This window comes from Hyperolius riggenbachi, chromosome 5 (assembly GCF_040937935.1).
Source record: "Hyperolius riggenbachi isolate aHypRig1 chromosome 5, aHypRig1.pri, whole genome shotgun sequence".
Classification (NCBI taxonomy): Eukaryota; Metazoa; Chordata; class Amphibia; order Anura; family Hyperoliidae; genus Hyperolius; species Hyperolius riggenbachi.
The window spans coordinates 234,946,361-235,018,449 of record NC_090650.1 but is presented as its reverse complement, the minus strand read 5'-3'; positions in this window follow the sequence as shown (position 1 = coordinate 235,018,449).

Below are 72,089 nucleotides of genomic sequence, written 5' to 3'. Positions count from 1 at the left end.
ACGCGTGATTCACGGCCATTTTTCCGCATCACGAAGGCCGTGACCCGGATGCCGTGATCGGCGTGGATCACGACATCGCGTCAAATCCGGATCACGGCATGCGTACAAAAAGACGGGTCACGACCCGTAATCACGGCCTTGATGCGGCCGTGATAGAGGGGAGGCTACATGCGGATTTTTATGTCAGCATGGCCTACTGATACGCATGCGCAGTTAGTGAGTTACGGTACCCACTGTTATGCATTGATCAATACGACACATACATACATGCGGATTTTATATTCGCATGGCTTACTGATACAGATGCGCATGCGCAGTTAGTGAGTCGCATGGCCTATTGCTATGCATGCGCATGCGCAATCTCAGTTTTTTTAACACGTACATTTCTACGCATGGCGGCATGGCGATACGCATTAAACATTATGGGTTCCGACTGACCACGACATGACTTTGCGGATTTTACAATACGGATCACGGGTAAAGACGGGTCGAGCCGGTTGCGGAAAAAAATACGGGACCCGATCACGGGTTGATACGGATGCGGCTCCAATAATCACGGCCGCATGCGGATCCGTGATTGGGGGGTATCCGAGCAACACTGGTCAGTAGTTCCTCGTCTGCTGTTGCATATGCTATGTGTTAGCACTCAGACCTTAGTCAGATCCCAAAGTGTGCCTAGAACCAGCAGGAGCTGGGGATCCACACTTAGTCAGTTCTGTTGATAGCTAAAGTACTAATTGAATTGTATTATGTGTTATGACCTTCTGCTTGCCTTGACTACTCTTCTGCTTACTGATTCTGTACTTCTGCCTCTCTGATCCTGTTGCCGACTCAGCCTGAACATAACTCTGATTTGGCCTTCTGTCTTTGTACCTTATCTTCCCGTGTGTTGCCAACTCGGCCAGTCTGACTCTCCTGCCCTCACCAGGTAGCCTACTCCCTGGTGAGGGATTTTCTGTACTGCTATCACCTGCTCCTCAGGTGACCAGTAGCTGCAGTACAGTCTGAATCACCTGCTCCTCAGGTGATCAATAGCTGCAGTACAGTCTGAATCACCTGCTCCTCAGGTGACCAGTAGCTACAATACACTTGTAGTCACCTGCTCCTCAGGTGACCGGTAGCTGCAGTACAGTCTGAATCATCTACTCCTCAGGTGATCAGTTGTTTCAGTACACTCCTAGTCACCTGCTCCTCAGGTGATTAGGAGCTGCAGTATAGTGTTAATCACCTGCTCCTCAGCTGATCATCGGCTGCAGTGTAGTCTGAATCACCCGCTCCTCAGGTGATCCTTATTCCTTGTATTACTGTTGCACCAAACACCCATCTTACATATTGTTGTCCTGTGTCTTGCTATACTTGCATTATTGGTGATTCTGCAGATCACTACATAATCAGGTATAACGTCTGCATTATTGGTGATACTGCAGATCACCAATAATCAGAAAATCTGTTCTTGCTGACACCAATTGTTACACCCTGTCACTGCTTTCCTGTTGTGTGCTGTAGCCCCTCTATATTTATATATTTCTTATGGAGACTGGTGATCTCCAGGCTGCGTGCATGCTTGCATAGTATTGCATATAATTTGGTTTGTGCTTCTCATCCCTTGGTATTTATGTATAATTTTCCCCTGTGAGCGTGCATAACCACGCCCACCTCTAGCACAGTTAAGCATATAAATGAGTGGAGCTCATAGTTCAGTCAGTAGCTAGTAGAAGGTGAGGTGTTTTTAATTTCCTTTCTCCCATTTAGTTGACCATTGGGCTTTTGGTAGGGTTCCCACTAGAACGCTGATAAAAAACTAGCATGTTTGCTCGGTTAGAGTAGGACTCACTAGATTGGGGACACTTTGGAGCAGTTGGTGAGCTTAAATGCATTAAAACGTAACCAAGAGCCAAGAGCCACTGTCACTGCTTTCCTGATGTGTGCTGTAGCCCCTTCTCTGTATATATATATATATATATATATATATATATATATATATATATATACACATACAGTATATATTGTACACAGAGGCAGTGGCATGCTTGTAATTTATTGTAATTTAACCATTTTAGCATGCAGGCTGTCTTCACCTTATGGATGGAGGAATTTTCACATTTCAGTGCTTCTCCCACTCATTCCCCAATAACTTTATCACTACTTATCACAACTACATGATCTATACCTTGTTTTTTTCACCACCAATTAGGCTTTGTTTGGGTGGTACATTATGCTAAGAATTATTTTATTCTAAATGTATTTTAATGGGAATAATAAGAAAAAAATGGAAACAAATAATTATTTCTCAGTTTTCGCCCATTATAGTTTTAAAATAAAATGTTCTACTGAGGATAAAAGCCACTCATTTTTTTGCCCATTTGTCCTGGTTATTGCAACTTTTAATTAATTTCCCTAGTACAATATCTGGTGAAAATATTTTATTTGGAAATATAGGTGCATTTTTTCAGTTTTACATCCATCACTAATCACAAGCCCAAAATTTAATAATAATATACCCTCTTGACATACAAAAAAATATTATTTTATGTATGTAGGTATAATATTACTATTTGGCCACAAGAAGTCATACATTATTTCTTATTTGTGTACAATAAGTACGCTAAATAGGAAGTAATACATGGCTGTGTTACTTCGGAAGTGATGCAGGCATCTCATTGATGCCACCAATCACGGGACCTGAGGGTAGATGAATGAATGGGAACAAAGTTCCCAGTCATTAATCTAACGATCAGTGGTGGGAACGGTGGAAGCGAGTGAGCAAGAAGCAGCACGGCGGCACCATTTGAGAACTATCATTGTTTTTGAACAAAAACAGTGATCATTCTCAGCGGACACGCACGGATTGGCTCAGGGGACTTTTGTCCCCTGCCACCAATCCCCCCGTCATCAGGACCATTGTGATTGCGGGATTCCACCCGCACGATCCCGCATACAGCCCCACAGACTAAACAGACATGATTCTCTCGTCCCTGCGGCTACAGCAGCCCTGCCGCGTGCATGAGACTCATGTCCGTGTGGCAGTAATGGTTAACATTAAATCAATAATCATGCAGATACATTGTATTATTAGTCAGATTCTCATTTTCAGACATTTTGACCAAACTTACATTTAACTAGACTGACACTTTAAGTCTTCCATCAAATTCTATGGTGCATCTATATCTAAATAATTATGACTTCTTTGTATGCATTGACAAGTATAGTTGTACTTTGGCTCAGAAACAGTTCAGCTGAACCTTGTGTTTAGCTTTTTACTAGTCAATGCATGTGCCATGCAGGCCCTTAGAGATTTCTGCACACATTTTAAGTTTGTAGAGTGTCTTGGGAGTCATGAAATGTGACAAACACAGACATCTAATTCTGGTGCCTGGTCTGGTTGTCCCCTTCAGCCTGACTTACAAGCAATGCAATGTTTTGGTATTGCTTTTATGAATTAGCAATGTTTGAAGTTGCAGCATATAATAATAAAGCCTGGACCACTCTAACAAGACAAACTACAGTTCTTGAATTGCCTACTCCCACATGCATTTCACATAATACAATAAACAAACACATAAGACAGATAATGTATGTTGTCTAAAACATCTTCTTCAGTAAGAGTTTACAATGTTAGTGGGTAACTATCATCCTGCTTTATCGTCACCTCTAGCAGATCAGTAAAATTTATCAAAATACAGTTTTTCACAGCAAAGGGCAAAGATAGGGAAGGATTAAATTAGCATCTTAGATGACTTCTGTAGTGACCAATAATGGCATTATGGATTTTAAAATTAGCACTTCAAGTACCGTTTACAACCATGTACAATGTGGTGTCTACATCTCTATTGTGACAGTATCTCAATTACAAGTGTTGTTAATTTATTTTTGTTATTGTATATAACTGAAGTAATCTTCTCATTTATGCGGACTAACCTTTATTCTGTGGTCTACAAGTATTTAATAAGCTTTTTAGATGTTAATGATAAAAAAAAAACAATACTTACTTAAAGCATAACTGTAATGATAACACAAACATACAAAGCCATTCTGAAATTGCACCTTGATGCATTATTGATTTCCTCCAACCATTCAAAATGAAAGCAGGGCTGCATCCTGTGCTTGCAAAGCAAAATCAATGTATATGTCACATACTACTGTGTTGAAATGTGTTAACGCCTGTGCCACAGGCAAACTGACCCCATATGTGTTTGCAAGCTGTTTCCTATATTGCTAATTTCACCCCCTAAAGGTGACACTTATTTCTGATAACTAGTTGTTAGTTTAGAGTCACAGTTACCCATTAGCTAAGGAAACTGCATTAACTTATATTATTAGATATTATTTAAATATGGTCCTCAAATTGTGATCAATAATTTCTGACTCCTTTTTGAAAACAGCAGACTATGCATGCACATATACTATCCTCACTTATTATTGAAAGCGTTTAAAAAATATCCTGGGTATTTTATCTGGTGTTCCCATATAAGATATTTTGTGGTGAAGAAAATTAGAAAAAAATAAGAGGCATAGAAGGTTGTCCCTTAACCAAGCAAAGTACATTCTGTATGGTACTACTGGTATACAAGTAAAAATCTCTCTGGATATCGAGGTCTCTTAAAGCATGGTAACATTTCCTATTGCACAAATTCAGTTTATACCTTTCTTCCTGAAATCACTGGCACCCTTCTTTCTCCCTTTTTATAGCAAGGTCACAAGAATCAACTATACAGGCAGAATGGCAGAAAAATTATGGCAGAAAAAACTTTGAGGTGGAAACCATCATAACTTAACAGCCTGATTATCTGAAGATAATCTGCTATTTGTCAAATGTTATATTGTGGACAGGATTGCTCTCCAAATTCATGATTTTCTAATTTACCCGTGATCATGGGTAGTTTTTTTATGAACCTAGAAGTCAAATTCGAAAATCGATACCGATCACAAATTCGAATGTATCCGAATTTTACTCTCGAATTCGGCCGTGGTCACGGGTGTTAAACCCATGATCATGAATTCGGATTCAGCTACCGTCGCCCAAAACCCGCCGACTTTAAGGGTTAATAGCAAAGCCCCCTTAAATGCCAGAATCACTAAATTTGCAGGTTATGTTAAGAAGAAAAGTGAGAGCAAGGGGAACATTTTTTTTTCAAAAAGACCTTTTACTTTTTAATAAAATCGATTTTAAAAGTTTAAAGAAAAACCGATACATTTAAATGCCGGTCAATGACAGATTGTGGGAAATATTTCCCAGCAGTTAATAGCAAAGGCCCCTTACATCCTAGCAATGCCAAATTTGCAGGATATGTTAAAAGATAGTGGGAAACAATATTTAAAAAAAAATATATATATTTTTGGGGAATGTTCTGATTGTGGGAAATCTGAAAAAAAATGGCGTGGGATCCCCCCTCCAGAGCTTCTGTAACCCTTTGTCCCCATGCAGCCTGGGATAGCCAGAATGCGGAGCCCCGGCTGACTGGGGCTTCACACCGTGAGCTATATCAGCCCGCATGGTCCATGGTATGGGGGGGCTCTGGGGGGAGGGGCAGCTGGTGTATACAGTGCCAGGCTAGGTGAGGGTGACAGGGGAGGAGGCGGGGAGGACAGCGGGAGTCGGCGCTATACGTCTGCAGGACGCATTCTAAAGTATAGTATAGGTAATTGCCATCGGAGATCTTCAATCAACTTAATTGAAGATCGCAAGATAAGAGGGTACTGTATACGTTGCATCATTACCGAGGATATTGCCGTGGGAACATTTTTTTAAAGGTACAGGTAAGTATTTCTGCTTTATTAAGATTATTATGGACTTTTTTGTGGTTGTGTTTTTATTTTTGGGGAATGTTCTGAGTGTGGGAAATCTGAAAAAAAAATGGCGTGGGGTCCCCGCTCCAGAGCTTCTGTAACCCCTTGTCCCCCATGCAGGCTGGGATAGCCAGAATGCGGAGCCCCGGCCGACTGGGGCTTCACACCCTGAGCTATACCAGCCCACATGGTCCATGGTTTGGGGGGGAGGAGGGGGGAGGAGGGGCAGCAAACCAGTAGGAGGTGGGGTGAGGTGGGGTGACGACTCCCTGGGGGGGGTTCATGGTGGCATCTGGGAGTCCCCTTTAAGAAGGGGACCCTAGATGCCCACCCCCTCCCAGGAGAAATGAGTATAGGGGTACAAAGTACCCCTTACCCATTTCCACAAAGGGTTAAATGAAATAAAAACACAACCACAAAAAATTCCATTAATAATCTTAATAAAGCAGAAATACTTACCTGTACCTTTAAAAAAATGTACCCACGGCAATATCCTCGGTAATGATGCAACGTATACAGTACCCTCTTATCTTGCGATCTTCAATTAAGTTGATTGAAGATCTCCGATGGCAATTACCTATACTATACTTTAGAATGCGTCCTGCCGACGTATAGCGCCGACTCCCACTGTATACACCAGCCGCCCCTCCCCCAGAGCCCCCCATACCATGGACCATGCGGGCTGATATAGCTCAAGGTGCGAAGCCCCAGTCAGCCGGGGCTCGGCATTCTGGCTATCTCAGCCTGCATGGGGGACAAGGGGTTACAGAGGCTTGGGAGGGGCGACCCCACGCAATTTTTTTTCAGATTTCCCGCACTTTTTTTTTTAATATTGTTTCCCACTATCTTTTTTTAACATATCCTGCAAATTTGGTATTGCTAGGGTGTAAGCGGCCTTTGCTGGGAAATATTTCCCTCGATCTGTCATTGACCGGCATTTAAATTTATCGGTTTTTCTTTAAAATTTTAAAATCGATTTTCTCAAAAAGTATAAGGTCTTTTTGAAAAAAAATGTTCCCCTTGCTCCCACTTTTCTTCTTAACATAACCTGCAAATTTAGTGATTCTGGTATTTAAGGGGGCTTTGCAATTAACCCTTAAATTTGGCGGGTTTTGAATCACGAATTTGCGATCACGGACGAATTTTCCCCTGACCCGGATCCGAATGAATGCACCCAAATCGAATTCGAGTCTATTCGAACCGGGCGAATCCGAATTTGACCCAGACCCGAATTCGAGTGTACTCGAATCGGATTTGGGTACATTCGAGCATCACTGATTGTGAAGTTAATGTGGCAAAAATAAGACAATTCTGACAATCATAATTTTCTAAGCCAAGAAAATGTAGTACTTAACAGAATATAAAAGTATAAACATTACGGGCTCGATTCACAAAGCGTGCTAATGCATAGCATGGCTGTGCTATGCATTTAGCACGCAATGCAACGTGTGCGAAGGTTTATGAGCGCAATGATTTTTAGTGCACGTACTAACAAAGTTTTGTGCGCGTTACCACTACACATTGCTCGCATTGTGCTGCGGTAGTGCGCACATAACTATGGTAGCATGTGTGCGTAAACCATTGCGCATGTAAAACTTTGCGCACGTCACGTTGTGTGCTGGAGGAGGGCATGGCAGAGTGGAATATATGCCAAAAGTTCTGGGGAAAAATCTGGATTTGACAAAAAGCAGCTATTTAAGGGCAGAACTCACATTGAATCCTAAATTGCAGGCCTAAACTACTTTATAACATCTTGCATGTGTATACATCAATCAGGGGGTGTAATCTCCTCCCTCCCTTCCTGCTCCTCCTCCTCCTGTCTTGACTTCCAAGGATTTGTAGGATGTCAAAAGCCAGCTTACATACATTGGCCAGGAATCAAACCCAGGTCAACTGCTTGGAAGGCAGCTATGCTCACCACTGTACCACCAACACTACATGCTGAAGCCAGCCTAGCATGTACCAATGTAATATACCCAAGAGAAAAATGAGCTTGCTTATTTGCCTAATTTGCTAGATGAAAGCAGTGGGACACATGGTGATACTGCTTACAGGCTTCAATTCCAGACTTCAGAAAGCTCATATGCCCCCCTGGATGATGCTGGTGTAACACACACAGCAAAGGACAGCAATTTGAAGTCTGGAAGATTCCAGGGCAAGGGTGGGAAGGATGAAAAGCTAGGTGGCCATGCAACCATTCCTGCTAACCTAAAGCTTACTTGTGTCTTACAACACATTGGCTTAAGACTTTACCAGATTCAATTCTCCAATATGGGGAAGCTTCTCTGTTTGCTGTTTTTTTTTTTTTTTTTAAGTGCGGTGTCACAGTTCACTCATCTCTTCAACTACAAGAAAGATCCAAGAGTAGTCTTAGCTACCCTAATATCTATGTTATGGCAGGGCCCTTATTACACTTTTTCTTACATGGCTATAGATACCGTTTTGCCCATGCGATAACGTGAGGTGCAAAAATGAAATCATGTCTAACAGAGGATGGCTTAGATCCATCAACCTCTGGGTTATGGGCCCAGCACACTTCCGCTGCACAACTTTGCTTACATTTGTATATAACCTTCAAGTTTAAGAAGGGTGCATTAGTTGAAATAGTTACACTACTATCTATGTTACAACAAGGCCCTGATGACACTTTCTCTTACGGGGCTATGGCCACCGATTGGCCCATGTGGTAAAGCAAGGTGTAAAAACCAAAGTTCACCTAGCAGAGGATGGTTTTGATCCATCGACCTCTCGGTTATGGGCTCAGCACGCTTCTGCTGCGCCACTCTGCTGCTGTACAGCAGATGCTTCGTTGTAGGAAAAAGTGAGTGAGACCGCTTAGCCATACGGAAAAATGGGCACTCCTTTGCCTACTTCGTTCTGGCCTTTGTCATCATGAAAGGATCATAGAAATATATGTAGAAATTTGATATATACAGGTTTTGTTTAAAGTGGAGTTAAACTTCTTGGAGCAGACTTTTTTCCTCCCTCCACAAGACACACATGCATCCACATGTGCACAGACTCTGTGGTACAATCGGTTAGCATGTTCAGCTGTTAAACAAAAGGTTGGTAGTTCAAGCCCAGAGAGAGAAAGAGATGATTCTACATGGCTATCTGGGGTTCTCTTTGGACAACTGTTGAATGCAAAAGGCAAGGCTGTCCCTGGGTGGGCTTGAACCACCAACCTTTCGGTTAACAGCTGAATGCGTTAACTGATTGTGCTACAGAGACTGTGCATACAGTTGCTGTGGAATTATTTTATGGGGATGTAAGGGATGACGGAGCCGCCGGCGGCACACATGTGGCGGCGGACTCCGCATCCCAGGGGGATTCCGCTCTGCTGCCGGTGGGGGCAATGGGGCAGGCGGCAGACTCCATAAGTCCGACGGACTTCGCCGCACGCTTGCTGCCCAGAGGGTTCCCCGCCTTTTCGCCGGCTCAGTGTCTCCAGGTAATGTGCGCGCGCGTGAGGAGACAGGAACTTTATCATTCCCGAAGGGGAGTCAGCTGACCAGGCTGGTCAGCTGACTCCTACAGTGCTGGGGATTGGCTGGGCGGCTGGGGGACGCTGCTAGAGCGTTCCCCAGCATAAAAGGAGCTGGCTGTCAGTTGCTCCTTGTCTGCTGTCGTGAATACACTTGTGTTAGCGCTCAGACCTTAGCTCAGTGCCCTGGTGTTGATACTAAGGATTTCACACCTTAGGATTGTATTTTGATATTGTATCTGTGTTTTGACTTCGGCTATCCTTGACCACTCTCTCGCTCTTTGCCTATCTGATTCTTGTTGCCGACCTCTGCCTGATTTCCGATTACTCTTCTGCCTTCCGTTCCTGTACTGCTGCCGTCATCTCTGTTGTTGAACCCTTGCCTGTCTGACCTTTCTCCCTTCAGTGGAACGTCTCCCACTGGAGGGTTATCTCTGAGGCTTGCCTCTCCGAGACGCCTGCCCCAAGCAAACGATTACTGCTAGGGGTCGAGATTCCTCACTCTGCCTGGTTAGAGGATCTCACTCATGGGGTTCCCATTCAGAGGTAACCACACCTCTGAGGAATTTCCGTGTGGTGGGTATTTCCACACTTCCGTGATATATTACTGTCTTTATTGTGTTCTTTTGCTGGTGTCCAGAGGTTAGCAATATATCGGATTATCGGTGATACTGCAGATCATCAATAATCGGGTATATATCTGCATTCTTGGTGATACTGCAGATCGCCAATAATCAGATTCTCTCTGCGTGCTGACACCGATCGTTACAGAACAGCAGACCACTAGTATGGAAGCACTACGCAGTTAGATCAAGACTCTAACCACCTCACTTAATAACCTCATTGAGGTGGTTAATTCACAACAGACTCAGATCAACCAATTGGCTGGGTCTGTAAAGGCCTTGCAGACGACTGTGGCCATTGTGCAATCCCCTCCGGTCACGGATCTCCGTATGTCTGTGCCCGAAAAATTTTCAGGGCAAAGATCTGACTTTCAGAACTTTCGCAATCGAGTTTTGTCTTATTTTGAGCTACGACCAACTTTGTCAGGTACTGAGCAGCAAAGGGTGACCTTTATTAAGACCTTACTGTCCGGGGACTCACAAACCTGGGCATATGGCCTTCCGCCCGAGGATACAGCACTGACGTCAGTTGAGGAGTTTTTTATAGCAATGGCAATAATTTATGATGATCCGGATGCTTCAATCACTGCTGAGAGGAAGCTCAAAACTCTCGAACAGGGTCGAGATTCGGTGGAAGTTTATGCGGCCGAATTCAGGAGGTGGGCTGTGTCATCTAGGTGGGGGTCCTACGCTTTATTGGACTGCTTTCTCTCAGGCCTATCTGACGCAGTCTCTGAATTGATGTTAGGACACCCAGAACCCAAGTCCATCAATGACGCCATTTCCCTGGCGATACGTGCAGATCGCAGATTGCGCTATCAGCGCCAATCGAGAGGCAGGAATGCAGTAAGAGCTCTCACTTATGCATCTTCATCGCCTACCCCTCCTACTGACGAACCGATGCAAATCGGACACTCTCGGTTGACTCGAGCCGAGAAAGAGCGCAGAAGGGCGGAAAATCTTTGTCTATATTGTGCAGAGCAGGGTCATATTGCTCAAAATTGCCCCAGGAACTTGGGGAACGCTGCCGTCTAGGTGTAGTTAGAGGTAATACCCTAGACGCACAGAATTTACCTCTAAGTCAGAATAATCGGTTACTCCTCCCGTGTTCCATTTCCTGGGGGAATTTTACTGTTTGTACGGAAGCGTTCGTGGACTCTGGGTCCGTGGACAATTTTATAGATTACGAGTTTGTGAAAGGGCTGGGTGTGCCCTTACAACCTTTAGACCGACAAATAGTCGTCACAGCAGTGGATGATTCTCCCCTACAGTGCAAACAACCTCTCTCCCAGACCCCGATGTTGTCTTGCACGATAGGGGTTTTGCACAAGGAGAGTTTACAGTTCCTTGTTTTACACATGGATTCTTGGGATGCCCTGGTTGCAACTCCACTCCCCGCAGATCGACTGGGCCTCAGGTCAGCTACTCAGTTGGTCGTCTTTTTGCCACAATCATTGTTTGGGGAAGATTGCTATGTGTGCCACCAAGATAGATATTACGGGGGTACCAATACAATACACCGAGTTTGCTGACATCTTCTGCCCTAAGTCTGCTGATAAACTCCCACCTCATTGGAGTTTTGACTGTCCCATTGATTTAAGATCCGGTTGTATGCCCCCTAGAGGTCATCTTTATAATCTGTCAGGGCCAGAGAAATTGGCAATGCGGGAGTACATTACAGACAATCTGGTAAAAGGTTTCATCCGTCCTTCCCGGTCACCAGCCGGGGCAGGGTTTTTCTTCGTAAAGAAGAAGGACGGTGGTCTTAGACCTTGTATTGATTACCGAGGTCTCAGCAAGATTACCATAAAGAATCGCTATCCATTGCCTTAAATAGACGATTTCTTTGCCCAAATTACCAATGCCAGTATCTTCTCAAAATTAGACTTACGTGGGGCATACAACCTGGTGCGCATCAGGGATGGTGATGAGTGGAAGATGGCCTTCAATACACCTGACGGGCATTACGAGTACCTAGTTATGCCCTTTGGGTTGTGTAACGCCCCGGCCGTCTTCCAAGAACTAATAAATGAGGTCTTCAGAGAGGTTTTGGGGAAATTCGTCTTGGTCTACCTTGCCGACATATTGATCTTTTCTCCGAACCTCGGAGAACATCGTAAGCATGTCAAGTACATTTTAAGGAAGTTGAGAATGAATTCACTCTATACAAAACTAGAGAAGTGTGTCTTTGAGGTCACTCAAATTCCTTTCCTGGGCTATATTATTTCGACCTCAGGTCTCGTGATGGATCCAGAAAAGGTTTTCGGCTGTCTTAGAGTGGCCGCAACCAGTGGGTTTGAAAGCACTTCAAAGGTTCCTGGGCTTTGCTAACTACTACCGGAGATTTATCAAGGGATTCTCTTCGGTAGTAGCCCCTCTGACTAGTCTAACCAAGAAGGGGGCTGACCCCTACCATTGGTCATCAGAAGCTCAGTCAGCCTTCAATACCCTGAAAGAGATGTTTTGCTCTGCACCTATTTTGAGACATGTTGATGTCACCCTCCCCTTCATGGTGGAGGTGGATGCCTCAGAGATTGGGGTGGGGGCGGTCCTGTCTCAACGTTCAGGTCCGCAGGGCAAGACACATCCCTGTGCCTATTTCTCACGTAGATTTTCTCCTGCGGAGAGAAACTACGATATAGGCAACAGGGAACTCCTCGCCATTAAACTGGCCTTCCAAGAATGGCGTCACTGGCTGGAGGGGGCAGAACACACTATTGTGGTATATACCGACCATAAGAACTTGGAGTACATTGAGGGCGCCAAGAGGCTTACTCCCCGACAGGCCCGCTGGTCTTTATTCTTCTCTCACTTTAGATTTGTGATCACCTACACCCCAGGTTCTAAAAATGTTAAGGCGGATGCTCTCTCCAGGTGTTTCGAACCCGAGACAGTTTAGTCTACACTTCCAGAGGGCATTATATCCAGTAAGGTAGTGCTTGCTGCCACAGAAACATGGGAGGATTGGGCTGCTACACTAGCGTCCTACCAGTTAAATACCCCGGAAGGGAAACCAGAAGGGGTCCTCTTCGTACCACTTCCCTTCCGATTGCAAATCCTGCAGCTGTTCCACACCCATAAGAATGCGGGTCACCCTGGGGTCACTCGAACTCTGGATTTGCTAACTAGGTGCGTGTGGTGGCCCTCCTTGGCCTCGGATTGTAAGGAGTTTGTCAGAGAATGTGTTGTGTGTGCCAGGAGCAAGCCTTCTTGCCTTACTCCAGTGGGAACTTTACAATCCTTGCCAACACCCAGTGAACCATGGACCCATCTGTCCATGGACTTCATTGGTGAGCTCCCCAGATCGGAAGGCATGTCAGTCATATGGGTAATTGTGGATAGGTTCAGCAAAATGGCCCATTTTGTTCCCCTTAAAGGATTCCCTTCGGCCCAGGAGCTGGCCGATCTCTTTGTGCAGCACATCTTCCGCTTGCATGGTATCCTGGATGATGTGGTTTCCGATAGGGGGGTCCAGTTTGTGTCTACGTTTTGGAGAGCCTTTTGCCATACTTTTGGTATGAACCTGTCGTTTTCATCAGGGGTATCACCCACAGTCCAACGGACAAACCGAAAGGGTTAATCAGACTCTGGAGCAGTTCTTGAGATGCTACGTGGCGGACGCGCAAACCGAATGGGTTAAATTTTTGCCCTTTGCCGAGTTTGCGCACAACAACCTGAAAAGTTTATCAACAGGGCTGTCCCCTTTTCAGGTTGTGTCAGGAAAATCCCCTAAATTTTCCCCATTGCCTGTGTATTCTTCTTCCTTCCCTGCCCTAGAGGACTGGCAGAGGGCTTTGAGGGAGCGTTGGGGACAGGTGAAAAGAAATTTAGGCCTAGCCTTTCAGAGACAAAAGAAACAGGCTGATAAGAGACGGTCTGCTGAGTGGCACTTTGCTCCAGGAGACAAGGTGTGGGTGTCAACAAGACATTTGGCACTCAGACAACCATCCACCAAATTGGGTCCCAGGATCATAGGACCTTATCCAGTGGTCAGGAGGATCAATGATGTCTCTTACGTTATTGATCTCCCAACCAGCATGAGATGTGGGAGATCGTTCCACGTCTCTCTACTAAAACCGGCAGTGTATGTGGATTCCTCTCCCCCCCCCCCCCCAGTGGTAGTAGAGGGCCAGACAGAATATGAAGTTGAAAGGATCTTGGATTCTCGCCTGGTGCAGAATTCGGTGCAGTATCTGGTCCATTGGAAGGGGTATGGGGTGGAGGATAGATCTTGGGTACCGAAAGATCGCATGCATGCCGAGAAATTAAGAAAGAGGTTTCATTGGTTGCATCCTGAGAAACCTGGTGGAAAGTGTCCGGAGGCCACTCCTCAAGGGGGGGTACTGTAATAGATGACGGAGCCGCCGCCGGCACACACGTGGCGGCGGACTCCGCATCCCAGGGGGATTCCGCTCTGCTGCCGGCGGGGGCAATGGGGCAGGCAGCGGACTCCGTAAGTCCGACGGACTCCGCCGCACACTTGCTGCCCAGAGGGTTCCCCGCCCTCTCGCCGGCTCAGTGTCTTCGGGTAATGCGCGCGCGCGCGCGAGGAGACAGGAACTTTATCGTTCCCGAAGGGGAGTCAGCTGACCAGGCTGGTCAGCTGACTCCAACAGTGCTGGGGATTGGCTGGGCGGCTGGGGGACGCTGCTAGAGCGTTCCCCAGCATAAAAGGAGCTGGCTGTCAGTTGCTTCTTGTCTGCTGTCGTGAATACACTTGTGTTAGTGCTCAGACCTTAGCTCAGTGCCCTGGTGTTGATACTAAGGATTTCACACCTTAGTTAGTATTGTATTTTGATATTGTATCTGTGTTTTGACTTCGGCTATCCTTGACCACTCTCTCGCTCTACGTTATTGTACCTTTGCCTATCTGATTCTTGTTGCCGACCTCTGCCTGATTTCCGATTACTCTTCTGCCTTCCGTTCCTGTACTGCTGCCGTCATCTCTTTTGCTGAACCCTTGCCTGTCTGACCTTTCTCCCTTCAGTGGAACGTCTCCCACTGGAGGGTTATCTCTGAGGCTTGCCTCTCCGAGATGCCTGCCCCAAGCAGAAGATTACTGCTAGGGGTCGAGATTCCTCACTCTGCCTGGTTAGAGGATCTCACTCCCGGGGTTCCCATTCAGAGGTAACCACACCTCTGAGGAATTGCCGTGTGGTGGATATTTCCACACTTCCGTGATATATTGCTGTCTTTATTGTGTACTTTTGCTGGTGTCCAGAGGTTAGCAATATATCGGATTATCGGTGATACTGTAGATCATCAGTAATCGGGTATATATCTGCATTCTTGGTGATACTGCAAATTGCAAATAATCAGATTCTCTCTGCGTGCTGACACCGATCGTCACAGGGGATGTATGTGTGTCTTTTGGAGGAAGGAAGTAAGTCTGCTCCAAGAAGTTTCAGCATGTAGTGTTGGTGGTATAGTAGTGAGCATAGCTGCCTTCCAAGCAGCTGACCTGGGTTCAATTCCTCGTAACACAAACAATTGGGCAGCACCAGTACAAATAGGTTAGCTCATTTGAGTAATGCTAATCAACTATTGTGTGTGCAGAAAAGGATTCCGAATAATACATCAGTTTAAACAACAAAGATGAATCCTGAAAGGACCGCACCACACAAATAATGTCTAAATTATAAATGAGCTTTATTGTATTCTATAATTGCACAAGAGAATATAAAAACAATTAAAACAATGATCCCCAGGTTGACACAATGATGATTCATAAAGCCAAATGGCTATAGTATATAATGATCATATATGTATAGGTATAATAAATAAATACAGCCCAACCCTTCACTCAAACCACAATAATTAATCGGTAACAAACATGATGAGAAAGTGACAAGTGCTTAAAGTGCATGAATGCCACTCCTGAGCAAAAAGTGAACAGGAATGGTAACAAGGTGCTCGCAGTGTAATGAAAAATAGCAGCAGCTGAGGTAAGTGTACAAATCACCCAAAGGGAATAAAGAGGAGATAAAAACATGAAAAATTGTAGATGGTCAATCGGACCAAACACAAAGTGCACCAAGGAAGACTCACCAACATTAAAGAACTGGAAGAGGAAGGGCTGTGCCAGCCTGGGAGGTCTGCCTTCGCGATTCGCCGCATTCAGCGGCTTCTACCAGCAAGAAGCACCTTGTTACCATTCCTGTTCACTTTTTGCTCAGGAGTGGCTCTTCATGCACTCTAAGCACTTGTCACTTTCTCATCATGTTTGTTACCGATGAATTATTGTGGTTTGAGTGAAAGGTTGGGCTGTATTTATTTATTATACCTATTCATTATATACTATAGCCATTTGGCTTTATGAATCATCATTGTGTCAACCTGGGGATCATTGTTTTAATTGTTTTTATATTCTCTTGTGCAATTATAGAATACAATAAAGCTCATTTATAATTTAAACATTATTTGTGTGGTGCGGTCCTTTCAGGATTCATCTTTGTTGTTTAAACTGGGTTCGATTCCTGGCCAATGTATGTGAGCTGGCTTTTGACATCCTACAAATCCCTGGAAGACAAGATCCCTGGAAGATAAGAGAGGAGGAGGAGGAGGAAGGGAGGAGGTTAAAAAAAACGCAAGATTAGTTCTCAAAAGAGCTGTTGTGAGGTGCTATTTTAGGAATAAGAATCAGCCAGGAGAAAGCTAACAAGCTTACAAGAGCCTAACTAATCTTTCCCTATGAGTCTGCCAGCAGCTTTCCCTTCACTAAGTAATGCAGGGACACGAATGACTGTAATGGCCGGCGCTGCCTGCCTTATATAAGGGGTGTAGTGGGTCCAGGAGATAGTGTAGCCTGATTGGCTACAATGGGCCTGCTGACTGTGATGTAGAGGGTCAAAGTTGACCCTAATGGTGCACTATGGGGGCGAACTGAACTTCCGGGAAAGTTCGCGTTCGCATGCGTTCGCAAACCACCCAAAGTTCGCCGGCGAACCGTTCGGGCCATCTCTACTCACCCCCAGTGACAGACAACTGCTTTGAAGATGCCACTCCCCATCCACCGGTTTATGCACCACTCCATCTTACCTCCACCTCCCTGCATAGCAACAGAGCGTGTCATCAGCTACACACATGACTTTGCATATGTACAGTCCGGTACAGTGATGTCACCCAAGGGTATTGTGTCCAATCCCTGATGGGCAACATCTGTCAAAGGTGTGTAAACACCTTTAGAAAGGGCTCCAGATCACAGTATACATCTACAAAGATTCAGAACGTTGATAGTATGTCACAAACCCCCTTGTCCAATTGCAACCACAGGATTAAAAGCTGGTCTGTTTGACTCACACATTAGACTAGCTGTTTCAGCTCACGTTATACTAATTTTTTTACCACTAGAGATGGCTCGAGCCTCCGATTTCTGGTTTGGTTTGCGCAAACTTACGCGAACTGCAATAGGCTTCAATGGGGAGGCGAACTTCGAAAATTAGAAACATTTATGCTGGCCACAAAAGTGATGGAAAAGATGTTTCAAGGGGTCTAACATCTGAGTTTTTGCATGGGGGAGTGGGATACATGCCACAATTTCCGGGGGAAATCTGGATTTAACGCAAAGCAGCATTTTAAGGGCAGAAATCACATTGAATGCTAAATTGGAGGCCTAAAGTGCTTTAAAACATCTTGCATGTGTATACATCAATCAGGGAGTGTAATTAGAGTGCTGCTTCACACTGACAGACCAAACTCACTGTGTAATGCACCTCAAACAGCTGTTTGAGTAGTGACAGCCGTGCTGGAGTGGTGTGCACCATGGCAAGAGTCCAGGCCATGGCGGATTTCAAGCCCATATGGTCGCTGGGCTGAGGTAGCTCAATGACAGAACAGTGACTATTCAGCTGATCGAATTTGGTCTGTCCACAATGAAGCAACGACCTTATTATCTTGGGTGTGCATGAGACACTCATATAGCCGGCAGTCATTGCTTCATTGTGATACGCAAGCCCCTTCACCGCGGCAAGGTAATGATCACGAAGGGGAATTGACACATGTACATGCCTTTGTTTTGTTGTTGCAGCTGCAGTGCAGCCAGAAATATTAGGCTAGCAGCGGCCTTAAAAAAAATCAGGAATCCGCCTGGAGTCCTGGACCCTGTTGGTGGTGGCGGAGAAGGCAGTTAAGTGGCCTGCAGGCCCAGATGCTGTGTGGGGAGCAACTTAGTCTTGAGGCAGGCAGTCACACGGCGAGCAGGCAGAGATGCTGTGTGTGGAGACTGACTTAATCTTTGGGTGGGTAGTAGCTCTCCTGGATCCATGCCTCATTCATTTTGATAAAGGTGAGGTACTGAACACTTTTGTGACTTAGGCGACTTCTCTTCTCAGTGACAATGCCTCCAGCTGCACTGAAGGTCCTTTCTGACAAGATGCTTGTGGCAGGGCAAGACAGAAGTTGGATGGCAAATTGGGACAGCTCTGGCCACAAGTGAAGCCTTCGCACCCTGTAGTCCAAGGGTTCATCGCTGCTCACAGTGTCTACATCCACACTTAAGGCCAGGTAGTCGGCTACCTGCCGGTCAGGGCGTTGGTGGAGGGTGGATCCGGAAGGGCTAGAGTTGGACTAAAGAATGTCCGCATGTCTGACATCACCATGAGATCGCTAGAGCGTCCTGTCCTTGCCTGCGTGGACATGGGAGAAGGATTACTGGCAGTGGTACCTTTATTCCGTTGTCCTGTGACATCATCCTTAAATGCACTGTAAAGCATAGTTGCCAGCTTGTTCTGCATGTGCAGCATCCTTTCTGCCTTCAGGTGAGTTGGTAACCTCTCCGCCACTTTGTGCCTATACTTAGTAGTGTGGCCACCCAGTACAGCTCATTCCCCTTGGGTTTTTTTATACGGGGTCCCTCAACAGGCTGGACAGCATGAAAGATCCCATCTGCACAAATTTGGATCCAGACGTACTATCCATCTCCTCTTGCTCTTCCTCAGTGACGTCAGGTTAGTTCTCCTCCTCCCCCCAGCCACGAACAATACCATGGGAACGTTGAGCAGCACAAGCCCCCTGCGACACCTACTGCGGCTGTTCTTTTGCGGCCTCCTCCTCCTCCATAAAAACACCTTCCTCATCCTCATCTGACTCCTCTTCCCCACACGACTCTTCTTCCTCCTCCCCCTCTGTGCTGCCACAGGTGTTGAGGAAACATCTGGTTCTGATGAGAATTGAACCCACAACTGTTCCTCCTGTAACTGTTCCTGTTCACTCTCCTCCACAGCTTGATCCTCCACTCTACGCACGGCACGCTCCAGGAGCATACGGAATCAAGTTGCTTATGGCGCCTTCACTGCGACTTACCAGGTTGGTCACCTCCTCAAACGGCCGCATGAGCCTGAAGGCATTTCGCATCAGTGCCCAGTTCTTCGGCCAGAACATCCCCATATGCTCAGAGTGTGTCCTTCTACTGTAGTTGTAGAGATACTGGGTGATGACTTTCTCCTGTTGTAGCAGGTGGTCAAATATCAGGAGGGTCGAATTCCAGTGAGTCTGGTTATCGCAAATCAAGCATCTCACCTTCAAGTTGTTTCTCCGCTGAATATTGGCAAAGCTTGCCATGGCCATGTAAGACCGCCTGAAATGCCCACACAACTTCCTGGCCTGCTTCAGGATGTCCTGTAATCCTGGGTACTTAGACACAAATCTCTGAATTAAGAGATTCAGACATGTGCCATGCAGGGTACATGTGTAAACTTTCCCAAATTCAAAGCCGAAATGAGACTGCTGCCATTGTCACACACCACGTTGCCGATCTCCAGTTGGTGCGGGGTCAGCCACTGATCCACCTGTTTGTTCAGAGCAGCCAGGAGAGCTGCTCCAGTGTGACTCTCCGCTTTGAGGCAAGACATGTCTAAGATGGCGTGACACCATCTTACCTGACATGCAGCATAGGCCCTGGGGAGCTGGGGCTGTGTAGCTGGAGAGGAGATCGCAGCACCAGTAGAGTTGAACTGCCACACAGCCAAGGAGGAGGAGGATGATGTCGAGGATGACGAAGAGGATGTAGCAGGAGGAGAGGAGGTGGCAGGAGGCCTGCCTGCAAGCCGTGGAGGTGTCACAACTAGGTTTGCTGCACAGCCACGTACTCCCTGCTTGCCAGCGGTTACCAGGTTGACCCAATGGGCTGTGTAAGTTATGTACCTGCCCTGACCATGCTTGGCAGACCAGGCACCCGTGGTCATATGAACCCTTGACCCAATGCCGTGTGCCAGAGATGACACCACTTGCCTCTCAACTTCATGGTACAGTTTGGGTATCACCTTTTTGGAGAAATATTTGCAGCCTGGTATCTCAGAGTCCACCAGCTGGTATGGTAACAGCTGGTGAGCTAACAGTTCCGCCAAGCCAGCTGTCAGATACCGGGCAAGGGGATGACTGTCAGACATTGTCTTCTTCCACTCAAAGATTTCCCTCACGGACACCTGGCTGCTGCTGTGGGCAAAGGAGCAGGAACCGCTCAAGGTGAGAGGCGGAGTGGAGGAGGGTGGCTGTGATTGTGAAGGTGCAAGGGAAAAATCGGCTGAAGATGATGCACCTGATGGAGGAAGAGGAGAATGAGGGTGGCTTTTCTTTTGTGTGTTGCTTTTCCTTTGGCGCGCTTCCCATTGAAGTTTGGCCCTTTTCTCCATGTGCCTTCATAAGGCAGTTGTCCCTACACAGCTGTTGGCCTTTCCAGGAATCAATTTCTGGCAGCAGAGAGAACAGATGGCATTGCTCTGATCTAAGGCAGACACACAAAAAAATGTCCAAACCGCTGAGCCCCCCCTGGGGTGTGGGCACTATGGTGGCCTCAGCAGCTGACGTTGAAGAGCATGTTGGCTGGCTGTCCAAGGTGGCTATACATGGTGCTGGACACTTCCACTAGCTGTTGCTGAAGACAAGCTCCCCCTGCTTCTTTCAGCAACTCGTCTTCTCCAACTCCCCTCTGACTCCCCCTCTAAACTGTCCCCTTGGTCATCTTTTCTCTTAGGAACCCACGTGGCATCCGTATCATCATAATCATCGAGGTGTTCTGTGTTAAATAGTCAACCACATCCTGACAATCTTGGGAGTTGATGGGACGTGCCTTCTTCTGAGCACTGTACTTTGGGCCAGGGCCGCACAAAATCACGTCAGCACAACCTTCGAACAGACCTGCTGGATGGTCTGCCTCTGGCTCTGCTCTGCTTCTGCCACTACCTGTTTTGTCCATATCGGGGGGAATGAAGTGAAAGGTATGCACTGACTTGACTAATACAATGTGCAGTCACACAGGTGCAGTGAAAGGTATGCAGTGACTGGTATTACAATACAATGTGCAGCTGTCACACAGGTGCAGTTAACAGGTATGCACGGAGTGGTATATTACACAGCAGGTACTGTGAACAATTATGCAATGACTGGTATTACACATTTGCAGCTGTCACACACAAAGGTATCGTGAACAGGTGCAGTGACACTGCGTGCGCTCACGTAGGTAGGTGGGTGCATTGAACAACAGGCAGGTATATGCAGTGATGGGTATTACAAATGTGCACCTGTCACACACACACACACACACACACACACACACACACACACACACACACAGTGTACCGTGGACAGGTACAGTGATGGGTGGTATTAAATATCACACTGTTTGTGCTCACATAGGTAGGTGGGTGCACTGAACAACAGGTAGGTATATGCAGTGATGGGTGTTACAAATATGCAGTGATGGGTGTTACAAATATGCAGCTGTCACACACACAGATAGTCACTGATTGTGCTGGGCTTGGCAGTGGCACAGTAGGAATTACCATAGGGCCAAGGTCCCACCAGCAGCTGCGACTGACTGACAGGGCTGTATATGCAACACAAGTGTCTGTGGGACACACACAAAAAAACATAGATCACAAGAACAACATTAGCTCTGAAAAGAGCTGTTGAGGATGAGGAGTACTTTTAAGCAATAAGTATCAGCAAGAAAGAGCAACCTAACAAGCCTAACTGTAGCCTAACTAAGCTTTCCCTAATGTCTCTGCAGCACTTCTCCCTTCTCTAATTACTGCAGCCACACCAGTGAGTGAAATGGCTGACGCTGCCTGCTTTTTATAAGGGTGGTTGGGACTCCAGGAGGGAGTGTAGCCTGATTAGCTACCCTGTGCCTGCTGACTGAAATGTAAAGGGTCAAAATTGACCCTAATGATGTAGTATAGGGGGCGGGTCGAACTCGCATATAGTTCGCGGTTTACCACGAATGCGAACCACCAAAGTTCGCGCAAATAAGTTCCCGGCCGAACCGTTCGGGCCAACTCTATTTACCACCAGAATATTTACTAGTACATATGGCGGAAACACTGTACCCACAATCGACCATGTAATTTTCTCAATCAGTAAAATACAACTCTACTCTAGAGAACCTCTACATATGTACCTTATCACACACTGACTGTGAACTGGGCCGCAGCTTGCAAGATATAAAAAGTTTGTGCATGAATGTGATGAGAAAGATCAAAAATATATCTATATAGAAAGGTAGTGAATATTTTCAGCACTGTGACACGAGCCTGTATTGTGTGACTGGCTCTATGATACCTTATCTAGCATAATTACCATAAACTCAGCAACTCCAGCCTGTGGGACTCCTATCACACCACTGTTAACATAGCCAAGACATTTCCCATTAACATGTTTGCATTTTGTCTGCAATACAGTAATTGCTTATCTTCCTTCAACATATTTAACTTGGAATCACTGAATCGCTGATATGTCACTGCTAAATAGAGGCTAACAGAGGTGTGTGTGTGTGTCTGTGTGTGTATATATATATATATATATATATATATATATATATATACACATATATATATATATATATATATATATATATACATATATATATATATATATACATATATATATATATATATACATATATATATATATATATATATATATATACATATATATATATATATATACATATATATATATATATATATATATATATATATATATATATATATTCTGAAAATATGCCTAAAGAAAGAAGGGCACTAGTTCCTTGAAAGCTTGCATTATGTAACATCTTTCAGTGGCGGTAGTGTTTTGTGCCCTGTAAGTCATAAGCATGCATGAACCCTTTTGATGTCATGATGTGATTCACTAATCTGATTCATCTATTGGTGACACTTATTTATCTATGTACTTCCTTTTGTTGCTATTCTGATGTGCTCTCTATCATTTTGTTCCGTATGTAAGTAAGTAGACTCTGAAGAACACTAGTGTTGGGCGAACACCTAGATGTTCGGGTTCGCGAACGTTCGCCGAACATCGCCGCGATGTTCGGGTGTTCGACCCGAACTCCGAACATAATGGAAGTCAATGGGGACCCGAACTTTCGTGCTTTGTAAAGCTTCCTTACATGCTACATACCCCAAATTTGCAGGGTATGTGCACCTTGGGAGTGGGTACAAAAAAATTAGCAAAAAGAGCTTATAGTTTTTGAGAAAATCGATTTTAAAGTTTCAAAGGGAAAACTGTCTTTTAAATGCGGGAAATGTCTGTTTTCTTTGCACAGGTAACATGCTTTTTGTCGGCATGCAGTCATAAATGTAATACATATAAGAGGTTCCAGGAAAAGGGACCGGTAACGCTAACCCAGCAGCAGCACACGTGATGGAACAGGAGGAGGGTGGCGCAGGAGGAGAAGGTCACGCTTTGAGACACAACAACCCAGGCCTTGCATGAGGACAAGAAGCGTGCGGATAGCAATTTGCATTTTGTCGCCATGCAGTCATAAATTTAATACAGATGAGAGGTTCAATAAACAGGGACCGGAAACGCTAACCCATCACAGATGTTCATTGTTCATGTTACTTGGTTGGGGTCCGGGAGTGTTGCGTAGTCGTTTCCAATCCAGGATTGATTCATTTTAATTTGAGTCAGACGGTCTGCATTTTCTGTGGAGAGGCGGATACGCCGATCTGTGATGATGCCTCCGGCAGCACTGAAACAGCGTTCCGACATAACGCTGGCTGCCGGGCAAGCCAGCACCTCTATTGCGTACATTGCCAGTTTGTGCCAGGTGTCTAGCTTCGATACCCAATAGTTGAAGGGTGCAGATGGATTGTTCAACACAGCTATGCCATCTGACATGTAGTCCTTGACCATCTTCTCCAGGCGATCGGTGTTGGAGGTGGATCTGCACGCTTGCTGTTCTGTGTGCTGCTGCATGGGTGTCAGAAAATTTTCCCACGCCAAGGACACTGCCGATACCATTCCCTTTTGGGCACTAGCTGCGGCTTGTGTTGTTTGCTGCCCTCCTGGTCGTCCTGGGTTTGCGGAAGTCAGTCTGTGGGCGTACAACTGGCTAGAGGAGGGGGAGGATGTCAATCTCCTCTTTAAAGTCTCCACAAGGGCCTGCTGGTATTCTTGAATTTTGACCTGTCGGACTCTTTCTTCAAGCAGTTTTGGAACATTGTGTTTGTACCGTGGATCCAGAAGGGTATAAACCCAGTAATTGGTATTTTCCAGAATGCGCACAATGCGTGGGTCGTGTTCAATGCAGTCCTAGGCCGAAGAGGTCATAGCCTAGGGTCACAAAAACCTGTTTATTTGGGCAATTTCAATGGTAGTGATGGTGACGTACATAAATCTCAGCCATGGCCGTTAGCAACGTCTGAATTTCACGAAATGTCTCATGCAGGTAGAAGACATATTGTTAGACTTGGATTCCAAAGATGGGGTCCCTACATCTCTGCAAACCAGAGTTACAGGGGTCCAAAATTGGTAAAATCCCCCATAGGCTTTCATTGCCTCCCTATTTCACTTTCCAAAATCTCACATCTTTTCAAAGGGCAATGGCTCAGCAGTACCACATTTTCTAGCATTGTAGGGACCCTTAGGGGGAACATGACTGGTGAGTTTCGGGCCCCTAGGCCAAAGAGGTCATAGCCTAGGGTCACAAAAACCTGTTTATTTGGGCTATTTCAATGGTAGTGATGGTGACGTACATAAATCTCAGCCATGGCCGTTAGCAACGTCTGAATTTCACGAAATGTCTCATGCAGGTAGAAGACATATTGTTAGACTTGGATTCCAAAGATGGGGTCCCTACATCTCTGCAAACCAGAGTTACAGGGGTACCAAATTGGTAAAATCCCACATAGGCTTTCATTGGGCCTCCTATTTACAGTTCCAAAATCTCACATCTTTTCAAAGGGCAATGGCTCAGCAGTGGCAAATTTTCTAGCATTGTAGGGACCCTTAGGGGGAACATGACTGGTGAGTTTCGGACCCCTAGGCCAAAGAGGTCATAGCCTAGGGTCACAAAAACCTGTTTATTTGGGCTATTTCAATGGTAGTGATCGTGACGTACATAAATCTCAGCCATGGCCGTTAGCAACGTCTTAATTTCACGAAATGTCTCATGCAGGTAGAAGACATATTGTTAGACTTGGATTCCAAAGATGGGGTCCCTACATCTCTGCAAACCAGAGTTACAGGGGTCCAAAATTGGTGAAATCCCCCATAGACTTTCATTGCCTCCCTGTAACGATCGGTGGGCGCAGAGAGTATCTGATTACCGGTGATCTGCAGTATCACCGGAAATACAGATATATACCAGATTATAAGTGATCTGCAGTCTCACCGATCATCCGATATACAAACTAACCTCTGTTCACCTGAGTAGAGTGTAGTGTTTTGGTGTAACAGTAACACATAGAGGACAAGGCCTCAATGCAGCAAGGAGTACTGCACAGATTCCTTCCGCAGACCTGAGCTCTCCAAGATGGGAGGAGTCAGACTGACAGTAGGAAGGACAGACTGAAAGTAACCTTCAGGAGGAAGGATCACTAACAGAGCGAGGAACCGCCTCTAACAGTAAGGTCGGTTCTCGAGGTCGGACAAGCCAGGTCGTACACACACGGACAGATAAAGTACAAGATCAGGAGGCAAAGGCGGAGTCAAAGTACAGGCAGGGTTCAGCAACGGGGTATCAGATATATCGGGGTACAAAATCAGAGTTCAGGAGGATAGTCAAAGCAGGCAAAAGTCATAACATATAATGACAATCAAACTAGTACTTTAGCTATCAAATATCTAGCTAAGTGTAGGATTACAGCTCCAGCTGGTCCCGGCACACTTCAGGATCTGACTACGGATCTGGGTGCTCCCACGTATGTGATCGCACGCCAGACAAAGAGCAAGTGAATAACCAGCAGTATATATACTCTAGGACCTTTCCAGGACCTCCCTAATTGCTGGTCCAATGGGAGCAGTGGAATTTGTCAGCTGACCCAGCTGGTCAGCCGACTCCCTTCTAACTGCTATTTAAACTCTGCCTCTGTGCTCGCGCGCGTGTAAGTCTGAATCTTGGTGGACTATCAGTCCCAGCCACACCAGTACTGTCATGCAATGTATCTAGTGCGGGGGCCGCCTCTGATGCGAATTCCGCCGTTACCGATGCGGATTCCGCCGTTACCAATGCGGATTCCGCCGCACTGCCTATGCGGCATGCGGCGTTTTTTCCGCGTTGTGACGCCATGCTGGGCGCGGAAACAGCCGCCTCACCTTGAGAGATGGCGGCTTTTCCGCGTTTCCTTACAGTACCCCCCCCCCCCCCCCGAGGAGTGGACTCCGGACAACTCCCACCAGGTTTCTCGGGGTGTAAGGCATGAAACTCCCTTTTTAATTCGTCTGCATGCATGCGCGTCCCCGGTACCCATTGCCTCTCCTCAATGCCATACCCTTTCCAGTGCACAAGGTATTGTACCGAGTTTTGTACAGAGCGTGAATCTAGAATCTTCTCCACCTCATATTCGTGTTGGGCATCTACCAAGACAGGAGGAGGAGGAGTGGGACCCACCTGGACTGCTGGCTTAAGAAGGGACACGTGGAAAGACCTCACCCCCCGCATGCTAGAGGGAAGATCAACGGTGTAAGTAACATCATTGACTTTCCTGACAACCGGGAATGGACCCACAAACCTGGGACCAAGCTTATTCGAAGGTTGTCTTAGGGTCAAGTGACGTGTGGACACCCAGACCAAGTCTCCTGGTCGGAACTTCCACTCCAGCGACCGTCTTTTGTCAGCTTGACCCTTCTGACTCAAAAAGGCCTTCTCCAGGTTACTTCTAACCGTCCCCCAAAGGTCCTTCAATGACTTTTGCCAGGCCTCCAGGGCTGGGAAAGGAGTGGAGGCTATAGGTAATGGGGAAAATTTGGGTGATCTCCCCGTCACCACCTGAAAGGGAGAGAATCCGGAGGACGAGTTTTTTAAATTATTCTGGGCAAATTCTGCGAAGGGCAGAAATCTGACCCAATCGTCCTGCGCCTCTGCCACATAACACCTTAAAAATTGCTCTAAAGACTGATTTATTCTCTCAGTCTGGCCGTTGGTCTGTGGGTGATAGCCCGATGAAAAAGATAGCTTTATGCCCATGAGGTGGCAAAAAGCTTTCCAAAACCGTGAGACGAATTGGACTCCCCTGTCTGAAACTATGTCTTCGGGAATGCCATGTAAACGGAAGACATGAGTGATAAACAACTCGGCCAATTCCTGAGCCGAGGGGAGTCCTTTCAAAGGCACAAAGTGGGCCATCTTACTAAAACGGTCGACTATCACCCAAATGACCGCCATACCTTCAGACCTGGGAAGCTCGCCCACAAAATCCATGGACAGGTGGGTCCACGGCTCATTCGGGGTGGGCAAAGGCTGCAACGTACCGACAGGTGCCAGCCGGGAGGGTTTACTCTTGGCACATATCAAACACTCTTTTACGTATTCCTTACAATCCGCTGCCAAGGAAGGCCACCAGGCGCATCTGGCTATCAGATCCTGTGTCCTGGATGCCCCAGGATGCCCTGCGTTCTTATGTGCATGGAACATCTCAAGAACCTGCAGGCGAAAAGGCAGAGGAACAAACAGGACCCCTGCGGGCTTCCCTTCCGGAATGTCTTGCTGAAAGGGAGCCAATGTCTCCCTCCAATCCTCCCAAGTTTCAGTGGCTGCCAGTATTAATTTCTGGGGAATAATGGTCTCTGGAATGGAGGGCTGTGCTGTCTCTGACTCAAAACATCTGGATAGAGCATCCGCCTTAACATTCTTGCTCCCTGGGGTGTACGTAATAATGAAAGTAAACCTGGAGAAGAACAACGACCATCGAGCCTGGCGAGGGCTCAACCTCTTAGCCCCCTCGATGTACTCTAGGTTTTTGTGATCGGTGTAAACCGTGATGGTATGTTCAGCTCCCTCTAACCAGTGTCGCCATTCCTCGAAAGCCAATTTGATGGCCAAGAGCTCCCTGTTTCCAATATCGTAATTCCTCTCTGCAGGGGAGAACCTGCGAGAGAAATACGCACACGGGTGCATTCTACCCTGCAAGCCTGACCGCTGTGACAGCACAGCCCCCACCCCAACCTCCGAGGCATCTACCTCCACAATGAATGGGAAAGAGGCATCCACATGTCTGAGGATGGGTGCTGAACAGAATAGGCCCTTCAGGGTGGCAAAAGCATGTAAAGCCTCAGGAGACCAGTGAGTGGTATCTGCCCCCTTCTTAGTGAGGCAGGTAAGGGGAGCAATGACAGTGGAGTACCCCTTTATAAACCGTCTATAGTAGTTGGCGAAGCCAAGAAAGCGCTGAAGGGATTTCAACCCAACCGGCTGTGGCCACTCCAGAACAGCGGAGACCTTGGCAGGATCCATAGACAGGCCTGTGGTGGAAATTATGTACCCCAAGAACGCAACAGATGTTACTTCGAAGATGCACTTCTCAAGCTTTGCGTATAACGAGTGAAAGGAAGTGGTCACTTTACAGACCCACTGGACCTTCAGTGATGACCTAGAAAACCTAGAAATAATACTCTGTGATTTCTATACCAGTACTGGCATTGAATCAGCTGGTCAGCCACAATAAGAGACACACAGACAGGTTGTGGTTGCCAAACAGATTAATTATTGCCTTTGAATCATTATATTTATACAGTAATTTGTACATCCTGCGCAAACTCAGTAGACATAGAAATTCCAGCAATATTTACATAATACATGATTTAAATGAGAGAATTTTCCCAGCAAAAACTCATGACATTTCTCTGCAGGTGCTGGGTGACAGTTTTAGGGTGGCAAATAAGAAGTTTCCTGTAAGTAGGAGAGATGAACAAAGATAGAACAGAATTGGGGAAGTGAGAATGCAGTGTAGCATGACAGGTTCAGTCTTCAAGATCTGGCTAAACTAAAAGCTTGCTACAATATATATATGGATCCTAAGATGGCTGCTGAGAAGACAAAATGGATGCTGACAGTGTATATACTTATGCATAAAATTCCTTACAATTCCCTCCTTTTTAGACATTTTCCGAAGGAAAAATGGCTACACAGACTATGCTAGTATCGTCCCCCAAGGATTAGTATCCTGGGGGATGCCAATCTAATTGTATCTTTATGAAAAAAGATAATCATATCAATGTCAATTATTTAGCCTTATACAGAACTAACATATCAGTGGGCAAAATTCTGGTCACAGTCCTCCGATGCGATAACGGACATAACATGAAAAGTTGTCTGCACTTCTCTTTCCTGATGTAATCTAACAAAAATCTTATGCATACTGCATGTGAGGGTACACTCATGTGTATAAATTAGCCTGCAGCAGGAATGTTTCTCTCAGATCAATACAAGAAAGAAACTGTCTTATATCAGCACTTACTCCAAGAGAAGTTTCCATCTGCTCCTGTCTAAAAAAGGGCTTGTCTAAATACTAGGCTTTTAGGTAGGCCAAGGTCAAAAACACCCTTATGATAGCAACTAGCGCATGCATAAGGTGGCTATATTTGTGAGAGGGTGGTCTTGACTTTACAATTTAGTTTACAACCCATTTGTGAGGCATGGCAGACTTCTGACCCTCCATCAGCCACTGTACTCCAAACTATCTTTGTATCCTTTACTCTAGGTCACACACTACTGTTAACCCAGGTGGACACCAACCCAACTACAATCATACTCAGGCCTTAATGCCCAGAGTACAGAGGCTGAGATCAGAAATACAGGAGTACTGCCAGAACTCACCAAGCAGGTCAAAACGTAGCTACAGGCCTCAGTCCAGGACACATTTGTGAAAGGGAATACAGATCACAGCAGAAATCTAGGGAATAAGGCTACATGAGATCCTCAACATCTCTGGCCTTCCAACTATCCCATACTAAATATACCAATCCAGTTGCTCAAGGCAACTGTGTTGCTGTGAAATTGTAGTCCATTGCACCAATCATACTGACCAAAATCCTGTTATGCTTTATTCAGACAAACAGATATAACTCTGATTTAACAAGGAAAGGGAATGTTAGCCAATTGGCGTTTTACCACAGTAGTGGTAAATATCTATACAGACACACTACAAACCAAAGCAGACAAAGATGTAACTAATAGCAACCGCTGCCATAGATACTCTTTCAAGATCAGGACTAACAGGACAACTGTAATGATGGCTACCTTCAGATTTGACTATACTAGAAGGACTCTGCTAATTAAACACATGAGCACTCACCAATTATACTCACAATCAGGATAGGACAAAATATAATACTCTAGCAAAACTTAGCAAGACAATTATGGCCAAAACTTGTACCCTGAAAATTGCCCACTGAGATCAGGTCTGCTGAATTATATGTGTAGCAACACGTATGCGTGGGTATGTAGATATATATATTCTACTGTCTGATAAATATACAATTTTATAGTTATCTGAGTTGAGGAAAGATGTGTGTACATAAAGTTTAACCAAAAACAAAGTACCACACCGACCCATTTCACTGCTGGTCCAGAGGAAGGCGAAAAACCCTTGTAAGGCATAGTGTATTTAGCCCCAAAAAGGGAAAATTCCTTCCTGACCCCAAAATGGCGATCAGAAAAAATCCCTGGATTTATCAGCATTTGGCCTTATTTAGTAATTGAGATATCTGCTCATTACATGTCAACCCATTATATAACTTACAAAAACCCTAATTCTAATTTTTACTTGAAAAATGATATAGCAAAATAAAGGCTTTTACTCTTCAGAAAGCATTAACCCATAATGTGACTTACAACTAGCTCTCTTTCTATCATATCCTTAATATAGTGACCCACCCCTCATGGCAGCTGATTCAATCATTGATCTAAGATCGGCATTAAAAATATCCAATCCTTGATCAGACAAGTGAACCCTATCCGGGCGGAATAAGTTAGGCCGGGAACCCTCAAGCTTATTATGCCAATAAGAAAAACCCCTTATAGCTGGCAGGGATCTAGATAAGGCCCTATTAATGAATGTCTTAATGGTCCTCAATCTATCTTGAGGAAAAATCCACACCCGTCTGGGAATGATTTCAGAAAAAACCAACACACATTGGGGAATGATCTCATGAATGCGCATAAAATCATATTTCATGCGGTGTAACAAATCAATAGTGTTAACTTTACCCACGTCGTTCCCACCCAAGTGACAAATAAGAATGTCTGGCATAGGAAATCTCCGCATTAAAGAAGTAACCCTACCAAAAAACATATTCCAAATCATCCCTCTAATACTGAACCAATAGATCATGAAGTTATTTCTAGATAACCCAAGGTTTTCCCCATAGTCACTATTAGTAGCTTTCCTACGAGCCCAATACACATAAGAATGTCCCACAATCCATACAATCTTCCTGGGTCTGAGATCCAGATCTTGTTCCATTCTTCAACAAATGACACACGCAACTATGGAACTGATGAAAAAGTCTCTTTCTGGGATTCAGGCCTTAGTTGAACTATTTCACCCAAAACAGCGGATCCAGTAAGAAATCCTTCTGTAAAGATAGACTCAGGATAGCCTCAGACTCCCTCTGGATGGATGACTTCCGGATGGACTCCGGTCAGGCTGTCTTATCCTCCTCAGGATAGATGTCTGGCAAGTTGTTTCTGAAAGAATAAAGAGACATGTGCGAGCATCAGGTTTTTTCCCAAAAATCCAATAAGTCATTTATTTTTCCTAGTAGTTGTAATACTAATAGGATTCATACTCTCCACCATGAACTTCAAAACATACTTAGGGATCTTTCTATGATCCTAACGGATCTCTCGCAATACCCCGTTCGCATGACGTCGTGTCGCTGTACCCGTGCGAGTATGTGACTCCATACATGGCAGAGAGGATAAATTCCCAATGAATTTTTTACACCATAATGAATTCCCATTTCTCCATTCTTTGATTACAAGTCACACTCTCATTCCATCATACCTTCCACAATCATACCAAACCCTAAATAGTGATGTATTTAAAGACCTTAGGTGGCCCTAGGCAGGGCTCTTTCCTTCCTAGGCAGGGCTCTTTCCTTTTTACAGACCTTAGGTGGCCCTAGGCAATATCTACCTCACTACCCCTTCTTACTACACCACTGCGTGAAACAGATCCCCAGGCCTGGGCAGGGCGGGCTCTTTTCCCCTCTTTGACCATACATTAAAGTTATTTTAATGTCTGGTCAGAGTCAGAGTTAGCAAAAAGGCTATATGGCAGGGTTTACAGTAAAGTGAAACAGTGGCCTGCACTGTCTCCCTGTAGTAAGGTTGGGTCCCCTTTTAGATTTAAAGCTACAGACATACAAAGAACATCTATAGTGTCCTTTTCCCCATAGTGCGCTTAAGGTACTATACCTATGGTTGTCCCCGAGACACACTTCTATAGGCACACATACAAAGAACAGCACTACAGAGACTAGGCTAAGGCCTCCTTACTAAACAGACACTGAACTACAGATCAAGCAGAACTGAAATTAAAAATCCTGTCAGGGGTAAAGCTTCTAAACAGTACACTATGAAACAGTGTATTTTTTCTAGAGTCTTCAGAACAGTGAAAAATTCAGTCAAAAATCCAAAAATCTATCCAAATAATTGTCATATCAACATCAAATGATTCTGCAGGTTGTCAAAAAGGTTCAAGCATTAAACTAAGCTATTTTCCTAAGGCTAAGAAAAATGTACTTATTTTCCTATGCTGAGTGTAAGGATTTAATTTAATTTAATTGACTTGTAAGAGTTTTGGGCTTAAAAAAAACATATTTTCTTATTAATTACAGGAAATGATCACAATAATGACCTGGACCCATATATGAAGCTTTAAATGGCGTTTCTGCTAAAGCATTATGCAGTTACAGCATATTACTCAGAGAAATTCAAATACAGGAAATTCAGTGTTTATATGCAAATCATGCAGACGGATCTCAAAATTGCGTTCATAGTTGTACAAATCTAAGATCAGATACAATATCTCCTTAACAGTGATACTTAGAAACATCTGAATCAGAATGCAGGCAGTTTACATTTCATTTCAACAATGTGGTTTTGGAGGAGCATTTTTTTTCCTTCTCTCTGTGTGGCGAAGAGAGATAGATTTGTGATGAGGATTTATTATTATTTTTGTATTCTGGTGGACTAGGCCAGTATGGAAGACTTTATCAGAGGCTTTTACAGAATGAGGCAGACTTTCAACAAAAGTAGGTGCATTTTTATATAAGATATCTATCTGTTAGGAGTTTTAATTAAACATTCCCTATCAACGTATGAGCAAAATTTTATCCTCAAAATGCCTAGGATTGATCCGCATTGAACCACCGAATATTATATATGAATCCTATATGACTCTGAAATACAATGTTATTTCAGTAATCCATAGAAATTCTGTTCAAATGAACACCACTAACTATTACTTTAAATAAATGTGATACAATTTCTAACTTTAAGTACACGTTTTATGGGTCTAAGTGACAACTGTCATCATATCCATAAAGTTATTAAGTTGTACTAAAACCTCAATTCTCTTTACACTATGACATTAAAGGTAACACGGTGACGTAGCAACCAGTGCTCTCGCCTTGCAATGTTATTTAAATCTCTGCCTGGTTAACATCTGCACGGAGTCTGCATGGGTTTCCTCCAGGGACTCAGTTTCCTCACACACAAAAAACCCACAGACAAATCAACCGGCTACCTTCCAAATTGGCCCCAAACTATGATATATGATTTCACTATACTACCTATGAAAAAGTATCAGAACCTCTTTTGGACACGTATAAAAATTCCAAAAATCTATTCTGCAGTATGGGAAACTTCAATCAGATACATATGGACCTGGGTGACAGTTGGTATCAATTAATTAATCTAGTTTAATTTAAGGACACTAAGTTTCAGGAGAAAAATCATTCTTTTTTTTTTTAAAACTTCCTATACTAGACGTGTGGATTTATTTACAGACTGCCACGTGTGTAATGAACAACACAGTAGCAGGTATATTAAAGAAAGATAGGGACAAAAGAAATATATATAAATTATTCACTGTTCCAAATACTCCAATAATATACCTCATAAGATACATATGTATACAGATATACGGTATATTCAGAAAAGACTTCTGAATGTGCTTTTTTTTTCTCTACAAAGTAGTACGCTAGTTCCTCTTTTTTTCTCTCTCTGCTGGCAGAAAAAAAACCATAAGCAGGCGTTTTGTGCAGCCACCCGGAAACACCAATTAAAGAAAAGAAAAAAACGAATCCTGTTAACTTTTTTATTTCTAACTATTAAGAATACATCCGTATATATGCAGAAATCATTATTAACAGATAAAAAGAGTTAAAAATACTACTATTTTATAAGGCAAGTAGTATACCTGACATTAATCCATACATACGGACATATATGTTTCCTAATTAATCTAATGTTTTAATGTTAGACCCCATTAGATTAAAAAGCAATACTTTTTACTTCCTCATTTTATTTTGCTGTCACTGACTGATTCAGAGGAGGAACCCACACAGATGTTGGCGGGCGCAGATTAGATCCCTTAAAAATGACGTGTGTTAATTTTTAACCCTTTCAAACTTAAAGGAGAATTCTAACTACGGGCCCTGGTGTAGATTTTACATCAGCCCCCCCCCCCCAAGAACTCTATACAGGGCAATTGATACAGCGCGCCAAAACTTACCAAAGACATTTAGAGTGTCAGGGGTGCAAGGAGGGGATTGGGACACACTGGCAACAGTGTGTTAAAGACTACTATTGTTCAGGACCAATAGAAAACTAATACGGTGATAGAGGGTGGACCCTTCGGGGCCCTTGTGGACCAAAGGCATGGGTACGGTCAGTCCTTCTGTACCCCTCCCCCCTATTGTTATGTCCCTGCAGTTATCACCTCTCTATCATACATATCACATACATGCACTCAATACAATCTCCCAATTTACACACATATGTGTCAGGTTGTACACAATACATATATTAATACATTATGATACATGTTATTCCATAATTAGATCCTAATTTACAGGAAACTGATTACATTACTATATTTCTGAGATGTTTCTTTTTACAGAAAAGCTTATTTTACATGACCCATGGATAATTCAGATAATTTTAATGATCGGTCATCACAAAAACCCAGTACAAACAGACCTTTTCCAAAGGTGGCGTCTGAAACCAGTTTGTACGTACATAGAATTTATACTGGCGATTTCAGTAAATGACCGCTCTTATCCGAATCCCATGTGTGTTCTTAATATTAATTTTACTAACCTTCTCTCAGAAATACAGTAAGAATCTTATAACAATTTATATCATCGCTGGCGCACCCTATAGACAGACAACAGACATACATAAAACACACATTATTATTCAACTGTCCTGTAATAATAATGTGGGGCAAATTCTAACCAATTCTTTGCTCCTCGATACATATATTGATAATCCCAGTTAATATTATGTGACAAATCTTTTTCCCTCTTTAAACATAAGTCCCTAATTAAGTTCATATGTATTAGGCTATTACTACCAATTAAGGGAATTTGTGGACTAAAATTCATTTCCCTTGCCTTCTGCACTATATTTTCTATCCAGGGGTGAACTAAATCTCTTTTTCCAGAGACCCTTATAACAAAATCTACACATGACTCAAAACTCATAGGTGTAGGGGCAGGAATTAACTTAACAATATTCTGGCCCATCTCACCCAATTCTAATTTATAATATACTTTCTTGGCCATCTATTCAGGTTAGAAATATATTATTGAAGTCTAGGGATTCTTGTATATATTATTCAAGTCTAGGGATCCTCTTTAAACCCAATCTATTATTTAGTAAGGAACACAATACAGTGGAGCCAAATCACTCTATATAATGATTTGGACTTGAAGTTCCACACAAATACCAACAAATTATCTTATACTTCTATGCAACAGATAAGATAAGCAGACGACCAGACAAACATATATTAGAAATCACAAAGTATTTGAACCCACATAATCAATATACTATGGCGACTATCTAAACCCTTATTCTTAATTCCTTACCAAAAGGAACTCTTTCTTTCCTGAAGAAATTACTACTGAGTTGATCAGACCCAAATAGACAAATTAGATTTTCCCAAAAAATCTAACACCCAATTCATTCAGACTTTTACCTAAAAAGTCCGAAAATTTTAAAATTTAGACTTACCAAAAGTCAAACCTAGACTTACCAAAAGCCAAACCTATTCCCTATTACCTATTACCTGATTACCTGATTACCTGTCCCTCTGTTTTTTTTCTTTTTTTTCCATTAAGGTCTATATATTGAAAAACTATACCTTTAAAAATTTTGACCCCAGGTCTCAATACTATTCAATACCCTGAGTTACCTGCATCAACACCCACGACAATTCATATAAGTAAAAAAAACAGTCTTCAAGACAAAGACCTAATTAATACTTACATGAATTGGAGTAGTGAGGCGTTCGATGAATCCCAGGACGAGCTCCCCAGCTGAAAGGAAGTGGTCACTTTACAGACCCACTGGACCTTCAGTGATGACCAAGAAAACCTAGAAATAATACTCTGTGATTTCTATACCAGTACTGGCATTGAATCAGCTGGTCAGCCACAATAAGAGACACACAGACAGGTTGTGGTTGCCAAACAGATTAATTATTGCCTTTGAATCATTATATTTATACAGTAATTTGTACATCCTGCGCAAACTCAGTAGACATAGAAATTCCAGCAATATTTACATAATACATGATTTAAATGAGAGAATTTTCCCAGCAAAAACTCATGACATTTCTCTGCAGGTGCTGGGTGACAGTTTTAGGGTGGCAAATAAGAAGTTTCCTGTAAGTAGGAGAGATGAACAAAGATAGAACAGAATTGGGGAAGTGAGAATGCAGTGTAGCATGACAGGTTCAGTCTTCAAGATCTGGCTAAACTAAAAGCTTGCTACAATATATATATGGATCCTAAGATGGCTGCTGAGAAGACAAAATGGATGCTGACAGTGTATATACTTATGCATAAAATTCCTTACAACGAGTTCTGCCTTAACTGATTTAACACAAACCTCACATGGTTTCTATGTTCAGTGAGGTTGTTGGAGAAGATAAGAATATCATCAAGATAAACTAGTACAAATTTCCACAACACCTCCCGGAATACCTCGTTAATGAGTTCCTGAAAAACGGCCGGAGCATTACATAACCCGAAGGGCATCACCAGGTACTCATAATGCCCGTCTGGTGTATTAAAGGCCGTCTTCCACTCATCGCCCCTTCTTATACGTATCAGATTGTACGCGCCCCGCAAATCTATCTTAGAAAAAATCTTAGCGTCAGTAACCTGAGTGAACAAATCATCTATCAGTGGCAACGGATAGCGATTCTTTATAGTAATCTTGTTGAGACCGCGATAATCGATGCAGGGTCGCAAGCCTCCGTCTTTCTTTTTGACAAAAAAGAACCCTGCTCCAGCAGGTGACCGGGACGGGCGAATGAAACCCTTGGCCAAATTTTCACGGATGTACTCCTGCATGGCCAATTTTTCGGGCCCTGACAGATTGTACAAGTGACCCCGGGGGGGAACACAACCTGAACGGAGATCAATGGGACAATCGAAAGGACGATGTGGGGGCAATTTATCAGCTGCCTTGGGACAGAACACATCAGAAAATTCAGAATACTGATCTGGTACCCCTTCCACCTGAAATCTGGTTTGCCCCAAGGTCAACTTCCCCAAACACCGCTGAAAACAACGAGGTGACCAAGTGGTTAACTGACCCGTGGCCCAGTCTATTTGAGGTGAATGAAGTTGCAACCACGGCATGCCTAGGATAATAGTTGAGGTAGACATGTGCAATACAAAAAACGATAATTGTTCCCCATGCAGTGCCCCTATGGTGACCTTCACCTCCGGGGTCTGTGACAGAGCACGATTCCGTTGTAGAGGGGAATCGTCTACTGCCGTGACCTGAATGGGAGGTGTCACAGGAGTGAGCGGAATACCCAACTCCTGAGCAAACTTAAAATTCATAAAATTGGCCGCTGAGCCTGAGTCAATGAAAGCCTCAGTGGCCACAGATTTCTTCTCCCATGTAACTGTACAAGGGAGAAGCAATTTCTTTTCTTTAAGGGGTGCAAGTGGCGTGTCTAGGGTGTCACCCCCCACTACTCCTAGGCAAATTCATTCCCCGACTTGTTCGGGCAGTTGATCCATCATTCTCCGCCTTCGCTCCACCTGGGTCAATTTCGAACAACCAATCTGCATTGGTTCGGGTGGAGGCAAGGCCGGAGGAGATGAGACAGACGGAGATGGCGTTACTAAGGGTGCAGCGGAGGGTGCCACATATGATGTTACCCTGGCACGGTGACTGCCCCGAATCTGCCTCTGATGGCGTAATCAACGGTCGACTCGAATGGCCGATGTGATGGCCTCATCGACTGTCCTGGGCTCGGGCAAGGTTAGCATTAAATCGGAGACCTCCTCCGACAACCCAGACAAGAAGTAATCCATGAGGGCAAAATTATCAAATCTGGCCGTGACTGACCATCTGCGAAATTCTGCCGCGTAATCCTCGACTGAACCCCTGTCTTGCCGCAAAAGTTTGAGCTTCCGCTCAGAGGTTGCCGCAAGATCAGGGTCGTCGTAAATTACGGCCATGGCCTTAAAGAATTCCTCTACCGAGGTCAGAGCAGTATCTGTAGGAGGCAGGTTGTATGCCCATGACTGGGAGTCACCAGTCAGTAAAGTTTTAATAAAGGTGACCCGTTGGGTCTCAGTCCCTGAGGATCGGGGTCTCAACTCGAAGTACGATAACACTCTACTCTGAAAATTCCGGAAGTCAGACTTGTGGCCGGAAAATTTATCTGGTACGGGCATACGTATGTCAGCACTAGGAGGGGATCGCACTGAATCAACTGACGTCTGGAGGGTTCGCACAGAGCCTGAAAGGACATCAATCATAGTCTTGTGGCTACCCAGCACTTGGTTGATGTTTTCCACCGAAGTGGCAAGTGCGCCCAGACGGTCAGTGTGTGCGTCCATTTGCATTTTTTGGGTCTGGCGTTCTGTAACGATCGGTGGGCGCAGAGAGTATCTGATTACCGGTGATCTGCAGTATCACCGGAAATACAGATATATACCAGATTATAAGTGATCTGCAGTCTCACCGATAATCCGATATACAAACTAACCTCTGTTCACCTGAGTAGAGTGTAGTGTTTTGGTGTAACAGTAACACATAGAGGACAAGGCCTCAATGCAGCAAGGAGTACTGCACAGATTCCTTCCGCAGACCTGAGCTCTCCAAGACGGGAGGAGTCAGACTGACAGTAGGAAGGACAGACTGAAAGTAACCTTCAGGAGGAAGGATCACTAACAGAGCGAGGAACCGCCTCTAACAGTAAGGTCGGTTCTCGAGGTCGGACAAGCCAGGTCGTACACACACGGACAGATAAAGTACAAGATCAGGAGGCAAAGGCGGAGTCAAAGTACAGGCAGGGTTCAGCAACGGGGTATCAGATATATCGGGGTACAAAATCAGAGTTCAGGAGGATAGTCAAAGCAGGCAAAAGTCATAACATATAATGACAATCAAACTAGTACTTTAGCTATCAAATATCTAGCTAAGTGTAGGATTACAGCTCCAGCTGGTCCCGGCACACTTCAGGATCTGACTACGGATCTGGGTGCTCCCACGTATGTGATCGCACGCCAGACAAAGAGCAAGTGAATAACCAGCAGTATATATACTCTAGGACCTTTCCAGGACCTCCCTAATTGCTGGTCCAATGGGAGCAGTGGAATTTGTCAGCTGACCCAGCTGGTCAGCCGACTCCCTTCTAACTGCTATTTAAACTCTGCCTCTGTGCTCGCGCGCGTGTAAGTCTGAATCTTGGTGGACTATCAGTCCCAGCCACACCAGTACTGTCATGCAATGTATCTAGTGCGGGGGCCGCCTCTGATGCGGATTCCGCCGTTACCGATGCGGATTCCGCCGTTACCAATGCGGATTCCGCCGCACTGCCTATGCGGCATGCGGCGTTTTTTCCGCGTTGTGACGCCATGCTGGGCGCGGAAACAGCCGCCTCACCTTGAGAGATGGCGGCTTTTCCGCGTTTCTTTACACTCCCTATTTCACTTTCCAAAATCTCACATCTTTTCAAAGGGCAATGGCTCAGCAGTACCAAATGTTCTAGCATTGTAGGGACCCTTAGGGGGAACATGACTGGTGAGTTTCGGGCCCCTAGGCCAAAGAGGTCATAGCCTAGGGTCACAAAAACCTGTTTATTTGGGCTATTTCAATGGTAGTGATGGTGACGTACATAAATCTCAGCCATGGCCGTTAGCAATGTCTGAATTTCACAAAATGTCTCATGCAGGTAGAAGACATATTGTTAGACTTGGATTCCAAAGATGGGGTCCCTACATCTCTGCAAACCAGAGTTACAGGGCTCCAAAATTGGTAAAATCCCCCATAGGCTTTCATTGGGCCTACTATTTACCGTTCCAAAATCTCACACCATTTCAAAGGGCAATGGCTCAGCAGTGGCAAAACTCACCAGTCATGATCCCCCTAAGGGTCCCTACAATGCTAGAAAATTTGGTACTGCTGAGCCATTGCCCTTTGGAATCCAAGTCTAACAATATGTCTTCTACCTGCATGAGACATTTCGTGAAATTCAGACATTGCTAACGGCCATGGCTGAGATTTATGTACGTCACCATCACTACCATTGAAATAGCCCAAATAAACAGGTTTTTGTGACCCTAGGCTATGACCTCTTTGGCCTAGGGGCCCGAAACTCACCAGTCATGTTCCCCCTAAGGGTCCCTACAATGCTAGAAAATTTGCCACTGCTGAGCCATTGCCCTTTGAAAAGATGTGAGATTTTGGAAAGTGAAATAGGGAGGCAATGAAAGTCTATGGGGGATTTTACCAATTTTGGACCCCTGTAACTCTGGTTTGCAGAGATGTAGGGACCCCATCTTTGGAATCCAAGTCTAACAATATGTCTTCTACCTGCATGAGACATTTCGTGAAATTAAGACGTTGCTAACGGCCATGGCTGAGATTTATGTACGTCACCATCACTACCATTGAAATAGCCCAAATAAACAGGTTTTTGTGACCCTAGGCTATGACCTCTTTGGCCTAGGGGCCCGAAACTCACCAGTCATGTTCCCCCTAAGGGTCCCTACAATGCTAGAAAATTTGCCATTGCTGAGCCATTGCCCTTTGAAAAGATGTGAGATTTTGGAAAGTGAAATAGGGAGGCAATGAAAGTCTATGGGGGATTTTACCAATTTGGTACCCCTGTAACTCTGGTTTGCAGAGATGTAGGGACCCCATCTTTGGAATCCAAGTCTAACAATATGTCTTCTACCTGCATGAGACATTTCGTGAAATTCAGACGTTGCTAACGGCCATGGCTGAGATTTATGTACGTCACCATCACTACCATTGAAATAGCCCAAATAAACAGGTTTTTGTGACCCTAGGCTATGACCTCTTTGGCCTAGGGGCCCAAAACTAACCAGCCATGTTCCCCCTAAGGGTCCCTACAATGCTAGAAAATTTGGTACTGCTGAGCCATTGCCCTTTGAAAAGATGTGAGATTTTGGAAAGTGAAATAGGGAGGCAATGAAAGTCTAACAATATGTCTTCTACCTGCATGAGACATTTCGTGAAATTAAGACGTTGCTAACGGCCATGGCTGAGATTTATGTACGTCACCATCACTACCATTGAAATAGCCCAAATAAACAGGTTTTTGTGACCCTAGGCTATGACCTCTTTGGCCTAGGGGCCCGAAACTCACCAGTCATGTTCCCCCTAAGGGTCCCTACAATGCTAGAAAATTTGCCACTGCTGAGCCATTGCCCTTTGAAAAGATGTGAGATTTTGGAAAGTGAAATAGGGAGGCAATGAAAGTCTATGGGGGATTTTACCAATTTGGTACCCCTGTAACTCTGGTTTGCAGAGATGTAGGGACCCCATCTTTGGAATCCAAGTCTAACAATATGTCTTCTACCTGCATGAGACATTTCGTGAAATTCAGACGTTGCTAACGGCCATGGCTGAGATTTATGTACGTCACCATCACTACCATTGAAATAGCCCAAATAAACAGGTTTTTGTGACCCTAGGCTATGACCTCTTTGGCCTAGGGGCCCAAAACTAACCAGCCATGTTCCCCCTAAGGGTCCCTACAATGCTAGAAAATTTGGTACTGCTGAGCCATTGCCCTTTGAAAAGATGTGAGATTTTGGAAAGTGAAATAGGGAGGCAATGAAAGTCTAACAATATGTCTTCTACCTGCATGAGACATTTCGTGAAATTCAGACGTTGCTAACGGCCATAGCTGAGATTTATGTACGTCACCATCACTACTATTGAAATAGCCCAAATAAACAGGTTTTTGTGACCCTAGGCTATGACCTCTTTGGCCTAGGGGCCCGAAACTCACCAGTCATGTTCCCCCTAAGGGTCCCTACAATGCTAGAAAATTTGCCACTGCTGAGCCATTGCCCTTTGAAAAGATGTGAGATTTTGGAACTGTAAATAGGAGGCCCAATGAAAGCCTATGGGGGATTTTACCAATTTTGGACCCCTGTAACTCTGGTTTGCAGAGATGTAGGGACCCCATCTTTGGAATCCAAGTCTAACAATATGTCTTCTACCTGCATGAGACATTTCGTGAAATTCAGACGTTGCTAACGGCCATGGCTGAGATTTATGTACGTCACCATCACTACCATTGAAATAGCCCAAATAAACAGGTTTTTGTGACCCTAGGCTATGACCTCTTTGGCCTAGGGGCCCGAAACTCACCAGTCATGTTCCCCCTAAGGGTCCCTACAATGCTAGAACATTTGGTACTGCTGAGCCATTGCCCTTTGAAAAGATGTGAGATTTTGGAACTGTAAATAGGAGGCCCAATGAAAGCCTATGGGGGATTTTACCAATTTTGGACCCCTGTAGCTCTGGTTTGCAGAGATGTAGGGACCCCATCTTTGGAATCCAAGTCTAACAATATGTCTTCTACCTGCATGAGACATTTCGTGAAATTCAGACGTTGCTAACGGCCATGGCTGAGATTTATGTACGTCACCATCACTACCATTGAAATAGCCCAAATAAACAGGTTTTTGTGACCCTAGGCTATGACCTCTTTGGCCTAGGGGCCCGAAACTCACCAGTCATGTTCCCCCTAAGGGTCCCTACAATGCTAGAAAATTTGCCACTGCTGAGCCATTGCCCTTTGAAAAGATGTGAGATTTTGGAACTGTAAATAGGAGACCCAATGAAAGCCTATGGGGGATTTTACCAATTTTGGACCCCTGTAACTCTGGTTTGCAGAGATGTAGGGACCCCATCTTTGGAATCCAAGTCTAACAATATGTCTTCTACCTGCATGAGACATTTCGTGAAATTCAGACGTTGCTAACGGCCATGGCTGAGATTTATGTACGTCACCATCACTACCATTGAAATAGCCCAAATAAACAGGTTTTTGTGACCCTAGGCTATGACCTCTTTGGCCTAGGACTGCATTGAACGCGACCCACGCATTGTGCGCATTCTGGACAATAATAATCCGAACATTTGTATAGCGCTTTTCTCCTGTCGGACTCAAAGCGCTCCACACCAATTACTGGGTTTATACCCTTCTGGATCCATGGTACAAACACAATGTTTCAAAACTGCTTGAAGAAAGAGTCCGACAGGTCAAAATGGAAGAATACCAGCAGGCCCTTGTGGAGACTTTAAAGAGGAGATTGACATCCTCCCCCTCCTCTAGCCAGTTGTACGCCCACAGACTGACTTCCGCAAACCCAGGACGACCAGGAGGGCAGCAAACAACACAAGCCGCAGCTAGTGCCCAAACGGGAATGGTATCGGCAGTGTCCTTGGAGTGGGAAAATTTTCTGACACCCATGCAGCAGCACACAGAACAGCAAGCGTGCAGATCCACCTCCAACACCGATCGCCTGGAGAAGATGGTCAAGGACTACATGTCAGATGGCATAGCTGTGTTGAACAATCCATCTGCACCCTTCAACTATTGGGTATCGAAGCTAGACACCTGGCACAAACTGGCAATGTACGCAATAGAGGTGCTGGCTTGCCCGGCAGCCAGCGTTATGTCGGAACGCTGTTTCAGTGCTGCCGGAGGCATCGTCACAGATCGGCGTATCCGCCTCTCCACAGAAAATGCAGACCGTCTGACTCAAATTAAAATGAATCAATCCTGGATTGGAAACGACTACGCAACACTCCCGGACCCCAACCAAGTAACATGAACAATGAACATCTGTGATGGGTTAGCGTTTCCGGTCCCTGTTTATTGAACCTTTCATCTGTATTACATATATGACTGCATGGCGACAAAACGCAAATTGCTATCCGCACGCTTCTTGTCCTCATGCAAGGCCTGGGTTGTTGTGTCTCAAAGCGTGGCCTTCTCCTCCTGCGCCACCCTCCTCTTGTTCCATCACGTGTGCTGCTGCTGGGTTAGCGTTACCGGTCCCTTTTCCTGGAACCTCTTATATGTATTACATTTATGACTGCATGCCGACAAAAAGCATGTTACCTGTGCAAAGAAAACAGACATTTCCCGCATTTAAAAGACAGTTTTCCCTTTGAAACTTTAAAATCGATTTTCTCAAAAACTATAAGCTCTTTTTGCTAAATTTGTTTTCCTCTTGTACCCACTCCCAAGGTGCACATACCCTGTAAATTTGGGGTATGTAGCATATAAGGAGGCTTTACAAAGCACGAAAGTTCGGGTCCTCATTGACTTCCATTATGTTCGGAGTTCGGCTCGAACACCCGAACATCGCGGCCATGTTCGGCCCGAACCCGAACATCTAGATGTTCGCCCAACACTACACGTGACCCGTTCGGCCAATCACAGCGCTAGCCGAACGTTCGGGTAACGTTCGGCCATGCGCTCTTACTTCGGCCATATGGCCGAACAGTTTGGCCGAACACCATGAGGTGTTCGGCCGATCTCGAACATCACCCGAACAGGGTGATGTTCTGCAGAACCCGAACAGTGGCGAACATTGTTCGCCCAACACTAAAGAACACCTATCTATTGGGTTGAAAGCTTACACTTTACATTTTTTTAACGTTAGTCAAAAAAAAGTGTCATCCTGATTCATAACCTTTTTTACAGTTAGTCAATAATGATAGCACTAACTGTTTGTAGGTGAACATTTTGCGGTGAACAATGGCACAAACTGCTCTATACTTTAACATGGGCAGAAAAAGCAAACTTTGCAAACATTCGCCATTGTTCGCTGCAAACTGTTCTCCTGCAACTAGTTTGTGACATCACTAAATGTTGTATTTTACAACAACTTGTTTTTCTACCTACCTAATTCTTTTGGCTCACATGGTACAGAAACATTTTTTTGTGTTGCTATGACCCACTGTATAAGAACACAATTACTGGTATAATTTGTATACAGATAATTCTACATTAACCACTTCCCGACCGCCGTATTGACAATTGGTGGCCGGGAAGTGGACCCCGCAAGGACCGCCGTATTGACAAATGGCGGCGGTCCTTGTAGGGGCATGGGCGGAGCGATCGCGTCATCCGTGACGCGATCCTCCGCCGGCGCCTGTCTCCGCTCACCCGCCGCAACATCCCGCCGGCCATACGGAAGCGCCGGCGGGATGTTAACCCGACGATCGCCGCATACAAAGTGTATAATACACTTTGTAATGTTTACAAAGTGTATTATACAGGCTGCCTCCTGCCCTGGTGGTCCCAGTGTCCGAGGGACCACCAGGGCAGGCTGCAGCCACCCTATGTCGCACCCAAGCACACTGATTTCTCTCCCCCTGCCCCAGATCGCCCACAGAACCCCTCAGACCCCCCCTGCCCACCCCCCAGACCCCTGTTTGCACCCAATCACCCCCCTAATCACCCATCAATCACTCCCTGTCACTATCTGTCAACGCTATTTTTTTTTTACCCCCCCTGCCCCCTGCCCCCTCCTGATCACCCCCCACCCCTCAGATTCTCCCCAAACTCCCCCCCCCAGACCCCCCCCCCCCTGTGTACTGTATGCATCTATCCCCCCTGATCACCTGTCAATCACCTGTCAATCACCCATCAATCACCCCCTGTCACTGCCACCCATCAATCAGCCCCTAACCTGCCCCTTGCGGGCAATCTGATCACCCACCCACACCAATAGATCGCCCGCAGATCCGACATCAGATCACCATCCAAGCGCAGTGTTTACATCTATTCTCTCCTCTAAACACCCACTAATTACCCATCAATCACCCATCAATCTCCCCCTATCACCACCTGTCACTGTTACCCATCAGATCAGACCCTAATCTGCCCCTTGCGGGCACCCAATCACCCGCCTACACGCTCAGATTGCCCTCAGACCCCCCCTTATCAATTCGCCAGGGCATTATTTACATCTGTCCTTCCCTGTAATAACCCACTGATCACCTGTCAATCACCTGTCAATCACCCATCAATCACCCCCTGTCACTGCCACCCATCAATCACCCCCTGTCACTGCCACCCATCAATCAGCCCCTAACCTGCCCCTTGTGGGCAATCTGATCACCCACCCACACCAATAGATCGCCCGCAGATCCGACATCAGATCACCACCCAAGCGCAGTGTTTACATCTATTCTCTCCTCTAAACACCCACTAATTACCCATCAATCACCCATCAATCACCCCCTATCACCACCTGTCACTGTTACCCATCAGATCAGACCCTAATCTGCCCCTTGCGGGCACCCAATCACCCGCCTACACACTCAGATTGCCCTCAGACCTCCCCTTATCAATTGGCCTGTGCAATATTTACATCTGTCCTTCCCTGTAATAACCCACTGATCACCCATCAATCACCCCCTGTCACTGCCACCCATCAATCACCCCCTGTCACTGCCACCCATCAATCAGCCCCTAACCTGCCCCTTGCGGGCAATCTGATCACCCACCCACATCAATAGATCGCCCGCAAATCCGACATCAGATCACCACCCAAGCGCAGTGTTTACATCTATTGTCTCCTCTAAACACCCACTAATTACCCATCAATCACCCCCTATCACCACCTGTCACTGTTACCCATCAGATCAGACCCTAATCTGCCCCTTGCGGGCACCCAATCACCCGCCTACACGCTCAGATTGCCCTCAGACCCCCCTTATCAATTCGCCAGGGCATTATTTACATCTGTCCTTCCCTGTAATACCCCACTGATCACCCATCAATCACCCCCTGTCACTGCCACCCATCAATCAGCCCCTAACCTGCCCCTTGCGGGCAATCTGATCACCCACCCACACCAATAGATCGCCCGCAGATCCGACATCAGATCACCATCCAAGCGCAGTGTTTACATCTATTGTCTCCTCCAAACACCCACTAATTACCCATCAATCACCCCCTGTCACTGCTACCCATCAGATTAGACCCCTATCTGCCCCTAGGGCACTCAATCACCCGCCCATACCCTCAGAACGCCCTCAGACCCCAGCCCTGATCACCTCGCCAGTGCATTGCTTGCATCTATTCCCCCCTCTAATCACACCTTGAGGCACCCATCAATCACCTCCTGTCACCCCCTAGCACACCTACCCATCAGATCAGGCCCTATTCTGCCCCGTGTGGGCTCCTGATCACTCGGCCAAACCCTCAGATCCCCCTCAGACCCCCTTCCGATCACCTCCCCAGTGCATTGATTGCATCTATTTTCCCCTCTAACCACCCCCTGAGACACCCATCAATCACCACCTGTCACCCCCTAGCACTCCTATCCATCAGATCAGGCCCAATACAACCTGTCATCTAAAAGGCCACCCTGCTTATGACCGGTTCCACAAAATTCGCCCCCTCAAAGACCACCTGTCATCAAAATTTTCAGATGCTTATACCCCTGAACAGTCATTTTGAGACATTTGTTTTCCAGACTACTCACGGTTTTGGGCCTGTAAAATGCCAGGGCGGTATAGGAACCCCACAAACTGACCCCATTTTAGAAAAAGACACCCCAATGTATTCTGTTAGGTGTATGACGAGTTCATAGAAGATTTTTTTTTTGTCAAAAGTTAGCGGAAATTGATTTTTTTTTTTCCACAAAGTGTCATTTTTCACTAACTTGTGACAAAAAAATAAAATCTTCTATGAACTCGCCATACACCTAACGGAATACCTTGGGGTGTCTTCTTTCTAAAATGGGGTCACTTGTGGGGTTCCTATACTGCCCTGGCATTTTAGGGGCCCTAAACCGTGAGGAGTAGTCTAGAAAACAAATGCCTCAAAATGACCTGTGATTAGGACGTTGGGCCCCTTAGCGCACCTAGGCTGCAAAAAAGTGTCACACATGTGGTATCGCCATACTCAGGAGAAGTAGTATAATGTGTTTTGGGGTGTATTTTTACACATACCCATGCTGGGTGGGAGAAATCTCTCTGTAAATGGACAATTGTGTGTAAAAAAAATGAAACAATTGTCATTTACAGAGATATTTCTCCCACCCAGCATGGGTATGTGTAAAAATACACCCCAAAACACATTATACTACTTCTCCTGAGTACGGCGGTACCACATATGTGGCACTTTTTTACACCCTAAGTACGCTAAGGGGCCCAAAGTCCAATGAGTACCTTTAGGATTTCACAGGTCATTTTGCGACATTTTGTTTCAAGACTACTCCTCACGGTTTAGGGCCCCTAAAATGCCAGGGCAGTATAGGAACCCCACAAATGACCCCATTCTAGAAAGAAGACACCCAAACATATTCCGTTAGGAGTATGGTGAGTTCATAGAAGATTTTATTTTTTGTCACAAGTTAGCGGAAAATGACACTTTGTGAAAAAAAAACAATTAAAATCAATTTCCGCTAACTTGTGACAAAAAAATAAAAACTTCTATGAACTCACCATACTCCTAACGGAATACCTTGGGGTGTCTTCTTTCTAAAATGGGGTCATTAGTGGGGTTCCTATACTGCCCTGGCATTTTAGGGGCCCTAAACCGTGAGGAGTAGTCTTGAAACAAAAATGACCTGTGAAATCCTAAAGGTACTCATTGGACTTTGGGCCCCTTAGCACAGTTAGGCTGCAAAAAAGTGCCAATCATGTGGTATCGCCGTACTCGGGAGAAGTAGTATAATGTGTTTTGGGGTGTATTTTTACACATACCCATGCTGGGTGGGAGAAATACCTCTGTAAATGACAATCTTTTGATTTTTTTTACACACAATTGTCCATTTACAGAGTTATTTCTCCCACCCAGCATGGGTATGTGTAAAAATACACCCCAAAACACATTGTACTACTTCTCTCGAGTACGGCGATACCACATGTGTGGCACTTTTTTGCAGCCTAACTGCGCTAAGGGGCCCAAAGTCCAATGAGCACCTTTAGGCTTTACAGGGGTGCTTAGAAATTAGCACCCCCCAAAATGCGAGGACAGTAAACACACCCCACAAATGACTCAAATTTGGAAAGTAGACACTTCAAGGTATTCAGAGAGGGGCATGGTGAGTCCGTGGCAGATTTCATTTTTTTTGTCACAAGTTAGAAGAAATGGAAACTTTTTTTTTGTCTGTCACAAAGTGTCATTTTCCGCTTACTTGTGACAAAAATTAATATCTTATATGAACTCACTATGCCTCTCAGTGAATACTTTGGGATGTCTTCTTTCCAAAATGGGGTAATTTGGGGGGTATTTATACTATCCTGGAATTCTAGCCCCTCATGAAACATGTCAGGTGGTCAGAAAAGTCATAGATGCTTGAAAATGGGAAAATTCACTTTTTGCACCATAGTTTGTAAACGCTATAACTTTTACCCAAACCAATAAATATACACTGAATGGGTTTTTTTTATCAAAAACATGTTTGTCCACATTTTTTGCGCTGCATGTATACAGAAATTTTACTTTATTTGAAAAATGTAAGCACAGAAAGTAAAAAAAAATCATTTTTTTGCCAAAATTCATGTCTTTTTTGATGAATATAATAAAAAGTAAAAATCGCAGGAGCAATCAAATAGCACCAAAAGAAAGCTTTATTAGTGACAAGAAAAGGAGCCAAAATTCATTTAGGTGGTAGGTTGTATGAGCGAGCAATAAACCGTGAAAGCTGCAGTGGTCTGAATGGAAAAAAAGTGGCCGGTCCTTAAGGGGGGTAAAGCCCACGGTCCTCAAGTGGTTAAGGTCTACACTGCCTGTTCAATAGAAGGTCACACACTGTAATATTTTATTGGACTGCCATAAGCTTTAGTTATAGGAAAAAATTACACATATCCAGGCACATCACCTCTAGTTAGGAGGACATTAAATAAATTATTAAGGAAAGGGAGGTGCTGAAGGGGGTGTGGCTAGAAAACAGCAAAAATCTATTAACCCTTTGCACTCTCGCATGCAAATGTTCAAACAAATGCATTCACAGATTCACTCATCCAGGCGCAACTGTTATCCTTACAGCTAAGTTAAAAGTCGTGGTTTTAGTTCCCAGAAGAATGCATTCTTATGCTAAGTCACCTATACTGCGCAGAAGTACCCAGGTAAACATAGGTGTCCTAACTCTGGCCCTGTAACATGCATAGTGCAGACATGCAAACACATTCATTGCATCAAACCTATCAATGGATTAGGAGCACACATCCTGACGTCCTCTCCTGGGACAGACAGTGCATCTTACCAATCGCACAAGGGAGCTAACATTATGTGTCCATGTGCACTATGCACATACACCAGCATAAGCTGTATGCATGCTGACAATCACATACAGGGGAAGGAGGGAGTGCACTGAATTAGACCCTAGCCACAGGGGTCAGTAACAAGAAAAAAAATACATATAACCAGGCACATCGCCTCTAGTTAGGACATTAAATAAATGATTAAGGAAAGAGAGGTGCTGAAGGGGGTGTGGCTAGAAAACAGCGAAAATCTATTAACCCTTCGCAAACACATTCATTGCATCAAGCCTATCAATGGATTAGGAGCACACATCCTGACATACTTTCCTGGGACAGACAGTGCATCTTACCAATCGCACAAGGGAGCTAACGTTATGTGTCCATGTGCACCATGCACATACACCAGCATAAGCTGTGTGCCTGCTGACAAACACATACAGAGGAAGGAGGGAGTGCACTGAATTAGACCCTAGCCACAGGCTAACCCCGGCTTTTAACTTAGCTGTAGGGATAACAGTTGTGCCTGGCTGAGTGAATCTGTGAATGCATTTGTTTGAACATTTGCATGCGAGAGTGCGAAGGGTTAATAGATTTTTGCTGTTTTCTAGCCACACCCCCTTCAGCACCTCCCTTTCCTTAATAATTTATTTAATGTCCTAACTAGAGGCGATGTGCCTGGATATATGTATTTTTTTCTTGTTACTGACCCCTGTGGCTAGGGTCTAATTCAGTGCACTCCCTCCTTCCCCTGTATGTGTTTGTCAGCATGCACACAGCTTATGCTGGTGTATGTGCATGGTGCACATGGATACATTACGTTAGCTCCCTTGTGCGATTGGTAAGATGCACTATCTGTCCCAGGAGAGGACGTCAGGATGTGTGCTCCTAATCCATTGATAGGTTTGATGCAATGGATGTGTTTGCATGTCTGGACTATGCATGTTACAGGGCCAGAGTTAGGACACCTATGTTTACCTGGGTACTTCTGCGCAGTATAGGTGACTAAGCATAAGAATGCATTCTTCTGGGAACTAAAACCCCGCCTTTTAACTTAGCTGTATGGATAACAGTTGTGCCTGGATGAGTGAATCTGTGAATGCATTTGTTTGAACATTTGCATGTGAGAGTGCAATGGGTTAATAGATTTGAGCTTTAGTTATAATGCACATTCACTGTAGCATCATTTCTATGAGTTTCTGCAATGTCACAAAATTTATTTCCATCCAGAGCTGTTTAATGTTTCACTGAAAACAGAGATGAAGAGAGCGTCGGAGCACTGTGCAATTTGTTCTCCAGCAAATTCTAAAGATTTTAGATAGGATAAGGTCTGGACTCTGTTGTGGCCAATCCATGAGTGAAAATATTGTCTCATGCGCTAATCTTTTACAATCAGGAGTCCAACAACTCCTGGCATTGTCATCTTCGATTATATCCCTCACTTCAGGGAAGAAGAAATACACGGAAGGAATAACCTGGTCAATCCTTAAACATATTAAAGTGAAAAAAAAACAACATACATCTCTATTGTGGGACATAAATGTGTACTTGTACTTGTAAAAGTGAATGAAGTGTAATGTTTACATAGTTACATAGTTATTTGAGTTCAAAAAAGGCATATGTCAATTGAGTCCAACCAGAAAGTAAAGTACAACACCAGCCTGCACCCTCACATATCCCTGTTGATCCAGAGAAAGGTGAAAACCCTTACAAGGCATTAGATCCAATTAGTCCCAAAATTGGACCTTCCTGCCTCCAGATGGCAATCAGATAAAATCCCTGGATCAACACCACTGGGCATTACCTAGTACCGTATATTCCAGCGTATAAGACGACCCCCCAAATTTTCCAGTTAAAATATAGAGTTTGCGATATACTCGCCGTATAAGACTACCCCTCTTCCAATGCACACCAAATTAAAATAAAAAAAAAATAATAATGTACTGGTGTGGTGTATGAACAGATACTGGTGCTGTACTGTATGTGTTACCCAGTATATAACAGTATATAGTCAATTGACTTGTTGCATTGGTCAACTCTCCTTAAGTAGACTGTTCAGCTGTCCTTGTCTACCTGTTTATCAGCGGTATAGAAGAATAGATTGTGCTCCCTCAGCAGCGAGATCTGAGAATCGGTAACAGGATAGGGCGTATCACCCGGCATCAATAACACCCGGCGTATAAGACGACCCACAACTTTTCAGAAGATTTTCAAGGGTTAAAAAGTAGTCTTATATGCAGGAATATACAGTAAGTATAGCCATGGATGTCTTTCAATGCAAGGAAAGCATCTAAGCCCCCTTTAAATGTAGATATAGAATTTGCCACAACTACTTTCTGTGGCAATGCATTTCACATTTTAATCACTCATACTGTAAAGAACCCTTTCCTAAATAAATGGCTAATTTGTATTACTGATTCTGCTGATAGTGAATTTTGTATACAATACATATACAGCAATGTGCATTATGGCCAAGTTGATTTCAGGGAGAGGGTATAGAGAAGCGTGCTTGTTTAGGAAGGGATACATAGAAAATAGCTGAGCATTTTTAACATGAAATGTTGGCATGTTTTACAACTAGTCTCAAAAAGTATCTGTTACTGTGCCAAATCCTAGAATGCTCAGCCTTCCCATGTTGCTCCTTTTGTTGATCTTGGGGCGTATTCAGAAGCAGGCCCTTCTGGGAGTCTTAGAAACTGCAGAATAATTTTGTATGTGTCAAAAAAGATAGGGTCAGGCCCGGATTTACCTTGCAGGAGCCTATAGGCACAGATATCCTGGCACCTTAGATTTTGCCTTCCATGAACCTTAAAAGCCCCACCAAACTGCACAGCAAGTGTGCTGTCTGTTCCAGATGTCACTTCTCCTTTACTTCCCTTGCTCTTGATACAGGGGCCCGTCAAGATCATTTTCTCAAGGGCCCATGAAGTATCAGTGATCCATTTGTAGGTTACGTCACAGACATCGCAGGCAAAGCACAGCACAGCTCTGTGCTGCTGCCTGCTCTTCGTGTGATGCCCCTCCCCCGTAGGGCCGGCCCTCCCATGAGGCGGGGTGAGGGGAGTTCCTCAGGCGGCAGGAAGTGGAGGGGTGGCACCAGGCATAACGAGGAAGTGACTGCGCCTGGTTCTTGCCGCCTTCTAGTCTGACTGGAGAGGGGAGCGAGTGCTGGTTTACCGCTGCCCGGCCCGCCTGATTGGCTGCTTCCTCAATTTGCCTGCAGGCTACAGTGCAGACTCTGCAGTGAAGTCCTGCTCCTGTGACGCCTCCGTGCCTGCACACACCGTGAGTCATTGACCCGGCCGTCCGGACTGTGTTCTGCCCGCCCCCAACTAGGCTATGCAGTGCACCACACACCAGTTCTGCTGCCACGTGCCACCCACCGTGATGCCGCCGGCCTCCGAATCCGACAACTCCAGCTCTGCGCGGCCTCTCCAAAAGCGGCCTGCTAGATGATGATGATGGCGGCGGCTGCCGCCCGCCCTATTGTCCCTGATTGTGTCAGTCACGGTCACTGAGCGCCGCCGTGACCGTGACGATGATGACGAGCCTGCCGCTGCTGTTCACCGGCCTTGCCAGCCAGGGCGAGATGGAGCATGCCCGCCGCAGCCGTCTGTCCCCTGCCTGCCAGTGCAGGATGGATCATGCTGGATGCCCGATGCCTGCCATAGCCGCCGCCGCCAGACCCCATCCCCGGTGAGTCACTCTGCCTGCCTCAGTCCTCTCAGGCTTGAGGAGCCACGGTTGGTCGGTTGGTTGGATTCCTTTTTTTTCAATTTTTTTTTACTGCTATGTGATGATGATGTTTGTCTGTGTCTCTGTACTGCTGCATGCTGCTATAATAAAAGGGGTCGGGTCGGGGACATACAGGAGGGTGGCAGCAGCAGCAGGCTTCACCAACTGCACGGTCTGCACTGCACCATACTTACAACCTCGGCTGGCTAGGCTAGCTATATTGCCAGTGGGACTGACTGACTGAAGGCACCTAGTGGTTTGGATTGGGAGGAGAGATTAACCACCCTGGCGTTCTGATTATATCGCCAGGGTGGCTGCGGGAGGGTTTTTTTTAAATAAAAAAAAAACTATTTCATGCAGCCAACTGAAAGTTGGCTGCATGAAAGCCCACTAGAGGGCGCTCCGGAGGCGATCTTCCGATCGCCTCCGGCGCCCAGAATAAACAAGGAAGGCCGCAATGAGCGGCCTTCCTTGTTTTGCTTATATCGTCGCCATAGCGACGAGCGGAGTGACGTCATCGACGTCAGCCGACGTCCTGACGTCAGCCGCCTCCGATCCAGCCCTTAGCGCTGGCCGGAACTTTTTGTTCCGGCTACGCTGGGCTCAGGCGGCTGGGGGGACCCTCTTTCGCCGCTGCTCGCGGCGAATCGCCGCAGAGCGGCGGCGATCAGGCAGCACACGCGGCTGGCAAAGTGCCGGCTGCGTGTGCTGCTTTTTATTTGATTAAAATCGGCCCAGCAGGGCCTGAGCGGCGACCTCCGGCGGTGTTGGACGAGCTCAGCTCGTCCAGACCGCTCAGGTGGTTAAGGAAGGAGGCATAATAGCATGGTCTGTCTGCGCTCCAACTATTTACGTCTCTGAGATGATGTCTGACAGCAGGGTGGTGAATCACAGTGGCATAGACATGATTGATACATAATTTTATGTGTGTACCAGGCTTTAGCCCTCATCTTAGAAGTGGATGTGTTAGAGGATTTAAATGAATCATGTATAATCCAAGGAGTGGAACCGAGGTGGTTTGCTGAGACAGTGTGTTGGTTGGGTGTGGAGAGGAATCGTGACGATTCCTCTCCCCACGGTGCACCTGACCCAACCAACACACTGTCCCAGCAAACCAACTCGGTCCCACTCCTTGGATTATACATGATTCATTTAAATCCTCTAACACATCCACTTTTAAGATGAGGGCTAAAGCCTGGTACACACTTTCAATTATGATTGGCCAATCACTGACCAATTTTACCACCTGCATCATGTAGTATGAGGCTGGGCAGCAGATATTGCACAGAGCAGATTATGTAGGTATCCCTTATACTACATGAAGGAAGGTGGTAAAATTGGTCAATGATTGGCCAATCGTAATTGAAAGTGTGTATCAGGCTTAATTTTGCTAAGAAAGACAGGAGGGAGAACAAGCAAATGGAGACAGACAGAGATATAGGGGGGGGGGGGGTATCGGCCGGGGGAGGGGGAAAGGTATCGGGGAAGGGGGTATCGAGGGGGGGGCGCCTTCACGATTTTTTTGCCTCAGGCAGCAGAAAGTCCAGGACCGGCCCTGCTCCCCCGTATTTCTGGCTGCAGAGCGGCAAGTTTGGATTTCTCTGAGACACAGCCACTCGCTCGTTCAGCAATGGAACTTCACAGCAGAAAGGAGATCGTTGGGAGTGCTGTGCTGCAGCAGGAGCTTCTCTAGCAGGGAGAGATGACAGCCGAGCAGAGCACGCTATGTAAGCTGGATCATTAACTGTTTATTTGCCATCTGACTTTCATCTGTTATCTCTGCCTGTGTCCCTGTGTCCCTCTGACCCTCTCCCCCTCTCTCCTGTGTCACCCACAGTAAATTAGCTTTCTCTGCATGTCCCAGCCAAACAGAGAGGTGAAGACTGAAATCTCTCAGAAATCATCCGTGTGACGCCGCATTCGCCGCCTCACCATTGTCCCCCCATTAATGTAAAATGTCCCCCCCAGTGCCCTATGCAGTATACTATACCTGTGGGTTTCTGCTGATGGCTCTGTCTGCCTCCAAAACACACGGCCCACATGGTTGCCGGCATATACATGGGCGCATGTGTGATGTCTTGTATACGCCAGCAACAACGTGGGGTGTATGTCTGAGGATGGAACCCGGAGCCAGCTGTGGACACCGACAAGTAAAGTACACTGCAGGGGGGATGGGGCGGGCACATTTTACATTAGGGGGGTTTTGTCGTTCATCCCGATATTGCATACCGTTACGCACCTGATCGAGCATGTCAGCCCTACATCATGCAGCATGTCCCATCGATAGATGCAACCAATTTGGGCCAGAAATTGGACACATCGTCTGCCGATTGGACATGCTCTTGGCGGCACCAAGTTTCATCAAAGTATAATAATCTAATAGGATGGTTGATGTATGGCTGCGTTTACTGTCTTCCTCTATTCTGTCCATTTCCCAATGTCTCTTTATCTCTCTTACACCCAACTCAATCCTCCTCCCTCTCCCCCCCCCCCACCCCTTAAAAAAAGAAATCAGCAATGGCTCATTGTAAATGTCTGAATATTACAATTTAAATAGCACATGTTGCTAGCACCTCACAGTGTACATAGCCGTGTCACTATTAAACCATATAATTAATATGTATTTATATAACATTGACATTTTCTGCACCACTTCACAGAGTACATAGTCATGTCCCTGCCATAGTCATATCTAGTAGCCAACCATATTAATATTATGTATTTATATAGCATTGACATCCTCTGCAGCACATTACAGAGCAGATAGTCATGTCAAGGGCTGTCCTCAGTGGAGCTCACTATCTTCTCTCTGCTATATGTATAGTAAATAGTGCATTATTTTATATTAGGAGAGGGGGCTTCCTTCAGTGCTGGGCCGAAATTACGCATGAGCGTAATTACGCACCGTAATTCAATGTAAATTTACGCGTAAGCGATACGCGTAACTTACGGTCTTACGTGTAATTATTTACGTGTAAGCAGTTAAGTGGTATCGTAATTACGCTGTTTCCTGTAATTGCTAGGTATGCGTAATTTTACGAAGACTTATGCGTAATTTTACGCGTAATTACTAACGTAAAAACTCCCCTTTTCTAAGAGTAGCCAATCAGTCAACATCCTAAGCAACCAATAGTATCTTCTCCCGCCCTTCAGTATATGAGCGTACGTTTTGACGCATATGAATGATGTGTACGCAATAGCTGTCACATTGACGGCTATTGCGTACACATCGTCCGTATGCGTCAAAAAGTACGTATTAATGGGTATTACGGCACTATGCGTAACATCGTAGCATAAGCACCTACATTACGGTATCCTTATGCGTAACTGCGTAAGTTAACGCGTAATTACAGTGATGAACCGTAGATAATTTCTAATGCCGTAACCGTAATTGCGTAATAGCGTAAAATTACACGTAATGATCCGTAAGCGTAGATTTTTCCATTACGACCAGCACTGGCTTCCTTCAAAGTTTCCTGTTGATGTCCACTGTCAGTGAATTACACCGCTGCTAAGTTCAAGTTCATGCCCTGCCTGGACCTGTCATTGCCAAGGCCACTTCCCAGTGCATGGACATGCCCATCTTTTGTCGCGGCCAGCATCTACCCCAGCGACGAATCCAGCACCTGCATAGCACCCTCAAAAAAAAAATATCCTGGATCCCTGCATCCCCCTCCTGTTTACAATCCATTGTCTTATCCTCCAACTGCACCTCCTGCCTCCTAGCTTACTCAGCCTCTGCACTGGGTTCCAGCCAGTTAGTCTAGACTACAAACTGCCACTGAAGACTGCACCATCTTTGGCTAGTCAGTCCTAGATTGATTTTCATTTGCTCCAGTCAGCTCCACATTCCAGTCAGATCTGATTTGCATGCTTGTTCGGGGGCTATGGCTAAATGTATTACAGGCAGAGGATCAGCAGGACAGCCAAGCAATGTGCACTGTTAAAAAGGAAATACATTTTAAGTATAAAAGACATGAGCCTGTCATGTCAGGCTCTGTCTTAATGCAGGATTGTGGGTCTTGGGGTGTAAGTTTTGCTTTTGTTCAGTAACCTGCATAATGCAGATGTTACATGTATGCATCAAAAAATATTTCTGAGCCCCAGGGAAGGTTTCCATAGGCTGCATTGGTAAATATATGCAATGTGTAACCACACCCAATTTAGTTATGGCCACACCCACTTTTAGCTGCATGTCAGCGGCCTGCAATTGGTATTTTGCACAGGGGCCTACTGCTGGCTGTGTCCGCCACTGTCTTGATAGGTAGCTACAGGTGCCCCTTAGCATTAGGTAGCCAGAGGTACCCTCAATATTAAGTAGCTAGAGATGCCCCCAAGTATTAGGTAGCTGGAAGAACCTCCATATTAAGTAGCTAAAAGTGCATCTGACTGAAGGGAGATCTCATTTGTGGAATGCCTAAAGCAGGGTAAGTAACCTCTCATTTACCCTCTCATCAGAACTTTGCATAGAGAAGGAGGGTGGGAGGCACTCGGGGAGGGGAGTTAGCCGCCTTTCCATCATCAGGCACCAGTAGGCACGTGCCTACAGTGCCTTATAATAAATCCGGCCCTGGATGGGGTAGTTTTTGTTTTTATTTTTGTACATACAGGACTTGGAGTGAGAAGCAATACAATACAATGCTCAATTACAGCAAGAAGATGATAAAAAAAAACATCAAGGTCAAAAGCCAGAAAGAACAGTAAATCAGAAACCCCCCAAAAAGTGCCAAAATAATAGGAAACTATAGGAAGCAGTGAGCATTGGAAGCCTAAAGGTGGCTTTACATCAGATGACTTGGCGGCCGATCAACCATCCGATTTGATTATTATGATTGAATTGGATGAAAATCGCTGCCAACAAGTGCATACCCGCCCGACAATGCAATCAATTTTGGGACGAAAATTGGTCTCATTCTCGATTGCGCATGCTGCAAGATGTTGCCTGATTGGGTGACGGGCGGTAATGGCGTGCAATTTCCCAACAATCAATAAATGGGACAAAACCCCCCTAATGTAAATGTCCCCCTGGTGCCTCGTGTAGTGTATACATTACCTGTCTGCGGCCTGCGCTTGTCCCTCCAGGCACATTCCACTCTCCATACACACACATTCCACGAGGTTTCCTAGTAAGGGCGCGCGTGTGTGTCACACGCATGCGCCCATACTAGAAAACCAGGTGCCCCACTGCTTCCTATAGTTTCCTATTATTTTGGCACTTTTGGGGGGGCTTCTGATTTACTGTTCTTTCTGGCTTTTGACCTTGATGTTTTTCTTATCATCTTCTTGCTGTAATTGTCCCCCTAATGTAAAGGTCCCCCTAATGTAAATGTCCCCGTATAAAGTATATACATTACCTCTCGACAGCCTCTGCTTGTCCCCCGCTGACTTCCAGGATTCAATCTCTGCATACATGCGAGGGGCTCGCATGTATGCAGAGATTGAATCCTGGAAGTCAGCGGGGGACAAGCGGAGGCTGTGGAGAGGTAATACGGGGACATTTACATTAGGGGTACCTTTACATTAGGGGGACATTTACATTTGGCAGGTACAGCGACGGGGCAGTGAGGCGGAAATATGCAGCGCACACGGCCGATTCTTGAGAGATTTCATGATGAAATTGATTGCAAAATCAGCCTGTGGTGTATGGGCAGCGTGCAGTTCTCTCTTATCAGATTCGATAAAAGAGAGATTTGTCTCTTGGTCAATCTGCCCATACATCGCTAGATCGCTAGATGTATAGCTACCTTAAGGCTACTTTCCCACCAAGACATTGCGTTTTAGGGGGCGTTAAGGTTGCATAACGTGCCCCTAACGCAACGCATGGTGGTGTTGAAGTTGGACGTCAGATTGGGCTGCGTTATGCAGCTCTCAAAGCAGCCGCTCCAGGTTAGTGATAGAAAGTCCGGATCTTTTTAAGGATTCGGATCATTTGTATCGAATCATTGAAAAGATCCGGATCTTTGAACCGAATCATTTGAATCATTTTACTAGGGAAGCAGACTGGGTGAAATGACTAGCAGGACAGGACTTTCCCTGCACTGTACATTCTGTATGTTCCTGTTTCTTCCAGACAGACATCCACTGTGAAACGAATCTTTCATTGTGATGATCCAAATGATTCGACTCACAAAAAAGATCCGGATCAAATGATCCGGACAACACTACAGTCTCACCACAAGTCTCCACAGTGCAGTGAATATTAATTAGCCATGTGGCTGGCTGCTGAGGAGGAGGGGAGACCTCCTCCTCCAGCATTACTGAGCATGTGCAAGCAGTCTAACGCTGCTTAGCCCAGTATAACGTATAGCATGCTGCACTTTCCCAGAACGTGCAGCGTTACAATGTAACACAACGTGGTCACTGTGAACAGCCCATTGATGTATTATTGCTGTGAGTTGGGCTGCGTTACTGGCTGCTGTAACGTCAGCCTGTAACATCCCAATGTGAAACCAGCCTAAAGGGAACCTAAACTGAGAAGGATGTGGATTTTTCCTTTTAAAATAATACCAGTTGCCTGACTCTCCTGCTGATCCTGTGTCTCTAATACTTTCAGCCACAGCCCCTGAACAGGCATGAAGATCAGGTGCTCTGACTGAAGTCAGACTGCATTAGCTGCATGCTTGTTTCAGGTGTCTTATTCAGCCACTATTGCAGCAAAGAGATCAGCAGGACTACCAGGCAACTGGTATTGTTTAAAAGGAAACATCCATATCCTTCTCAGTTTAGGTTCCCTTTAAGGTGGAGCAGGAGGGGGGATTATGCATGCTTGCTTCTGGTGGGATTCAGACACTATTGCAGCCATATAGACCAGCAGAGCTGCCAGGAAACTGGTATTGTTTAAAAGTAAATAAATATGGCAGCCTCCATATCCCTCTCATTACAGTTGTCCTGTAATAGTTGCATTTGCATATTTTATTTGTAAACCAATGTATTCATGATGCTTACAGAACTTACTACAGTGCATGGCTTTTTTTGCTCTTGCAACCATATATTGCTTTTTGTTAAGATGCTCACCTCAACATATACTGGTGAAAACCCCAATATTTCCCAGAAGTATTTTTTTCTGGACTTGTTTTTATAAACTGACTTTATTAGCATTACTAAGTTACCAAGTTTCCTAGGCACCTGAGAGACTCAGAATCTATATGAGTACAACCTGGTCAGCAAATCCCTACCAGTTCCTCAAGATTCTGTCCTGTTCCTCAATCCCTGGCCTACAGTATGTACCTGGACCTGGCAGTTCCTTTCTGTCTTCCTGTTGTGACCTCCTTGTACTTGACTGCTCCAACCTCTGGTTAGAATCCCAATTTCCCAAGAAATAACACCCTACTTTTCACCCTTCATCGTTAAACTCCCCTTATCTTCCCATGCACTAAAGCAATTGATACCAAAGCTGTTGATACCAGCTGTCATAAAAACGAACAATATTACTCATATTGGGCTCCAAAAGAAATGGCAAAATATTAGTGTTGCTTTTACCAGTTTTAGACTGTGTTGGTCCAACTTTTAACTGTGCACATTTTATCTTGGCTCTTCATTACAATATTGTGTTTAAAACATACACCTTCATAGGTTTAGGTTTTAAAGACACCGATTTGTAATTACAAAAAACTCCTGTAGTCTACAATCCATTTTAATTTCCTGCTTACATTCTTAGCAACAGACAAGTATACATAGATTTAAATGGTAGCTATCATAACAATAATGAAGGCATGAATTCAGAGCATAACTACCTGTGCATATTATTTATTCCTTTCATTTATTCTTATCTTACATTTTAGATCAACTCTCATGTAAGAACATAAACGTGTCATAATTAAATATGTCATTTAAGCTTAGTTTAAATGAGTTTACGATGCCCGACAGCACAGAGCAGTACATCCTGAAAAGATCATGAACTTTTCCATGAACTTATTTATGTTACTTGTCAATATTGTAATTAATTTTCAAGGTTAAGCAATCTAGTCTGAGTTAACTTTCCGTGCAAGTAATTATACATGTGAATTGTTGTTTTGTTCACTTAAAGGCCTATGTCAAAATCATACTGTGCAATGGATTGTAAAATGATGTGAAAAAAATGTAGTAAATAAAAAATGGGACATAGGATTTGTCAAAAACAAAACAAAATAACAGTATTATGTATATAGCACAAGGGCCTATATTGCAATAAAGTTGCCATGCGCAGAGTATACTGCAATTTTACCGTTACTAACGCTGGGGAGCACCTTACATTCATTATAATGGTTTTTCATGCGCAATTGCAATTTTTTTGCATGAAACTGCGACTGTTTTTGTTTTGCGCGTGAAAAATTTGAGGTTACGCGTGAAAATTTGAGATTGCGCGTGAAAAACATTCAAAATGCCAGCGTGACTGTGATAGCAGTTATCACGGTTTAATGAATCAAGCCCCATAGGTGTCATGCACATTGCTATGGTAATGCAAATTTCACTGCGCATTACTATAGGAATGTGCATGTTAACCCAGTAATGCTCACAGTGCTAAAGGGTTAAGGCGCCTTGCTCCCTTAGGGCCCTTTTCCACTAGCAGTCGCTAGCGTTCACGCTGAACGCTAGCGACTGCTGAATCGCAAAAGGTAAAAAATTACCGGCGATTTCCCGACTTTTGCGGCCGCGATTTTGCTATGCTATGCACTGCATAGCAAAATCGCGGCAAATATCGCTCCGCGCCGCGATCGCTCCGTGCCGCGATCGCGTTTCAGGCAAAAATGAATTGCGGTAGTGGAAATACCCTACCGCGATTCCTATGTTATTTAGCAAACCCTAGCGATTGTAAAATCGCTAGCGGTTTGCGATTTTGCGATTCCGCTAGCGCAAACGTGCTAGTGGAAAAGGGCCCTAAGTGTAAGTACTGGTAACATTTGTGTGTGCTCCCTGCACACTGCAACTTTATTGCAATATAGTGCATCAGTCTTTGTGCTGTGTACCTAATACTATTTTGTATTTGTTTTGTTTTTCTACAAATCCTATGTCCCATTTTTTATGTATTTTTTTCACATCTTTTTACAACTTTACTGCATTATAGCAAAATATAGTGCACCAGGCCCACAAGGAGCTGTGAATGTTGTTAACGCGCAACAAAAAAATCTAAAAATACCCTAAATGAAAAAGGATCTTCTAGTTTCACCGTATATGAATAAAAAGTAAGAATTTTGCCCAGACATAACAACACTCCTATACATACGATTAAAACTAATTTGATGCTGTGGACCTGGAGGATGACTGCTTATCATGTTACTGACTCACACCTTATTCATGATCTAAGCCCTTAGAGTATTTCATCACTCCCACTATTCCCTGAACCCCTATTTCACCACTCCCACTATTCCCTGATCCCCAGACACCACCCTCCATCTGCGCTTCAAAAGAGTGGTACCTGGAAAGTGTTCTGGTGTAGGAAACCAGGGTTCTGGCAAGAGCCAGATCCTATTCTTTGGCAAAGACGTATTATGCTCCTGGGTGGTCTGCCCTGTGTACATTTAGTAGCTGTAGCTCTCTAAAGCAAACTTTATTTATAACATCTGTACCTCTAAAAACTCATTCCAAGGCTGTATAGTTGAAGGATGACTGCCAATGTCACTCACACCAACCTCATGGTCCACAACTCTACAAAAAAATTACACCAGACCTCCTGTTTAATCACCCACAGACTAACAGCACCCCTGTTTATATTTCTGTGATTTACAAAGGCACAGAAGAAAAAGGGCTCTTGGACAAAAAACTGAGGTTGAAACTCCCCCAAACACACATCTAATGTTGATTTAGATTTTAATGTATGCATTATTATGCTACAGTGGGTTGCAATAGTATTTGGCCCCCTTGAAGTTTTCCACATTTTGTCATATTACTGCCACAAACATGACTCAATTTTATTGGAATTCCACAGGAAAGACCAACACAAAGTGGTGTACACATGAGAAGTGAAAAATCATACATGATTCCAAACATTTTTTACAAATCAATAACTGCAAAGTGCAGTCAGTTGCCTATAGACATTGCCTGATGAGCGCTAATGACTAAATAGAGTGCACCTGTGTGTAATCTAATGTCAGTACAAATACAGCTGCTCTGTGAGGGCCTCAGAGGTTGTCTAAGAGAATATTGGGAGAAACAACAACGTGAAGTCCAAAGAACAAACCAGACAGGTCAGGGATCAAGTTATTGAGAAATTTAAAGCAGGCTTAGGCTACAAAAATATTTCCAAAGCCTTGAACATCCCACGGAGAACAGTTCAAGCGATCATTCAGAAATGGAAGGAGTATGGCACAACTGTAAACCTACCAAGACAAGGCCATCCACCTAAACTCACAGGCCGAACAAGGAGAGCGCTGATCAGAAATGCAGTCAAGAGGCCCATGGTGACTCTGGACAAGCTGCAGAGATCTACAGCTCAGGTGGGAGACTCTGTCCATGGGACAACTATTAGTCATGCACTGTACAAAGTTGGCCTTTATGGAAGAGTGGCAAGAAGAAAGGCATTGTTAACAGAAAGCATAAGAAGTCCCGTTTGCAGTTTGCCAAAAGCCATGTGGGGGACACAGCAACCATGTGGAAGAAGGTACTCTGGTCAGATGAGACCAAAATTGAACTTTTTGGCCAAAATGCAAAACGCTATGTGTGGCGGAAAACTAACACTGCACATCACTCTGAACACACCATCCCCACTGTCAAATATGGTGGTGGCAGCATCATGCTCAGGGGGTGCATCTCTTCAGCAGGGACAGGGAAGCTGGTCAGAGTTGATGGGAAGATAGATGGAGCCAAATACAGGCAAACTTGGAAGAAAACCTCTTGGAGACTACAAAAGACTTGAGACTGGGGCGTAGATTCACCTTCCAGCAGGACAATGACCCTAAGCATAAAGCCAGGGCAACAATGGAATGGTTTAAAACAAAACATATCTATGTGTTAGAATGGCTCCGTCAAAGTCCAGATCTAAATCCAATCGAGAATCTTTGGCAAGATCTGAAAACTGCTGTTCACAAACGCTGTCCATCTAATCTGACTGAGCTGGAGCTGTTTTGCAAAGAAGAATGGGCAAGGATTTCAGTCTCTAGATGTGCAAAGCTGGTAGAGACATACCCTAAAAGACTGGCAGCTGTAATTGCAGCAAAAGGTGGTTCTACAAAGTTTTGACTCAGGGGGCCGAATAATTACGCACACCCCACTTTGCAGTTATTGATTTGTAAAAAATGTTTGGAATGATTTTCGATCCACTTCTCACATGTACTCCACTTTGTATTGGTCTTTCACGTGGAATTTCAATAAAATTGATGCATGTTTGTGGCAGTAATGTGACAAAATGTGGAAACCGTCAAGGGGGCCGAATACTTTTGCAACCCACTGTTTTACCCAATCAACATATTTTTATTTTGGGTAAGCCACAAACACTAGCCCAATCATCACTTTTTTTATTGTTCCCAAGGCTGTGCAATAAGAATTGCAGCCAATCATTATGCACAAATAGTCATGGACTGCAAAGTCTCACACATATGACATCATGGACTTGATCCACAAAACTGTGCTAACTGTTAGCACGCTGTGAAAAGTGCTTTGTGCGAAATTTCGCGTGATAACGGTTATCGCGCACAAAAATTCACGTTCGCGCATTAACACAATTTTTTTGAGCGCTGACGCACGCGTTTGAGCAATACATTTGTGTTATCAAGCGAACGGTTATCGTGGATTTTTGCGTACAATAACCGTTTTAGGCACTTTTATTCATGCTAAAACATGCAAAAAGCCGTGCTAACAGTTAGCACTGTGTTGTGAATCAAGACCCATATCTTACACATCCTCATTCTGTACTCTCTCAACAAACTTGTTTACACTTTGAATGAGATCTGCATAAGTAGCAGTGGATGGATAGTATATTGGTTAAATACACCACCTTTAATGCAGGAGACCAGGGTTTCAATCCAGACTGGAGCCAGTACCTGTTTAGTAATTAATCCTATTTGCACTCTATGTGCATTTAATGGTGAAAGCTCTCAATTGCTTTTTAGTCCCATAGAAAAAAACAAACAAACAAAAAACATGATATGTATGTGTTAATGTTTATACCTGAAAATGAGGCCTGCACTAGGATCAGTGGCTGTATAGTGTACTTGCTAACTTTTTCAAGACTGCCATAGGTGAAATCTGGCTTCTCTGACAGGATATTTGTGTTTTTGTTGGAGCCAGCCCTCCTGATCTGTCGTGTTAAAGAGGAACGCCAGTGAAAATAATGTAATACAAAAGTGCTTAATTTTTACAATAATTATGTATACATACTTTAGTCAGAGTTTGATTGTTGTAAAATCTTTCCTCTCCCTGATTTACATTCTGACATTAATTACATGGTGACATTTTTACTGCTAGCAGGTGATGTCACTGGATGCTGCTTGCTTTTTTTGGCAGTTGGAAACAGCTGTTATTTCCCACAATGCATCAAGGCTCCCACGGTGTGATGGCAATACCTCGGTGCTGTGAGGCTCTGACATCATTTGTGGAAGGGGTTTCACCACAAAATCAGCCCCACAGAGCCCCCTAATTATCCGTTTGAAAAAAGGAAAATAATTCTCATGGGAAAGGGGGTATCAGCTACTGATTGGGATGAAGTTCAGTTCTTGGTTACAGTTTCTCTATAAGCATCAGCAGCACTTCACCTCTTCACCTTTTTCCCAGGACACACAACTTTTCCTATCATAGCTCTGAGGAGCCTGACAGAGTTCTCTGCCTGCAAGAAATAGACTCTTACCCACATGATCAGCAGAATCAATTTCTTTTAAGTGAGAGCCAATATCTGCAAACCACAAGCTCTGTGTATGCTGCTTGTGTTTCGGCATGGCATGCAGTATATACATTTTGTATAGGAAATTGTAATTATCTGCGGTCGATTTCCACCAACAGCGCTCTCCAGGTGCGTTGAAGCAGATGGGAATCCCCACAATCACGGAAGAAATGTACCCAGTATGTGCAAACACACATGCAGAGGGAAATTCCAACCAACAGGTGGAGCTGTGGAGTACAGAGAAGCAGGTTCTCTGTACAACCACAGATGTCAGATTGGAATTGCACGACTTAAAACAAAACAGAGCAAACAGAAACAAGATAACAAGATAGTAGAGAACAGGAACAGATGCAGACAAAGAATGTCTACCAACCTAGTCGCCCCCCGGCGACGATAAACATATGAAACAGACCAGAGTGTGAAAACCAATCGCACAAGAGGCGATTGCTATCAGAGACACAAGACTGAATAAAGACAGAGCATAAAGGAAGATACAGCAATAGGTACAATGTGAAGGCCAAGGAAAATAAGAAAACGCTAACTGAATGCGGTCACCGCACGTTATGCGTAACAGCGACAAAACACGTTAATGGCACGGACACCGCACGATAAGCGCAACAGTGACAAAACGTACCAACCCTGACTAACGAATGAAACCAGAAGCAAAGACAAACAGACAGTGAGAACGCTTGCCAATTGGTTGTCTAACACCAGACAACAGCAAGTGTTCCTTCCCTGCAAGACAGACAGATGGAGTAACCAGTAGCAACCGCTGCCAAGGTATACTCCACAACAAAATCAAGGGAGGTCCACCACCTCTAATGCTAGGGTAAGTGCGACCAAGGAACAGGACAGAACGATTCACTACCAACCACCGCAGGAGGTAGTGCAATTGCAACAACAGGACAAGACAAAACTAGACAGAACGATTCGCTACCAGCCACCGCTGGAGGCAGCGCAATCGCAAGTTCAGGACAAGACAAGATTGACAGAATGATTCACTACCAGCCACCGCTGGAGGCAGCGCAATCGCAAGTTCAGGACAAGACAAGATAGAACGATTCGCTACCAGCCACCGCTGGAGGCAGCGCAATCGCAAGTTCAGGACAAGACAAGATTAGGCAGTACAAATATAACACAATACTAACTGCACTAATAGGAATGCTGAATGCACTCCCCAAGAATAACTACACTAGAATATAGACAACATGATCCAAACAGGCTGAGGCTCAAGGTGAGTCTATCAAACAAAACCTTATGACGAGCAAGGAACTCTGGGAGGAAGTGACATATATACTGAAAACCTTCCAAGGAAGCAGACAAGCAATTTGCATGACAAGTGGATGCAAATCAGTCCACAGCAGCAAGCTGACAAAAGAAGCTTCTTTTCCCTGGCCTGCATTACGCAACCTGCATAAGAAACCAACCAAATGTCCAGGGAAACATAATAATAATACAATACAATAACATTTCTATAGCGCTTTTCTCCCGAAGGACTCAAAGCGCTTAGGCTCTCTCAGATTCAGTAATTAGTAGGATGAAGTATTCACACAACAAAAGTTATATTTCTGCAAATGCCAGACTGAACAGGTGGGTTTTCAGTCTGGATTTAAACACGTCCAGGCAGTAGCGTTCCAACAATAGGGCGCAGGGGGGCGTGGCGCACCGGGTGACAGCCAGCCAGGGGGGTGTCTCCACGACCCCCCATGCAGCCGCAGCAGAGGAAGAGCAGCGCTGGAAGGAGGGGTGACAGGGATAGCGGCGGGGAGGGGGGAAAGATCCCCCCCTCCCTCACCTGGGTCCCCTCCTTCCGCCTCTCTTCCCCTTCAAATGACAGCGGAGGCAGCGGGCAACTTAGAGTAAGGGCGGGCGGGCAGAGACGACTACTCACTTTACGTCTGGCTGCGTTCCAGCAGCTGGAACGCTGGGTCGCCGTCACATGCCTCTTCTCCGCCTCCAATGCTGTGACACGCATTGGAGGCGGAGAAGAGGCACGTGACGGCGACGGAGCGCTCCAGCTGCTGGGACGCAGCCAGACGTAAAGTGGGTAGTCGTCTCTGCCCGCCCGCCCTTACTCTAAGTTGCCCGCTGCCTCCGCTGTCATTTGGAGGGGAAGAGAGGCGGAAGGAGGGGACCCACGTGAGGGAGGGGGGGGAATCTTTCCCCCCTCCCCGCCGCTATCCCTGTCACCCCTCCTTCCAGCGCTGCTCTTCCCCTGCTGGAGCAGCTATACTGGGGGCAACTAAACTAGCTATACTGGGGGCAACTAAACTAGCTATACTGGGGGCATCTATACTAACTATACTGGGGGCAACTAAACTAGCTATTCTGGGTGCATCTATACTGGGGGCAACTATACTGAGGGCATCTATACTGGGGGCAACTATTCTAGCTATACTGGGGGCAACTAAACTAGCTATACTGGGGGCATCTATACTAGCTGTACTGGGGGCAACTATACTGGGGGCATCTATACTAGCTATACTGGGGGCAACTAAACTAGCTATACTGGGAGCATCTATACTAGCTATACTGGGGGCAGCTATACTAGCTATACTGGGGCAACTATAACAGCTATACTGGGGGCAACTATACTAGCTATACTGGAGGCAACTATACTAGCTATACTGGGGGCAGCTATACTAGCTATACTGGGGACAACTATACTGGGGGCAACTATACTAGCTATACTGGGGCAACTATACTGGGGACAACTAAACTAGCTATACTGGGGGCAACTAAACTAGCTATACTGGGGGCAACTATACTATCTATACTGGGGGCAACTATACTAGCTATACTGGGGGCAACTATACTAGCTTCACTGGGGCAGCTATACTGGGGGCAACTATACTAGCTAATACTTTAAATTACAGTTAGCTCCGCCCTCATGCGGTCATGACCACGTCCAATTTTTTGCCCGTTGTGGCCACGCCCATTTTTAAGGGGGGGGGTGTCTTTTAATACCCAGCACCGGGTGCCAAATGCCCTAGGTACGCCACTGCGTCCAGGGATGGGGCTGTCATGATCTGTTGAGGTAAGGAGTTCCAAAACGTAGGGGCAGCATAACAGAAGGCTCTGGGACCAAAAGTTTCCAAGTGGACTCTGGGTATGACTAGATTATTAGAACCTGTGGATCTGAGAATGCGGGGATTGCTACGCAGCTGTAGCATATCTTTCATGTATCCAGGGCCTAGATTATTCAGGGATTTAAATGTCAGTAGGCCGATCTTGAATAGGACCCTCCATTCTATAGGTAGCCAGTGAAGGGAATGCAGGACTGGCGTTATGTGGCAGTGACGGGGTTGGTTGGTTAGCAGTCTGGCAGCAGTATTCTGTATCAGCTGTAGGCGGTACAAGACCTTTTTTGGAAGGCCAGTGTAGAGAGCATTGCAGTAGTCCAGTCGGGATGTGATGAAGGCATGGACTAAGGTTGGCAGATCTTCTGGGGGTATGAGGTGCTTGATTTTTGCAATGTTCTTCAGGTGAAAATAGGATGATTTCACCACAGCAGAGATTTGAGTACTGAAGTTTAAATCCCCATCAATTAGAACTCCCAGGCTACGCACATGATCAGAGCTGCGTAGATCCGTGCCTCCTATTCCCAGTGGTGAAGACTGCAAGTTAAGTTGTTTTGTTATCATGCTCTGCCCTCCAATCAGAAGGACTTCAGTTTTGTCTGCATTTAGTTTCAGCCAGTTGTCATTCATCCATTGCTGTAGTTCACGTAAGCAGGCGTTTATAGTTAGAGTTGGGTCTGTCACACCAGGCTTGAAGGAAAGATATAGTTGGGTGTCGTCTGCATAGCAGTGGTATGTCAGGCCATGTTTTTGGATTAGTTTTCCCAACGGTAGCATGTAAATCGTGAAAAGCAGGGGAGAGAGGATTGAGCCCTGGGGCACCCCATACTAAGTGTTACAGGGGTGGACAGGAAAGGCCCCATAGACACTTTGTGGGTTCTGCCACTCAAGAAGGATTGGAACCACTGAAGTACTATGCCATCAATGCCGCAGTATTCCTGTAGCCTGTTTATCAAGATGTCATGGTCAACTGTGTCAAAGGCTGCAGAAAGGTCTAGCAGTATGAGGATCGAGCACTCTCCTCTGTCTCTTGCCATGAGCAGGTGGTTGCATATTTGGATGAGGGCAGTTTCAGTGCTGTGGTGTTTCCTGAAGCCAGACTGGAATGGGTCATAACTGTTATTTTGTAGGATTCTGGCTTCTAGCTGGAGGTATACAGCTTTTTCAATTAGCTTGCCCAGAAAGGGGAGGTTAGAGACAGGTCTGTAGCTGGTTATTGCATCTGGGTCCAGGGAGGGTTTTTTGAGGAGAGGCCTGATGATTTCTTCCTTCAGTAAAGCAGGAAATATCCCTGATTGTAAGGAACAGTTAACAATTTTGAGGAATACCGGTACGAACAGGTCGGGGCAGTTCAACATGAACTGTGTTGGGCCAGGATCCAGGTCACAGGTAGTTAGGCGGACGTGAAGGAGGATGCTTGATGTGACTTCTTCATCAATTTCTTTGAAGTTTGACCAAGGTGTTACGTTGTCTCTGCTAATGGTCTTCGGCGCTATATTAGGCTCAGATGCTGTAAGTTGGATGGCGGACCTTATAGCGGAGACTTTGTCTGTGAAGAAATGGGCAAATTGGTCACAGAGGTCCTTTGAAGACTCGATATTAAGTTTTT